The sequence below is a fragment of the Onychomys torridus genome, chromosome X (assembly GCF_903995425.1).
Source record: "Onychomys torridus chromosome X, mOncTor1.1, whole genome shotgun sequence".
Classification (NCBI taxonomy): Eukaryota; Metazoa; Chordata; class Mammalia; order Rodentia; family Cricetidae; genus Onychomys; species Onychomys torridus.
Genome location: NC_050466.1, coordinates 50,783,479 through 50,854,641, shown reverse-complemented (window position 1 = coordinate 50,854,641; position 71,163 = coordinate 50,783,479). Strand labels below are relative to the sequence as shown.

The 71,163-nt window shown below is 43.9% G+C and overlaps 3 protein-coding genes and 1 non-coding gene across 4 annotated transcripts; 2 read left to right on the top strand and 2 right to left on the bottom strand.

Moving 5' to 3' along the window:
- Positions 1-13,574: 13,574 nt before the first annotated feature.
- On the top strand, positions 13,575-40,561 carry LOC118574844 (X-linked lymphocyte-regulated protein 5C-like). The gene is made up of 9 exons (XM_036175716.1): positions 13,575-13,703; positions 29,537-29,673; positions 30,244-30,313; positions 33,198-33,232; positions 34,281-34,398; positions 35,699-35,798; positions 37,059-37,157; positions 39,641-39,745; positions 39,839-40,561. Exons 2-9 carry the CDS (start codon positions 29,568-29,570, stop codon positions 39,911-39,913), a joined length of 708 nt encoding a protein of 235 aa, XP_036031609.1. The 5' UTR covers positions 13,575-13,703; positions 29,537-29,567; the 3' UTR covers positions 39,914-40,561.
- A 2,065-nt stretch (positions 40,562-42,626) lies between these two features.
- LOC118574845 (histone H2A-Bbd type 2/3-like) lies at positions 42,627-43,387 on the bottom strand. The gene has a single exon (XM_036175718.1). The coding sequence runs from the start codon at positions 43,063-43,065 to the stop codon at positions 42,682-42,684; it is 384 nt and encodes a 127-aa protein (XP_036031611.1). The 5' UTR covers positions 43,066-43,387; the 3' UTR covers positions 42,627-42,681.
- On the top strand, positions 43,064-52,396 carry LOC118574633 (X-linked lymphocyte-regulated protein 5C-like). The gene is made up of 8 exons (XM_036175574.1): positions 43,064-43,262; positions 44,038-44,102; positions 45,047-45,077; positions 46,128-46,245; positions 47,540-47,639; positions 48,899-48,997; positions 51,476-51,580; positions 51,674-52,396. Exons 1-8 carry the CDS (start codon positions 43,064-43,066, stop codon positions 51,746-51,748), a joined length of 792 nt encoding a protein of 263 aa, XP_036031467.1. The 3' UTR covers positions 51,749-52,396.
- Positions 52,397-53,732: 1,336 nt separating this feature from the next.
- On the bottom strand, positions 53,733-53,872 carry LOC118574892. The gene has a single exon (XR_004943773.1). It is a non-coding gene; the product is annotated as a small nucleolar RNA SNORA70 (small nucleolar RNA).
- Between the last annotated feature and the right edge of the window lie 17,291 nt (positions 53,873-71,163).

Here is a 71,163-nt window from a genome sequence, read left to right as displayed (position 1 = left end):
CACTATTTCCTGATCAGTTAGCTCAATATAGCTAACAGATTCCTTAAGAACTTGTTTCCTGTGGTGTGGTCATGGGGTGCAGTCTATTCAGACATGTACAGATACCACAAGGAAATACTCGGTGGCTCTTTGGTCCTAGTTAATCCTTTCAGTGGGTAAAAGGAAAACAGGAAGAAGACTGTTTTGTAGTTGGTTGTATTTTTTTTTTTTTACTCTTAATTATTTGGGAGCCTGCCACCTGGGTCCTAAATAATAAATCACACAGAGTCCTATTATTACTTATAAATTCCTGGCCTCAGCTTGGCTTGTTTCTAGCCAGCTTTTCTTAAATTATCCTATCTATCTTTTGCCTCTGGGCTTTTACTTTCTCTATTTCTCTATACCTTTCTTTACTTCTTAGTCTGTAGCTTGCTGTGTAGCTGGGTGGCTGGCCCCTGATGTCCTCCTCTCCTCCTTTTCTCATCCCTTGATCTTCTCTTCCCTGATTTCTCCTTCTGTATATTCTCTCTGCCTGGCAGCCCCGCCTATCCTTTCTCCTGCCTCGCTATTGGCTGTTCAGCTCCTTATTGGGCCATCAGGTGTTTTAGACAGGCACAGTAACACAGCTTCACAGGATTAAACAAATGAAACATAAGGGAATGCAACACATCTTTGCATCATTAAGCAAATGTTCCATGGCATAAACAAATGCAACACGTCTTAAAATAATACTCTACAACACTGTTTAGTCTTTTAATGCTGTCTCAGGACAAGAAATGTCTAGTTCCAGTGGTTTTATGCTAACTTTCAAATTAAGAAATACAAATCAGTCTTCAACCAGCAAAGGTTTTTAGGAATTCACATTGCCAGGGTGAGGTGCTTACCTCAGTGTGTAAAGAGCTTGGCCTGAAGGCATAAGGATTTGAGTTTGGTCTCCAGTGCTCATGTAAAAAGCTAGACAGGGTGGCTTTCACTTTTGATTCCAGCTTTGAGAAGGCAAAGACAAGTGGGTTCCTGGATCTCCCTGGCCAGCTAGCCTTGTGTTCTCATTGAATTTTAGGGCCAATGAGAGATGCTGTTTGAGAAGACAATGTAGAAAGCTCCTGAGGAATGATACCTGAGGCTGACCTCTGGCCTCCACACAACTCTTCACAAACACACGCTGTCACCCCTACATAAAAGTGAACAAGACACAGGAGAGCCCACATGCATGCACCATGCAAACACACATACATACATGCAAACAGACCCAGCAAAACTTCCATTGCATAGTTGTTGCCCCTCTGGACTTAAGTATAGGGGATTCTAGGATTAAAAAAATGAGACAGGGTTTTCCAGGAGGTACTTTCCTGGATGGCAGGTGTCATTCAGGCCACTGGATGACTTTTTTGCAGGTCTGGTGGCAGATGCTGGTTCTTTCATGAATAGGGTTGGTCATGTTGCAAGGAGGTCCTTTGTGAGGCCTAGAAAGATTTGGGTCACATCTCTGGCAATACTTCATAGCTTGGGCTATGAATGCTGCTCACACTACTAGGCAATCCTTCCAAAGTTTAGGGGCACATGCTTGCAGCCTGTGTGTGGATTTCACTTCATGCTACTGTTCAGACCGCATTTGTACTTTCCTGAATACCATGTGGTTCCAGTGTAAATACACTTCCCACTCCCAGTCTAGAGGTACTCTGGAGGCTAGGCTAGAGCATTTAGTACTGTGACAGTACCTGTGGGTTCCAAGAGTGTGTGCTTCAGTCAGGATCTTTTTCCTCTATGACTCCAAGCCACCAACTAACTCATCAGGGGTCTTTTCAAATTAGCCTCTTGGGAGTGGAGAGATGGCTCAGTGGTTAGGAGCCCTGGCTGCTCTCACAGAGGAGCCAGGTTCAGTTCTCAGCACCCACCTAGCAGCTCACACCTACATGTAACTTCAGTCCCAGGTGATCCAATGCCTTCTTCTGGCCTCCTAGGGCACTGCACACATTTGATACACAGGCATACATGCTGGTAAAACATCCATACACATAAAATTTTAAAAATAAAAAGAAATAGCTTCTTACAGCTACTCTACAGTGATGAGAAGAGAGGTTTTCTGGGGCCTGAGTTCACTCTGCCAGTGCCTTGACACAGCCCCACTAAGCTTTTTAAATTAACCCCCCCCCTTTTTTTAAAATGGCTCTCACTGAGAACGCTTGATGGGTTTTCTGAGGCTCTCTGTCTCAAGTGGTGGTTACAGCCTTCTGCAGTTGCAGTTCCACAAGCAGGAAAGATTACTACAGGGTGGACTTTGTACTCTCTCCTGTGCTGCTCTGATAGTTTCCTATTTTATTTTGCTACCAAAACTACAGATTCTCTGCCAACACCAAATTTTTATGGCCACTGCTCTTCAACTGTTCCTGGTTTATAGGAGACACGGGTGACTGCCTGTATGTCATTGATACCTTCTGGAAAGATTTCCTTCATGTTGATTGCTTGTGTTGAGGTACCAATTGTTACAAGGATTTAAGAGACCTTGAGGTCTAAATGAGGCTTGGTTTCCATAATACAGTCTTGTTTCTCTTAATGTAATACTCTTAGAATAACAAACCTATGCACTAAAGACACAGAGTTTGAGAGAATAAGGGATTAAAGGAATCAGTTCTTTTGTAGATATGAAAGTAACTAGGCATAATCTGCACTAGCCAGTGCACACATCTATTGAGTGATTATTGTCCATTCTATGAAACAGTGTTTTCATTTGAATTGGAAATCCAGTGTAAAACTTGACTATGTAATACCACATTAGCTGCTCTATCTAGTCTGTGACACCAAGTTCAGTCTTCTGCTCACGCATGGACAGGTTTGTTTGCTTTTCCTTATTGTCTTTTGGAAACACAGGAACTCAGAACAGCTTGTGGGTTACTGGGCTTGCTCATCTCTAGCATACTTGTCTTCCATTTGGCCCTGTAGCAATGCTTGGGACTCAAGAGTCAGCCTCAAACAAAGCTAGTTCACTAGAAGCTCCCAGAAGCTCTATTATCTAAGATATATTTTCTAGATTGACAGTAGAACAGGTGGCAATTCCAAGTACCAAGATTGCCTAGATTGCCCCTTGCTAGGTTGTTGTTGTTGTTGTTGTTGTTGTTATTATTATTATGTGTGCCATATTCACTTGTGTGGTATATGCATGTATCTGTACACACACATAGGTCAGAGTGGGGCTTATTAATTTAATACAGTGTTTCTCACTGAACTTGGAGCTCACTGTTTTTTAGGGAGGCAGCTGGCCAAGAAGCACCTGAAATCTTCCTGCTTCTGGTGCTCCTGGGGCTCCTGCCCTTTCCCCATGCTGGAGTTGCAAGGACAACATCCAAGTTCAGGTTTTTTGTGGGTGCTGGGGGTCAGAGCTCAGATCCTTACACTTGTACACCAAGCACTTGCACCTTCTGAACTAACTCCCTAGCCGCAGCTGCTATTAGTTTTTTTCACATTAGTGCTTCTTGTCTCTTTTATTTATATAAAAATTGTGTTATAGCCATATTAGCAATTTATGCAAAGAAAAACTGTATATCTTTTACATAATATGGCTGAGTTCATGGTTTTGTGTTTATTTCCACAGTTCATCTATTCGTTTATGCATTTTCGTTGTTGTTATCACTTTTTTCATGCATACATGTAATTTTGAGGGTCTAGACATTACAATTCTTGGGGAATTTGTTTATAAAACTAGGTGCTTCTTACCACAATGTGCTTCCCTGCTGGCCCAGTGGGATGGCTACAGGTTGGAGAGTTTCCTTTGAATTGCTAGAATTAGATACACTATCCAGTTTTCCACTTGTTAAGTATACTTTTTAGTTTCCCATTGTATATTATCTAGCAATCAATTTAAATAGCTTAAATTGTGTCTATACTCTGAGCTGACTCTCTGGAATATATTAAATAATTATTTTTAAATAAAAAGAAAGAGTAGGTGCTCAGACATTGAATTTTTTGGGGTAGGTATTATAGGGATACAATAGCACCATTCACTCAAGGATTAGTGAAACAAATTTCCAGGAGAATGGGATCTAGGGGACAGGATGAAAGATGAGGCTAGACAGGTAAGTAAGTGTGGCCCTGGTCAGGAAAGATCTAGAATACCAGTTAAAGAAACTTAACTACACCCTAGAAGAATGTCTGCTGAGGGCTATAAATAGACACCTATTATGTTTAGTTTCCAGAATGGTCACTCTGATGTCAGTGGAATAGAGGAATAGTAGCATGTGAGGTCTGAGGAAGCAGAAAGACCAGGTATAAGACATATGCAGTAATATGGGAGAAAGGTGTGTGAAAGCCATGGGAGTGGAGACCCCTTAGTGTAGCATGAATCTTAAAAGGTACTTATTAATAAAATCAAACCTGAGGCCCGTTATTGGGGTGAATGCTGGGAGATCAGAGAAGCAGAACAAGGCACAGCTTCCTCACCTCACCAGTTCCTCACCTGATCCTGTTTCCTCAGACTGGAAGCCTCTGAGTCCTCATCCAGAATGAATCTCAGCTGAACTGTGCTGCTCAAAGCCTGAAAGCTTAACCTGACAAAAGCTTCTAGATTCTGGTCCTCATGCCTCATATACCTTTCTGTTTTCTACCATCACTCCCTGGGATTAAAGGTGTGAGTCACCATGCTTGGCTGTATCTTTGAACAGATGGATTTCTGCCTCTGGAATGCTAGGATTAAAGGCGTGTGCTACCACTGCCTAACCTCTGTGTTTAATATTGTGGCTGTTCTGTCTCTGACCCCAGATAAGTTTATTAAGGTGCACAATATTTCAGGGAACACAATACCACCACACCTTAGCACACAGCAATATAATTCCAGGGTGCTGTGGATATTGATCGCTCTGTATGCTGTGAATGTGTTGCTCTGATTTGGTTGATAAAATGCTGATTGGCCAGTAGCCAGGCAGGATGTATGTATAGGCGGGATAAGCAGAGAGGAGATTTCTGGGAACAGGAAGGCTGAGTCAGGAGATTCTGCCAGCTGCCACCATGAGAAGCAAGAGTAAAGTACCGGTAAGCCACAAGCCACATGGCAACGTACAGATTAATAGAAATGGGTTAATTTTAGCAAGAAGCCTGCCACGGCCATACAGTTTATAAGTAGTGTAAGTATTGGTGAAATTATTAAGGCCACTCCACGTAGTTAAAAGGGAGGTTTAGGGCTGGAGAGATGGCTCAGAGGTTAAGAGCACTGGCTGCTCGTCCAGAGGTCCTGAGTTCAATTCCTAGCAACCACATGGTGGCTCACAGCCATCTGTAATGAGATCTGGTGCCCTCTTCTGGCTTACCAGCATACATGCAAGCAGAACACTGTATACATAATAAATAATTTTTTTTTTTTTAAAAAAAGGGAGGTTTATTTTGTGGGGTAACTTACAAATGAAGGGGTAGGTTGCAGGGTCTGGGAAAGGTATGGCGCAGTCCGGCAGTGTTCTCTGGAGAACTCTGCTCGGTCTACCTCCAGCAAGAACCAAGAGAGGCCTCTCCTCTTATTCCTGGCTCTTCAGCATCCTCTCTCAGCCCCGCCTTGTAGGCGTGACCATTACCGAAGCCTCAGTGGGGGTTGGAACTTCCAGGCCAAGGCTGGAATGGCTACCCACTATATATAAGTCTCAGTGTGTTTAGTTGGGTCTGAGTGGCTGCAGGATCTGGGTCTACACAGGAAAACTTCAGCTACACCGGGGTCTTTCTCTGCTGTTGTAGGGCATGTAGTGTCATGGGCCAAAGGTGTGAAGCATCCTGTGAAAGTGTCACCCTCTTTTAAAGACTGCCTGACCTATAATGCACCTCTTACTCATTCAGCAGAAGCTCCCATGCTCAGGACCTATCCCTGTGATGGCTTTGGCAGGCCATGTGGCTTCTACTTAAACAGTGATTTGACCTGGAGATAGGTCAGTGGTTGAGTACATGCCTAGCACATGTAAGCCCTGAGTTCAGCTCCCACAACCAAAATCAAAACATATGGCCACTTGACTGTGTACTTGGGGCTTTAATTTTTCTAATTATTGTAGTAATTTCCTTGAAAACATTTGCTGAACAGACAGGTGTGGGAGACCAGCTCCCACATTTATTTACCTCAGGGACTCTTGCAGAGTGAGGGATAAGAGACTTAAATAGAAATATAGAGGGGGAGAGGAACAGATAGAAACACAGGATAACCTCGGGTGGGCCTGGATCCTTATCTACCAGCCCAGAACTTTATTCAAAAGGACTTTTTATAACAATACCAAGGGGAAGGGCAATAGACCTCCCCCTTGCTAGATACAGCCAAGTGTAGACCCTTCCAAACACCTGGTACCCAGGCATGTGGTCCAATCATTCTCTTATGCAGTTCTGCTGGGTAAAGGTACCAGGAAACCTTGGTGGGCCCCAACAGACAGGGAGCAGCAGTTGGCAAGAATTGGGGATGGGAGCCCTCTGGTATGCAGTGACTGGCAACTAAACCAGTTCTTTGCTGCTGAGGGATTGGCCCACCCTGCTATGTTCAGCATGTAGGTGCTCTTTTTGCAATCTACTTGAACTATTTTTTTTTTCCTAACCAAATGACTTTCATCCAAGGAATAGAGATGCCTCCACTAAAGTACTCATCTAGGCACACACTAGATGCACAGTAGACATAGGACTTAGTGCAGAGGACCCTTGAATACATTCCAACCACTTTGTCCATTTTAACTTCGTCCCATAATGCTGTTCACTCCAGCCCTCCCTGAGGAAGCTCGGTAAGTGGGAAACTACTTGTGTTTTAAAGACATTTACTCATTAGTTTGCCAAATAGATTTTTATCTGAACTTACTTTATTACATTGATAATGTATGCTTTACCTATGAATTAAACAAAAAAACAAACAACTCACTATCTCATTTCTTGCTTCATAATTTTTGCTTCCTCCACTCACACACGTAAAAATGTAAGTTCTGGGATGTCCATAGGGGAGAAAACATGAATTATTCGTCTTTCTGAGATGTTTTGATTAATATAATAAGTTTCTGTTCCATTGATTTTCCTGCAAATGTCATTACTTTATTTTTCATTTCAGCTGAATAAATTTGTTGTGCCTCTTCATATTTTCCTTATCCACTCAACTGGTACTGGACCCTGGGCTGGTTCATTTCCTTAGCTGGTGTGTAGTAGTAAGCATGAATGTATGTGAATCTCTGAGGTAGGACTCAGAGTCTTTGGGGAGTATTCCTTGGACTATGTTGTTACGATTCATAACCCATATCTAATTTTATGAATTCTAGTTATCACTTTCTTTTGGTTAGTTTGCTTCAGACTTTTAAAGTTGTGTTTATTGTTCTGAAGGATCAATGCTTTCATCGATTCTGTTAATTAATCTTCTCCTCCCTAGTTCATTTAACTCTCTAGTTCATTCACATCTGCCCTGATCTTTATTGCTTCTTGCTGTCTACTGCATTTGGGTTTGTATTTTCAGGAACCTTTATGTTCATCATGAGCTTATTTATTTGACATTTATTGATTTTTTTCAAGCATAAGCAATTATACCATTAATAGTTTCTCTTGAGACAGTGTGTCACATTAAACCTAGAGCTCATTCTTCTTTTCAGCTAGGCTGAAGGCCATCGATCCTCCTGTTCCCTTTCTCCAAGTTCTGGGGTTATAGTCATATACAGCCATGTACAGCTTTGTGTATTCCCTATTTGTATTTGATGGAATATTCTGTAACTACCTATCAAATCCAGTTGGTGTATGGTGTAACCTAGCTCTGAAGTTTCTTCATTGATTTTTAGTTTGAAAGATGTGTCTAAAGATGAGAGTGATATATTGTGCTTTAATGTTGTTGTTTTCATGAAATTACAATTCCAAATACCTAGTATATATCATTGACAGTTATTGTATCTTTTTGATGAATCGTTCCCTTCATTATTCTGTAGTGCCTTTCTCTATCTCCTCTGACTGGTTTTGATTTGAAGTCTACTTTTTTCAGGTATGAGAATAGGTTTGTTTGTAGTCTACCTTCCCTTGGTAGGTTCATTTCTGTCCTTTGACTATAAAGTTTTGGATTTTCATCTTCAGGGATAATGCATCATGTTTCTTCTAGACAACAAAAGGTTGCATCTTGGTTTGGTTTTGTTTGTTTAAATCTGGCCAGTTAGTATTCATTTTTTAATTGGTGAGTTGAGGCCATTTCCATTTAAGATTGTTATCTAGGTGGGCATGCTCTTGCTTATAGTTTTGTTAGTTGTTGTTCTGGTTGGCTGGATCCTCAGCCACTCTTAGGTGTTTGGGTGTGTGTTTGGCACCACAGATTCTTCTCAGAGTTGCCTCTGTTCACTTACTCCTCAGATGAAATAAATTCCTCTGTGCTCTGGTGAATGAGATAGTCTTGTTCCTCTGTACTATTTTATTTTATTTTATTATTTTATTTTTTTGAGCTGAGGATCAAACCCAGGGCCTTGCGCTTGCTAGGCAAGCACTCTACCACTGAGCTAAATTCCCAACCCTGTACTATTTTCTATGGTGCTGGCTTGGTTGAAATGAATTACTTTAACCTGTGTTTGTCTTGAAATGTTCTTATTTCCCCATCAGTTTTAGAAATCACTCTGCAGGGTCTAGAAATCTTAGTGGGCAGTTTTTTGGTTCCAGGGCTTGAACTATATTATTCTGTAATTTCCTGTCTTTTAAGGTTGCTGATGTGAGATCTTTGGCATTTTGATATATTGGCCTCTATACGTGAGTTGTTTTCCCCTTCTGGTTTTTAATATTGCTTCTTTGCTTTGTAATTTGACATCTAGACCATTACATGTCATGGAGATGCTCTCTGGTCGTGTCTAGTTTGGGTTCTATGTGCCTCTTGTGGTTGTCTGCCCCTTTAATTCTCTAATTCTGGGGAATTTCTGGCTATAATTTTATTGAATAAATTGTCTATGCCTTTAGACTTTGCCTCAGTTCTTCACTTCTTCTATCCTATGGATTCTTAGGTTTGGTATTATTGCACATATCCCAGAATTCTTAGAAATATTGGTCATGTTTTTTTTTTCTTTTATATATGTCTCAATGTATTATTGCTTCCATTCCTGAAATTTATTCTTTTGCTGGGTCTTATTTGTCCATTATGCTTTCTACTGTATTATTATTATTATTATTATTATTATTATTATTATTATTACAATTACTATTATTATGTATTTCATCCAGAGTCAATTTCCATAATTTTTGTGGTAAAAGGCTGGGCTTGAGCTGCCCCAATGAACTAGGTTTGGCCACCCATCCTCAATATGCTTATTATATAGAAGAGTAAGTATGAAGCAAGAAGACTTTTATTCAGTGTTCTGTTTCATATAACACATGCTCCTGTGAAGGCCAGTTGGGTAGCCAGTGCTATGCTAGCTAAGATTGCCATGCTTCTGTAGCATCCCCTAAGTGGTCATACTCCATACACTCCCATGATCACAATGATCTGCTGTCAGTCAGGAGGATTTTCTCATACATGGCACATCCTTCAACACTGGATAATGGTCAAGGTGGCCAGCTTCTGCTGAAAATAGAGGGAGAGAGGGGTAGAGGACTAAGAAAGAATTTGAGCAGTCCTGTGTATATCAGATATCCTGGCTTCTGTTCTCAAGTCTACCCATTCAGAGGGTCTGCCAGTATAAGCAACCTTGCCATGTCTGACTTTGAGGTGCCTATGCCCTCCTTAATCTATGTTCTGTGTCCTGCTGTAGCCATCCATAAACCAAGATCCCCAGTAGAAACCAAGGAGAAGAAAGATGAAGGAGGCCCAGAAAGGTATTGTACTTGGGTGGGGAAGCATATAGTCCGTCACTGAGGGAAGTCAGGGCAGGAATTCAAAGCAGGAACCTGGGGGCAGGAACTGGGACAGAGGTCATGGAGGGGTGCTGCTTACTGCTTTCCTTCTCATGGCTTGCTCATCTTGTCTTCCTATACCACCCAGGACTACCAGCCCAGAGATGGCACTGGCCCCAGTGGGCTGGGGCCTCCCTGCATTAATCATCAAACAAGAAAATGCCCCACAGGCTTGCCTATAGGCCAGTCTGATGGAGACATTTTCTCAGTTGAGGTTCCCTCTTCCTAGATGATTCTAGCTTGTGTCAAGATGACCTGAAAAACACCAAAAACAAAACAAAAACTAACCAGCACATCTGAGTACTTTAAGGAAGAGAGAATGGCACAGGAACATGAATTAGGCATATAATGCAACCAGTAGTTTAGGCCAGAGATGATGGTTGTGTGAACTTGGAGTGTGGTCATACCAAAAGAGAAAAGAGGGGACTTGAAAGATTGCTCAAAGAGTACAAGACAGAATTTTAGTGAGATAAATATGAATGAGAGAAGGTGGTATGAGCAAGTAGTCTTTGGGTCCTAGCTTGAAATCTGTAGGGATATGGTATAATTTATATAGAGAGACCACAGGCCATGGAGCAAGTGTCATTTTTAAACTGAGACATTTACTGCTGTTGAGTCATGGTGTTCCTGATTCTGGGAGCAATGGAAGTGTCATAACTTGTTAAAAATAAATCCTTATACACGAAAGGCTGCTGCTCATGTGATCCATGAGAGAATCTCTCCCTGTAGAGCTGACACCATGGGGATGCTAGGGAGCCATCCTATCTGTCATCCTTCTGTGCCTGTCCCTTGGGTTACACTGGTCTAAATCCAGGAGGCTTGTTTTTCTTTCACAAATAATACCAGGAAAAATGCATAGAAAATTTGAAGCAATCTAGATGAATAGGAAGTAAATTATATGGAAAATATGGACTCTGTCACGTGTGGTTTGGTTAGGTTTTCCTTAGGTACCATAACCCAGACTGCTCAAAATCTTTTACATTTAATCTTACAAGTTACTGCTGTTCATAGGACAGACAGCACAAGTACCAGATAAGAAGTCGCCATGATAATTTAAGGCAGAGAGGGATATTTAAGGAATAGGACATTGAATATATCCTACTCCTGGCTGTGCCACCTCATCACTGCAGAACATGGGCAAGCTCCCTTCCTCCTATGTCCTTGGATTTTTCCAGTTGTACAGTGTGGAAAACCTGGTATGTCCTACCCACTCCAGAGGCATACGATTCTGCATACCTAATCTGTCTTCATGAATCCCCTTTAACACTCTTGGGAGCTCAGCTGGATGCTATGGATTATGGGGAGGAGGCATGAGTGCAGTGTGGGGGTGTTCATTCAGATGATTCAGTGATCAATTTAGTCACTGATTTTTCTATCATATACATAAACCATGGTATACAACATGGTATTGTGATATACATAAACTTAGTACAGGACCATGGACCCAGGACTGCTTCTAGAGTATGAGGGTAAAAGAAGGACCTCTAAGGATGTGAGATCAAATCACATGAGTATGTTGATGAGAGACTAGATCAAATGTAGAGGAGATACTTCAGCTGAGAAAGGGATGGGAACAGAAAGTATATGTTATCTACCTATAGGAGGTGAGAGAGGATGGACAATGGGGCAACAGCATGGGCTAATCTTCAGTAGGGCCTGAGAAAGTTTATCCATTGTCTCTGTGCTAGAGCAGGTAGTGGAGATGTACATAGGCAGTGAGTAGATTTGATAGTGGAGGATGATGTGTTTCTCAGTTGATCATACCTGTTTCCTCGGTGGGGCAAAGTTATCAGCCGCGATATTAGAAGTTTGAAGAAAGGATAAGCTGTGAAAGAGTATGATTGCAGCAATTCACCAGAGGTTCTTAGTGTTAGGAATATAACACTAGCCTGTTCTATAGAGCAATAACTCCAAATGATATTCCTCTTGAAAAGCAACTGGGAAGCAGGTTGGTCTTCAGTTTAATGATGCAGGACAAGCAATGGCACCAGAGAGAAAGAGAAGCAAGCAAATTAGGGTGTTGGTAAATACATATATTTATGTGTATATGTATATATGAAGGCTTCACAGAACTAGGCAAACAGAAAAATGAGAGCATGGGGTGGATATGTAGGAAAGAATAAACAGGTGTGGTGCACGTGTGTGTGTGTGTGTGTGTGTGTGTGTGTGTGTGTGTGTGTGTGTGTATTTCTGTTTGATCATTTAAATGCATGTGCTAAGTGGTATGAATGGTGGGAATGGAGGTTGGATCAGTGTAGACCTGCCAATAGCCACAGTAAATGCTGGTCATAGTGGGAATGTGGACACTTGCAGCATTGCTACTTCAAGCCTGTTGCCCACTGTGATGTGGACTCTGGAGATAAGATTGCTTCGTCTGGTTTCTTGAGTTCTTTATATATTTTGGATATTAGCCCTCTGTCAGATGTGGAGTTGGTGAATATCTTTTCCTGTTCTGTGGGCTGACATTCTGTCCTATTGATGGTGTCCTTTGCTATATAGAAGCTTTTCAGTTTCATGAGGTCCCATTTATTAATTGTTGATCTTAGTGCCTGTGCTACTGGTATTCTGTTCAGGAAGTTAACTCCTGTGCCAATACATTCAAGGCTATTCTCCACTTTCTCTTCTGTCAGGTTCAGTGTATCTGGTTTTAAATTGAGGTCTCTGGGGGCATCTCTGGGATGAACTAGGAACCTAGACCAATAGAAACTCCCAAGGAATCAATGAGGGTGACCCTAGCTAAGACTCCTAATAATAAAGAATATAGAGCCTGAACTGGCCGTCTCCTGTAACAAGGCAAGACTTCCAGAGGAGGGACCGGGACACCAATTCAGCCACAGGCCCTTCAACTTACAATCTGTCCTGCCTACAAGATGTGTTGGGATAAAGATGATGCAGAAATTGTGGGAGTGACCAAATAACGATTAGGACCACTGGAGACACACACCCTGCAAGGGAGCTTACCCCTGAGGGCCAGGACCCAGAGGCAGGATACCCCAAAGACCTAGGGTAGAATCAAACATGAATGGCAAAAAAAGTCAATGAAATGATTTCTAATGATATTCTGCTGTTCTCACAGATTGGTGCCCAACTCACCTGTCATCAGAGAGGCTCTACCCAGTAAACAGATGGGAACAGATGCAGACCCACACTCAAACATTAGGCAGAGCTCAGGGAATCCTGCGGAAGAGGGGCAGAAAGGATTGTAGGAGCCGGTGGCGTCAAGGGCACCACAAGAAAACCCACAGAACCAACTGACCTGGGTTCATAGGGCTCACAGTGACTGAACCAAAAACCAAAGAGCCTGAATGGGACTGACCTAGGCCCTCTGAATATATGTGACAGTTGTGTAGCTTGGTCTTCATGTGAGACTCCTAACAGTGGGAGTAGGGGATGTCTCTGACTCTGTGTTTCTCTGCTTTTGGGACCCTTTCCTCCTACCAGATTGCCTCATCCAACCTTAATCGAGGAGGAGGGGCCTAGTCTCACTGCAACTTGATATGCCATGGCTGCCTAATGTCCATGGGAGGCCCACCTGTATCTGAAGAGGAAGAGTGGAGGTGGAGTGGACAGGACAGAGTTGGGGTGTGAGTGTGGGGGAGGAACTTGGAAGAGGGCATGGAGGGGACACTTTGGTTGGAATGTAAAAACAAAACAAAACAAACAGAATACTTTGTCTGCTAACTAACTTTTCCCAAGCCTATACCTTATTATTAATCCCTTTTATGAGGGAGGTTTTCTGTTTTTCCAAACATGTGCTGAATACCTTCTATAACACAGCTCTCCTAGTTGTGTATTGCCCCAACCAGGACACTTGGGAGAGTCTAAAAGGCAAGGTCAGATGGGACTCAAGGACAACCAGAAGAAACCATTACTGTCCCAGGCAAACTATGGTGAGTATTGACAAATGACTGTATGTGTGACTTCTCTTCAGCCAATTTTTTTCTGTGAGAACAGTATAATTATCAACACAGACACAGACACACACACACACACACAAACACCACTGACCCATTGCATGAGCAGGATACTGTTGTGGAATATTAGTTTAAGATGTGTTAACATTCATTTATGCTGTGGAACATTTGTTTAATGATGCAAAGATGTGTTTCATTCCTTTATATTGCATTTGTTTAACTCTGTGAAGCTGTGCTATTTTGCCTGCCTAAAACACCCAATGGTCTAATAAGGAGCTGAGTGGCCAATAACTAGGCAGGGGAGAGAGGATAGGCAGGGCTGGTAGTCAGAGAGAATAAATAGGAGGAGAAATGTAGAAGAGAAGAGCTAGGAGTGAGGAATGAGAAAAAGAGAAGGAGAGGAGGATGCCAGGGGTCAGCCACCCAGCTACCCAGCCAGCCATGGCATAAGAAAGAAAGACAGTTATATAGAGTAAAAAAGAAAAAGCCCAAGGCAAAATGTAGAAGAAGAGAAACAGGATAATTTAGGTTAGAAAAGCTAGCTAGAAACAAGCCAAGCTAAGGCCGGGCATTTATAAGTAAGAACAATTGTCTGTGTATTTATTTGGTATCTGGGTGGCAGGTCCCCAAAGAGTAAAAAAAAAACAAAAAAAAAACACAACAAACAAACAAACAAACAAACAAAAAACTATAGGATACAAAGTGAGAGAAATTTAGACATAGCATTAAGCATGGAGGTTGATGAAATTCAGAGAAATACCATTGTATTAATTGCATATATGTATTCACTTTTAGTAGCAAAAAGTTTCCTCAAAAAAGTTTTTGTTTTGTTTTCAAACAATGGATTTCTAGAACTTTGCAAAGATAGTACAGGGTACTCCCTGATCAATCTTTGCGCAGCTTCCTCTAAACTTACTTTGAATTTTCAATGAAGTGCACAGTTCTAAAGAGAACAAAGACAGAATTAATCTTTAAAAAAATAAATGCCATGATTGAGCATCTCCACCTCCCAGATGTCCTGTCTTTCTAAAGGAGAGACACTGTCTGTGCTCTGTTAGCTAGTGAGCAGTTAAAATCCCACACTCGCAATGTTTTTAGTGGTGTGGTCCCTTCATGTTCCATTTTCTTCTTTGCTGTAACTGAGCAGACAACTTTTGCCAAGTTCAGTCTGGTTGTCTATAGTCTACTAATTGTCAGTTACAAGGCCGGAAATATAGAAGAAGCATTCAAGAACATTTATGGCAACTTGACACTACTGTATCATCTGCTTTATGTCTTACAAAATGTTCCCCAGAGATTAGAAGGCAAGTTCCTTAGAGGCTTGGCAGACAAAAGAAACAGGAGAAGAAGGGATCTGTAGGTGGAAGTTTTCCTGTGTCCCGGCCAGCCAGTGGTCAGGACAAATCTCCCTCACTGGCATCCCCCAAGAAAACACACAGAGGATTATATTAATTATAAATGCTTGGCCATCAGCTCAGGCTTATTGTTGACTAGCTCTTACACTTAAAATAACCCATAATTCTTATCTGTGTTTACTCACGTGGCTTGGTACCTTTTCTCAGTTCTGCCTTATCATCTTGCTTCCTCTGTGTCCAGCTGGCATCTCCTGACTCTGCTCTTCCTCTTCCCAGAATTCTCCTTGTCTGTTTATCCCGCCTATACTTCCTGCCTGGCTACTGGCCAATCAGCATTGTATTTATCATCAACCAGTCAGATCAACACACATTCACAGCATGCAGAATGATGTTCCACAGCACTTCTCCTTTTCTGTCTAATCAAAAAGGAAGGTTTTAACTTTAACAGAGTAAAATTACATATCATAGAACAGTTATCAAGCGAGAATTACAGTTATACTATCTAGTCTATTTGTATTCGGCAAAATTAAAGAAAATATTCTATCTGTCCTATATTTGTATGTCTAAAGTTTCATATCTAATTTATCTTTTATCATAAGCAAGAAAAAATTATAACTATCTAGTCTTCAACTACATCAAAGACCTCAGAAGGATATAACATTACCTAATTAAACAGGAAATGCATTGTGAACAACTTCTAAAATTCTGGAAATGACAGAGACAGCTGGGTGCCTGGACAGTCATCCAAAGTTCCTCTGCAACATTGGGGCATCCATCTTCAGCCCATAGGTCTAGTCTCTCAGTCACTTTCTCCTGTATCCTGTAGAATGTTTGGCAGTCTCCTCTGTGAAGCAGGAACCTGAAGGACCATCTCATTTTGCAAAGTTCAGTGGCCATCTTCCTATGGGTCCTGCACATCCGATTTATACAACATATTGTCATCAGTCGATGCAAGGGCACTTTTTTTGCCCAGTGGCTAACTTTTGCCACAAAGAAAGCCAACTCCATAATGAATTTCTTCAATGCCCATTATCTTCTCTGAAGTAGATTGGTGCTGCCAGGAGCAGACATGTCTCAATGTCCAGAAAGTCAAAATTCTTAAAACATTTTTAAATGCCATATTCTGTAGGTCTTTGAAGTGTTTGAAGATTACCTGCCTAATTGAAATATATCTATATATACCTAGAAAACTTAGCTAACATGACTATAAGTTTGATTATCATAGATGACTAATTATTAATCTGTATTTCTCAACTATACAGTACAATTTCAAATGAATTGCACAAACAAAATATTTTAAACAAGAGAAATATACATACAGTATAACAAAATTAACTTTAAATTTGTATCAATAAATTAAAATCTATAGCAATGTAAAACATTTTACACAAGTTGTTGCTCTTTAAAAGTAGATTCAATAATCTACCCTTTCATCCTATCATATCTATATCCTATCCCCCTTTTTTCTTTAGAAAGATATTGACTATGACCAAAACAGTTTGTAACCAATCTCTAAACATTAAGACAAATATTCATAATCCATTCTTTGGGAATGTGGGCTTAGTGTTCTAGGCTACTTCCTGCTGATTGGCGGTGCTGGTAGTCTTATAGGGATCCTGAGAAAATTCGAGATAATTAATGGTCAAGTCCTGGGAAGACTGGCTATAACCTTTGTTGATAGGTTCCATCTGTTAAGGTTCAGGAGGTCTGGCTCGATCAAATCTGATCCATCTTTACCTGGAACAAATCCATAGCTTCTTGCTTCCTGTGGAAACAAAAGCAGAGCCTCCTTTCCAAAGCAACATATCCTTAGGTCCAAATTTCAAAGTCAAAATACCTTTAAAATATACATATTGGTTTAACTGAGCAGCCTTTGCAATCAAATGTCTTCCTGCAGTTAATAATCCCAAAGACAATATGATCCAGACTCTCTGTGTGATATCCATCTTTATGTGGCTTATTTTTTATATTACTTTTACTTTCTCTTTAAAGACTTTATTTTTAAAACTTTCTATTTCTTTATATAACTGTCTATATTCCTTTTCTTCACTCTTCCAAGCCTACGTACATTTTTACACACATTATAAACTGTTTAAAGTTTTATTCCATCTGAATCTGCCTTATTGTGAATCTATAATCCTTCTCTGACCAGGAGAGATTTTAAATTGCTAAACTGCTTGGCTAGTACAAAGAGCGGCAGCTTTGGCTGCTGACTCCACCCATTTCAGCTTTTCAACATGGCGGAGGTAATTTGCCTCTAGCTCTGGGCCATGTGTACCATCAGCTCTCAGAAGCAGTGGGTCTGTGCCTCCATTAAAGCAGCTTGTAGCCCAGAACCCGCCCCTCACCTTTTTTTGTACTAGCAAAAGCTAAATCCACAACACAGCATGCTGTGTGGCTTGGAGACACCTCTGTGTACCTCAGCAGGAATCTGCCATGCTGCAGGTCAAGCCCATATGGCACAGCTGCAAACCCGCCATACTGTAGCTCATGGCTTGCCGGAGAGACACAACTAGAAAGCTGTTTTTCAGCTCCATTTTTAGATTTTTTAAAAAAGATTTCTCAGGTTTTAGGTGGAAACTCTTGCCCCATGTTGGGCACCAGAGAGAGAAAGGCAGAGAGAGGAGACTCTGTGAATTGCCAGCCAGACACAGAGGAAGCAAGATGATAAGGCAGAACAGAGAAAAGGTATCAAGCCACATGGCTAAACATAGGTAAGAATTATGGGTTAATTTAAGTGTGAGAGCTAGTCAGTAATAAGCCTGAGCTAATGGCCAAGCAGTTATAATTAATATAAGCCTCTGTGTGTTTACTTGGGGGACACGAGTGGGAGAGATTTGTCCCAACCACCAGCCGGCCAGGACACAGGAAAACTTCCGACGACAGGGATCCAGTTGATCAGACCATTGTTTGGTAGTGAATAATGGGCAAGGCTTGCCCTATGGCAGTGGGAACATACATACAATAAGGCCCACGATACTGGCATGAAGCTAGTGTTGGCAGAGAAAGATAAGTTGTTCAGCAACACCAATAGAAAGTACCTCATAGCCAGAGGTGGTGGCACATGCCTTTAATCCCAGCAGCCAGGAGGTAGAGTCAGGTCAGCCAGGGCTACAAAGAGAAACCTTGTATCAAAGAGAAAAAAATAAAGAAAGAAAGAGAGAGAGAGAGGCAAAGGGAGGGAGAGAGAGAGGCAAAGGGAGAGAGGGAGGGAGGGAGGGAGGGAGAGAGAGAGAGAGAGAGAGGGGAGAGAGAGAGAGAGAGAGAGAGAGAGAGAGAGAGAGAGAGAGAGAGAGAGAGAGAGAGAGAGCGAGAGCCTGAAGTTACATAGGCTTGCCTGAAATTGTTCTCCTGACCCACTCCAAACTCCCAGCCTTGGGGAACTCACAACTGCTTCTGCATACATGCACAAACATCTGCCTATCATTTATCATGCACTTATATACACATTAGCTCACATGTACATATAGTCTCTCTCTTTCAAACACACATGCTCACATGCATATATGTTTGACATAAAATTCCTGCCATACAAAACTCTCCCATACATGAATCCACTCTCATATATACATCTCACACACTGTGTGCTCCCTCATGCATTATTCTTATACATATACATGTATACTCGTATTCATGCATGTGTATGTGTACCCATTCATGCACTAACACACACATGCTCAAACAATGCATATGTCCATACTCTACTCATTTCCATGTATTATCTCACACATGCATACATATAGTTCCCTCACAAATACTCACAAGCAATTATTTTATACACACACATACATACTTTTATTGCTTTTACTGATACCTTCCTTTGTACATTGTTGCCAGACAGATTAAATACTTATGTGTTATTGTTAAACTAAATCTCACGCTTATGATTTTACCAATAAAGAGTCTTGAAGAATATGCTGGGGTAAAAACCTGCTAGCTCAGAGAGGCCAAGGAGTAACCAACTGATTCTTCCTTCTTAGTCAACATTCCAGAAAGGAGAACCTTTCTCTTCCACCATCCCAAACCAAAAAAGAAAAAAAAAAATGTCACAAACTCAGAGTCTCTCCTTACTACTTCCTGTGTGTTTCTCTGTTTTCCCGACTCCCTCTTACTCTCTATACCTACTTCCTTCAACTTGTTTCTGGCTCCACCTCTTGACCCATGGTTGATTTTATTTAATTAATGCAATCTCGGGGTTCATAGTGTGATCCAATATCCCACAACACATGTCTTCTGTGAAGCTTTCTCTGATTTACTGTTCTCTCACATTGTGTATTTTCCACTTTTACCATCCCATTATTCCAGCGTGTAGTAGCTCCTCAGGTTCTTTGGATTCCATAATACACATACACCTAAGTCCCTTATATGGAATAATATAGTGTGTTCACAATAGAACCTGTGCACCTCCTCCAGTGTATTTAAAACCGTCCCAATGCAATGCAGTTGTGACACTGTATTATTGAGAGAATAAGGACATGAAAAGCACATGCACCTCTTCCACAAATATCTTGGAACTAGTTGGTTTGAACCTGCAGATGTTACTTACCATTGTACTAAGTACTTAGCTATATATTGTCCTTCTTGTCCACAAAACACCTAGTACATGGAGCAAGGTTATTTGTTTTTCCAGGTTTAGAGGTATTAAAGGCAGCTAGATATATGGGACTGTCTTAGATGGAGTGTGATGCCACAGTAGATGTTCATTACTAAGATGCTGGATGAGATTACAGTTGAAATAATAAGACTGTTGGCATGCTCAGTGTGATATTCACTTTTAGAAAGAGATGTCAAAAATAGTGACAGAGGTGGTGTTTGATTTTTGCTACACTGAAGAATGCTTTGCTCACATAATTTCCAGTGGTCTTAAAAACTGGGGTCTGAGCCGGGCAGTGGTGGCGCACACCTTTAATCCCAGCACTTGGGAGGCAGAGGCAGGCAGATTTCTGTGAGTTCGAGGCCAGCCTGGTCTGAAGTGAGTTCCAGGAAAGGCCCAAAGCAATACAGAGCAACCCTGTCTCAAAAAACCAAAACCAAAACCACCAACAACAAAAAACTGGGGTCTGATGGTTGAGAGAAAAGTAGACATACACAGTAGAGACTTTTAAGCCAGGGTAGAGGTCATAGTGAGAACAAGATGAGATAATTTAGGGAACATATAGAACGAGGCAAACAGGATGATGGGACAAAACCCTAGAGTGGATAGAAAGGGGACACGTAGGGAAGATGGAAACAAAAGCAGGTAAATAGGAAGAGAGAACTACCTTCCTGGCCTTGGAGAAGTGGGTGGAATCATCCCACTAGCCACAGGTTGCAGGAAAAGTGAGGTTCCTCCTGGGATTGCTACAGTTTTCTAGATAGCTACAGGACAGGAGGAGAAAGGATGGCAGAGTGTGATGAAAGGACATTCAAACTCTGTTGTTGAGTTTTCTTTTACTCTAGCTCCACGTTGAAACACCAAAATGTTATTAGTTGTTTTTTACTCTTTTGGGGTGCCCACCACCCAGCTCCCAAATAAATCACATGGTGGAGGCTTATTGTTAATTATAAACACCCGGCTTTAGCTTGGCTTGTTTCTTGCCAGGTTTTTTTTTTTAACTTTAAATTATCCCATCTACCTTTTGCCTCTGGGCTTTTTCCTTTGCTTACTTCTGTATATCTTACTTTCACTCTTACTCCGTGGCTGGCTGGGTGGCTGGGTGACTGGTCCCTGGTGTTTTCCTCTCCTTCTCTTGCTGCCACTCTTTTCCCTCTAAGATCTCTCCCATTTATTCTCTCTGCTTGCCAGCCCAGCCTATCCTTTCTCCTGCCTTGCTATTGGCTATTCAGTTCTTTATTATACCATCAGGTGTTTTAGACAGGCAGAGTAACACAGCTTGACAGAGTTAAACAAATGTAACATAAAGGAATGCAGCACATTTTTGCATCATCAAACAAATGTTCCACAGCATGAACAAATATAACACACCTTAAAATAATATTCTACTTCATTTTCCCCCTTTTGTCTAAATAAAAAGTTTTAACTTTATCGTAGTAAAACTGTACACAACAAAAACAGTTATCAAGTAAGAGTTACATTTACAACATTCTGTCCATTTGTAGTTATCATATTAAGAGAACATAATCATTATCTATCCTATCTTAGTGAATCCAGAGTTTTACACCTAATCTGCTTTCTATCATAACTAAGGAAAACTGCAACTATGACTATCTAGTCTTCAACTCCATCAAAGACCCAGAAGGATGTAATATTACCTAACAACAGAGACATTTGGCTGCCTAGACAGTCACCCAAAGTTCCTCTGTAAATTTGGGGCAACCATGTTCAGCCTACAGGCCCAGAATATCTGGCAGACTTTTCAGTGAGGCAGGAAATTTGAAGGTCTGTCCTGCCTTGTTTTGGCAAAGTTCAGCAGTCACTTTCCTGTCGTTCCTGCATGTCCAGTCTACATAGCACATTGTCAGCAGTCAAAGGCAAGAACAGTTTCTTTGCCCAGTGGTTAACCTTGCCACCTTGAAAGCAAACTCCATAAGGAGTTTCTTCATTGCCCACCATCATCTCTGAAGTAAATTAGTGCTGCCAGGAGCAGATGTGTCTCATTGTCATGAAAAGCCCTAAGTTAACAAAACATTTTAAATGCCATATTCTATAGGTCTTTGAAGTGTTTGTAAACTATTTGTCTATCTAAAATATATCTATATATGATCTTGAAAATATACCTAACACATCTACAAATTTGATTGTTATAGATGACTAACTACTGACCTGTGTTTCTTGATTATCCTAAATAGTTCATGATAATAGCTTTCAAAAGCTAGAACTTTACCTTACATTTTTAAATGAACTGCATAGGTACAAAACCTTAAACAAGAGTAGAAACATATATACAATATGTTGTAACAAAACTAACCTTAAACTTACATCAATACACACAAATCCTTTAAGCAAAAATAGAAGCATATATACAGTGTGTTGCAACAAAAATTTGTATTAATATACAAAAGTCCTTACAAATACAAAATATTTGAGATAAATAGTTTTTATTTTAGTTTATAGTATATTCCATAATCAAACCCATTATTTAAAGTAGATTCAATCATCTGCTCTTCTCTCTTACCATTCCTATGATAACAAACATCCATAGCCCACCAAATAACCAAAAGCCTCCCACAACCCAACTCTTGGGAATGTGGGTGGGTTTTATGTTCTCCAAACTGCTTTCTGATTGTCTGTGGGAGAAGCATCTTTAGGGATACCTGAGAAAATTTTGAGATAATGGCCAAGTCCTGGAAAGACCAGCTATAACCTTTGTTGATAGATATCACCTGTCAATGTTCAGGATGTCTCACCTGATCAAACCTGATCCATCTTAACCCTGAAGGAATCCACAGCCTCTCATCTCCTATGGGAGCAAAACTCCAAAGAATTTTGATTTCCATTTAACAAATATATTTTTTGAGTTCCATTTTAAAGTTAAGGCATTCTTAAATTATCTAGGCTGAATTATTTCAGCAGTCCTTTCAATCCCATGTCTCTCAGCAGCTGCTGTTTGCTTCTCAACAATCAGAAAATTTAAAATCAACACAATAACATACAGGATGCAGACTCCCTGTGTATTTCCCATCTCTACGTAGTGGCTTATTCTTTTTTATTATTTTACTTCTCTCCTTAAAGACTTTATTTTTAACTATTTTTTTCTCAGACTATACCCTTTTTCTTTTCTTTCTTATGCCTATGCACATTGTAAAACACACTTGAACCTGTTTAAAGGTTTTGTTGTTATTGTTTGTTTTTTTCCCAATCAGGACCTCTTTTACTGCATATCTTTTAGCCTTTTTTGACCACACAAGCAAACGTTAAACTGCTAAGCTACACCTGAATCTTCCACATGGCTCACTTGGCTGGCTCTGCCCGCTTCTAGGTTCCTGACAGCCAGGCCTAAATCTTGCAGCCTGGTCGAAGGTTTGTGACTAAAAACTGCATTCAACCTTCCTAGCTGTGGAAGCCTGTACCTGTGCTGCCACAAGTGGTTTTTACTTACCATCTTTATTTAGCCACTGCTGGCTGAACAACAGCTCCTCTTTAAGGAGCTGTGTCCTTTTTCTTTTTCTTTTCAGCTTTCTCAGGCCCTAGGGATATTTGAGCCCCATGCTGGGCACCAAAATGTTGTTGGATTTTCTTTTGCTCCAGCCCCATGTTGGAACGCCAAAATGTTGTTTGTTGTTTTTTACTCTTTTGTTTGCCACCCAGCTCCCCAATAAGTCACATATGGAAGCCCATTCTTACTTATAAATGCCCGGCCTTAGCTTGGCTTGTTTCTTGCCAGCTTTTCTAACCTAAATTATCCCATTTAACATTTGCCTCTGGGCTTTTTCATTTTCTTACTTCTGTATATCTTACTTTCACTCTTACTCTGTGGGTTGTTGTGTAGATGGGTGGCTGACCCTAGCATCCTCCTCCCCTTGTTCTTGCTGCTCCTATTTTTCCTCTGAGATTTCTCTCTCTATTTATTCAGTCTGCCTGCCTGCCCTGCCCATCCTCTCTCCTGCCTCACTATTGGCCACTCAGTTCTTTATTAGATTATAAGGTGTTTTAGACAGGCAAAGTAACATAGCTTCACAGAGTTAAACAAATGTAACATAAAAGAATGCAACACGGCTTTGTATGATTAAACAAATGTTCCACAGCACAAACAAATGTAACACATCTCAAACTAATATTCTACAAGAAAATACTGATGATTTGTGGGGGGAGGAGCAGAATGAGAATGATTATGGGTCCCATGAGGACTTTTTCCTTCATGTCCTTTGAGTGTTCAAGGTACACTATTCCAGCACTATTCTCATCTTACAAAGAATGTTAAGAAGGCCCAGAGGGTAATAAGTGGAGACATTAGAACAGAATCCCAGGCCATGTAATGTCCGAGACTGGAGTATTGAGCACCACATGCCATGCCTCTCAAAGGAAAAGAAACAAATCAATCCTAAACTAAAATCAAATTTCTATTGTGGCTTTCATTAACCACACTTACCTATAGACTAATCTAGAGACAGTCAAAGGTATTGTGAAAACAAAATCCACAAGCGTAGGAGAGAGAACTCATGCCCATATTTCAGGGTATGGGAATAGTCTTTCATCTCAGTACTTTATTGTCACATGAATTATTAGTTTTGCCCTTTAAGTATGTTCATGCCTGATCAACACAGACCTCTGTCCAACACATTCATCTTTGTTCCGAGGCTGATGGAACCTCCAGCTTGTAGCTATATATTTGTTTGGAACATAGGACTCCTTAGACCTAAGGAACAAGACATACCCCCTCTTAAGTGCTTTGGACCTGCAACACACTTTTTTTTTTTTTCAATTTTAGCTCACTGAACAGAAGGAAGCTTGCAATTCAATATAAATGAATAGGGTTGGAGAAAGGGAGGCATAGAGGAAGGAAGAAACATAGAATACAGTATGTTTGGTCCACAGTTCCATAGGGAATTTTTTTCTTGTATTGCTCCTTACTTCTGTTTCTTTCAATTAATTAGTTTATAAAATGATGTATTTCATTATAACCACTTTTTGTGCATTTTCATATGTTTATGATATTGTATCTTGCTCTCGTTGCATGCAACTGTCTCCACCATTCCTGCTCTTGCTCATGTGCTTTGTCTGCATTATACTCCTGCAGTCCTAGTCAGATTAAACACCACACACACACACACACACACACACACACACACACACATAGGATAGAGAGAGACAGATAGACACACAGAAAGAGACAGATACCAGAAGGCACCTGTAGCATGAATCTTAAAAGGTCTTATTAATAAAATCAAACCTGAAGCCAGGTATTGGGGTGAATGCTAGAAGATCAGTGAAGCAGAAAAAGCCACAGCTTCCTCACCTTGCCAGTTCCTCAGCTGATCCTGTTTCCTCAGACTGGAAGCCTCTGTGTCCTCATCCAAATGAATCTCAGCTGAACTGTGCTGCTCAAAATCCTAAAAGCTTAACCAGGCTTCAGTTCCTGGTCCTCACACCTTATATATCTTTCTGTTTTCTGCCATCACTCCCTGGGATTAACGGCTCACTTTCTAGGATTAAAGGCGTGTGTCACCATGCCTGGCTATTTCCAATGTGGCCTTGAACTCAGAGATCCAGAGGGATATCTGCCTCTAGAATGCTAAGATTAAAGGTGTGAGTGCCACCATTTTCTAGCCTCTGTATCTAGTGGCTGTTCTGTGTCCTGACCCCAGATAAGTTTATCAGGGTGCACAATATTTTGGGGGAACACAATACCACCACAGGCACCACATACATTCTTCTGCTCCTCAGGTCTCAAAGTTCTATACCTACCTTATGGCTTCCATAAAATGAAGATAGCAAGAAAGTATTATGTGTTAGACCTCAGTATATGGGAAAAAGGAGTCCCAGCAATTAGCACAAAGCAATGATGTGCAATATTCTCCCATACAATGAACAGGAAGGAGGACTTATAAATCCAACAGGCTGTGGACATGTGGGCATTACAGGGGGAATTAGGATAAAACAGTGGGAGAGTTTACTTGTGAACTGATCAGGCCAGCACTTCAAGTCTACAGGGATAAAACTGCATTCCCATGTCCCCAACGAAACCCAAGAACACAGATCAAAAGAGGAGGAGAATCGAAGCTTCTGGGAGGCATAGGACTGCCTCTCATCAGTACACCCTAGTGTCAGAGAATAACATATCCCTTCCTTGATTTTCTACCTCAGGAAGAGGATGCTGTAGGCAGGGAAAATAGTGCTGCTTGGGCACATAGACCCATATGAACGGTAGGCGAGGAGAGAGTGCTTTGTTGTCAGAACATAATGCACAGGGGCAGGGGCAGTTAAGGTCATAGGAGAGACTGAATATGCAGTAAGCAAAGTACTTGTCAGACATAACAAAGCCATTGCACACAGAACTCACAGTTGTTGCGACTGTTTGCCAGTGACCAAACCAGCCAAAATTCCCAGCATGGATGAGGGAGAGACTCATGAATTCCAACCCATACCCGAAGAGTTATTAGCAATTGATAGCTGCTTAGGGAGGAAGAGATACTTTTGTTTTGCTGCCTGGGGGACCAGCCTCCAGCAACACAGGATTGAAGGGAATCCATGGAGTTGGCTTACTAAGATGTTTTTTATATGAGGGGTAAAGGGAAAGACACTCACACACTCTCTTGATTGTTTCCTGCTTTATTCTTCTTCTATATTCTCTATTTTTTATTTTCCTGGTGATTTCCTTCCCTCGTTCTTGATGTTTTCCTTCTAACTCTATCTTTACTCTTGATTTTTTCTAACTCATTTTAAGTCTATCTTTATACTTTCCCTTACAGCTTATATACCCCAGCAAAATCTTTCAGGCAATATAAAAATTACAATGCGGTTATATTCTATTTTTCAAGTAAATGAATACAAGCAAAGAATAGCATGAGCCAGGTGGTGGTGGCGCATGCCTTTAATCCCAGCACTTGGGAGGCAGAGCCAGGCAGATCTCTGTGAGTTCGAGGCCAGCCTGTGCTGCCAAGTTAGTTCCAGGAAAGGAACAAAGCTACACAGGGAAACCCTGTCTCAGAAAAAAAAAAAAAAACCAGCATGTTTTCCATATCCCTTAACATGATTAAACACTTTAAGTATTATAGGTGAAAAGCAAATTATCCCAACAACCCATGCACATCCATACCCAAGCAACTTGGTATGTATTAACAGTTTAAGCAAGTAAAGTATTCATCTCAGTCAGTTTTTTTACTGGCAGGCTGGGTTTTGTGATTACAAAGAAAGGACCAATCACTTTATTGCTTATCTTGAAAGGTAATCTTATAAGGAATCCAAGGAATCACAAATCTAAACTTTTGTACATGAAAGACAATCAGTCGGCTCTACTTTAAAACTTTAGGGTGCATATCCACTTATTCATAGCTTTTTTTTTTAATATGAATGAGGAGAATGAGGGCAGAAATGGGTAGAAGGAGTTAATCATCACCTTTGATCACCAACCAACTCTAGCATGGAAAGCACATCAGCTAGTAACAAGTGGGCTGCCTTGTATTTTCTCCCTGACCTTAATGAGTTCCTCATTCAACTATGTGCCTTTCTAAAACTTTGTCTTCTTGGGTTTTTCACCTCAAAGCTATTTGACAAATGCATCTAGTCTAAACTTAAGTTATTTTCAAAGCCTTGTTTCAGCTATGATGCACTCTGAAACCTGTGAACACATTTCCCAACATTAAGATTAGAAGAATTTAAACTAGCTGGGCCACAGGGACTCAATTGTTTTTCTTAATCATTAACCTAAGCCACAGTCTACACAGCTTCTCAATAGAAACTCACGTGTTCTAGCTGTGTGACACTTCCTTGTTTGATTTTTAATCATCAAAACAATAATAAAACTAACATTATTGTTATTATCAGTTAGACAGTACAACTTAGGAAGAAATCATCTTCATACTAATCCACAGGTAAAAATGCCCAGTAGAATGGGATGTTTCCATGAGAGAAACACACTACATTACTGGCAGTGGGGATCTCCCCACACCCATTACCCTAGGGGAGTGGGCAGGAGAGATTTGTCTGCTGGGGGAGGGAGTAGGGACCTTCCAGGAGGCACTTTTTGTACTCCTTGGGTATTTTCCAGGTTGGTCCAGGGGAGAGAGCTAGACAGGCAGGCACTCTGGAAAGAAGGGGTGCTCTGGGCCTTTCCCACCCTTGGTAGTGCAGCTCCCATTTCAGGCACGTGCAACCGCAAGCCCCGAGTCCCTAGGCATGACTTCTGGGTGGACCTTACCATGCAACAGGGTTGTCCAGGCCCAGGCCTACACGCTTTTCCTGCTCTCCCAGAAGCAGGGATTCTTAAGTTCAGGAAGTGAGGACTAAATGGGTGTGACCACCCTCGAGTAGAAGGAGGGTCTCAGGGGATGGTGGTGGAGCAGGTTCACTTCGGTGAGTGACTGGTTATTGTGACCCAAGGTAACCCTTGAGATGAGGTCTGGAGCCTCACTTCTGCATCAGACTGCAGGCAGGGGGAGGGGAGGAGATCTGAGAAAGATTTGTCAGGATCCCAGGGCCCTGGAGGAGTGGGCAGGACAGCATGTGTTCTGCTGAAGGAAGTCCAGTCCCTTCCAGCCCCTGTGACTGCAGTTCCCAGCTCAGTCATGAACAACTGTGAGCCCAAGTCACACCACACATGATCGATTACTGGATGGCTCTCACCTTTTAGCACCATGGAGCAGGCTCACACATGCCTGCATGCTCTCCCCCAATCAGAAATCATTCCATTCAGGTGGGACAAGCCTCTGAGGGGAAGAAGCATGGCCACCTAATCTGAGTGGATCCCTGTTCTGAGGTTCTGCTGGTTACAATATCAGAGTCAGCCTAGTCTACACAGTGCTTGGTGGTAGCACAGAATCACAGGGTGTCTGGGGCCTGGTTGAGGTGATTTCTGCCAACTTCACTTCTGCAAGGGACTAGACAGAATCCTGGGCTCTGCAGGTACTAGAAGGTGTGCGGGGAAACAGAGTGAGGGATGGGCGAGGACATGGAGGGTCCCCATTGCCCCTTGTGTACTCTTTGGTCAACACTGGACGTGTGCCACCATTTTCGATGTCCTCTGGGAACTTTCATGCATGGCAACTGCTGCTGGGCCCGAGCCAGGCATGTGTGACCCATCTGTTGCAAGCAAGAGCAACCCCTAGCCCCACTTCTTGAGTTTGCATGACACTCCCAGGCCATCCATGCATCTGTGCCAGGGTGGCCTCAACCAAGGATGGATGCTTGGTCCACCACAGGCAAGTGTGCCTGCTGGGCCAGCCTCAAGTAGGTAAACTTGCTGAGGGGCCTCACACAGGGACAGAAAGATGCATATTCACCTGCTGGGTGCTCATCCCTAGGCTGTAGCACCTAACACCCAGGTCAGGCACCCCGCCTCCCCAACCTACACACCCCACCCCACCCCCGTGCATGTGTGCACATATGCGTGTGGACGGACACACACACACACACACACACACACCTCATGTATGTATACCAGCTGAAACCACTTGCTGGGCCTTTCTCAAGCATAGGTGCTGTTCCAGCCAATCAGAAAGCATGCTTGCTTGTGGAGGCAGGCAGTAGCTAGGTGTTACTTTCCTCAAAAGAGAAAGAGGTTTCTGAAGGGAGGGGCTCAGAATAGGATTGTCTTGGTGGGTGACAAGAAGTCAGCAGAAAGGGCTGAGATTGAGGGCTACAGGCTTGTGGAGAGCTCTGCATTCAACCAGAAAAATGGAACAGAAAGTGATTGGATGTGGTGGGATATGGGTGTCATCCTCCTGCCTCCTCTTTGCTCCAGCACAGCAAGTGCCAGGACACATGGCCACAGCCTGTGGTGTCCCGGTACCTGTTTCCACTGCCGACATGAAATTTCTTCTTGGAGTCTTTACTGTCTGTGCACACCAACATTTCAGGAGTCCTGCCCAGCCCAGCAAGGCCCCAGCCATGTCAACCAAGGAACAGAAAGACATGGAGAGGCGGGCCAAGCGCCCAAGGGTTGATCAGATTCTCCCATCAGATGACTTCCAGAACCCAGATGCAATCACCCCCGGTAACAACTGATAAGGGGCACATAGGGCTTTGCCTAAGGGAGGGGACATTCTACTACTCCATGGCAGGTGGAGCACAGGGGTGGCCTGGTACTAACCAGGTCCTTGCATGGCATTGCGTGGGTGGGATGGAGATGGGAGATTCGGGTGCTGAGATCTGATTCTCAGGCATGTTCTGGGTTTCTGTCCCCATGTGACGTCCTCACCCCGTGGCAGAGGTACCAGGCTCACAGAGGAGAGTCATTGTCCTGGCCAATGTGCCTCTGACAAAGCCAAAGTGAATTTCCGTGAAAGGCTTGTCTGAATACGTGTACCTGCTGGCCCCAGACTCTGGCTGAGCTGAATTTCGTGTGTGTGTGTGTGTGTGTGTGTGTGTGTGTGTGTGTGTGTGTGTGCGCGCGTGTGCGCGCGCTGGGGTGGAGGTCGTGAGATCCCAGAAGACTACTTTAAAACTGTTGTTGGACATGGGCTCAACCAACCCTAGAGTGAATCTGTTTCCCATGTGGGATGATGAGAACAGCACATTTCCTTTGCAAAGGTTGTTTTTTTTTTTCCCTTTCTTCTCAATGCAGCACACAATCCAGCAGTTGACACCAGTGAGATGGGCAGCTGCTCCTCAGGACCAGACGTGCAAGAGGCCAGGTGATGTCTTAAAGGAACTTTGTCCTGTCCCAGGAGGTAGTTTCAGTGTGGTTTTGTGCAGGCATTCAAAGAAAATTCTGCCCTTTGCTGGAAAATGGATCCAAATGGAGAGTTTGGTGTTAAGTGAAATGGGCCAGCACCCAAGAGACCACAGTCACCTTTTTTTTCTCTCATTTGGTGATCCTAAATATAAATAGGTCCATACAATGATATAATCCAAATTCAGAAGAGAGGCTGGGAAGAGGCAGGCAGTGCCCAACAGAGGGGAAGGTTTGAGGAGTAGAGGCCGACTCTGGAGGTTGAATATGGTCACATGGCATGAAAGTTGAAGAGACACTGGCTGGGTGACAGAGGGGGACTAGCAGGAGGGTACTGAGGAAGGACGAGGGTGAATATGGCTGAAGTGCACCACAGATGGGTGAGTGCACCTTTATGAAGTGGCTTGCTGCTGTACACTGAATGGATTCCAGTAAACCTTTACTATAAAGTCCCCTACACTGCCACACCATAACACGAAGTCACCACTTGAGGAGAGGAGACACTCCCGTGGAGCTGCCTGCAGTTGGGCAGGGAGTGGAGGGAAAGGAAAACAACTCTAGCAAAAAGAGAAACTCACAAAGCTGGAGAAATGAGTGGATGTCTGGAAAGGTTTGAACATTGAGAAAGGAGTGCTGCACTGGAATGAGAGAGGAGAAGGCATATATTCAGGACCAGAAAAGACACAGACTCATTTTCTTCTGCTAGATCTGACGGTAATTGTAAATTAAAAATAAAGTTGTTTTATAGGTATACTTATTGTAGAGGAATGGTTGTACTGGTTTTGAGTGATTGTCCTGCTGATATGTATGAAGAGCGGTAGGATGGAAACCTCCGGTAAGGCCTGAGTGCTTACCAGTCCTGGAGCTAACTGGTCAAGCCCCCAACCCACTTTACTCGATGATTTGTCTGATGTGGAAGAGAAGTACTCCTTGCAGCGTTCTTGGCGCCCTGAGGTGGCCATCTCCTCCCAAATGTAAGACAAGCATAGGCAAGTCCCAAGTAGCGGAGGCTTAGGCTGCAGAAGAGAACGAGGAGCAACCACCTATCGACTGTAGAAGAACCAGCAAGTGGCTAAACGGGCCGAGAGAATACACACGAAGTGAGGAAGGGCCACTGATGGGAGAGGAAGTGGAATTAGTGGTGATGTCGGGGAGGAGAAGCTGGTGAGGGTGATGCAATCGCTTCTACACAATAGCATAGAAGGCCTGACATGTTTCCATCGCCAGGACAATGGGGGCCGATTTTCAGCGTGGAAGACCGTTTGTTGATCTGTACCCTCACACTGTGAACGAGTTCAACACAAATGCTAGCCATGCAACGCCCAGTCTAATCGGCTCTCTGATTACACACACACCACACCACAAACACCACACACACACACACACACACACACACCACCCCTCATGTAGTAGTATACCAGTTGAGCCCACTTGCTGGGCCTTTCTATGCATAGGTGCTGTTCCAGCCAATCAGAAAGCACTGCTTGCTTTGGAGGCAGGCAGTAGCAAGGAGTTACTTTCCTCAAAAAGAGAGGGTGTTGGGGACTTAGCTCAGTGGTAGAGCACAAGGCCCTGGGTTCAATCCTCAGCTCCACATACAAAAATAAAAAACAAAACAACAACAAAAACAAATAAAACAAAAACATTCCTCAAAAGAGAAGGTTTCTGAAGGGAGGGCTCAGAATAGGATTGTCTTGGTGGGTGAAAAAGAAGTCAGCAGAAAGGGCTGAGTTGAGGGCTACAGGCTTGTGGAGAGCTCGCATTCAACCAGAAAAATGGAACAGAAAGTGATTGGATGTGGTGGGATATGGGTGTCATCCTCCTGCCTCCTCTTTGCTCCAGCACAGCAAGTGCCAGGACACATGGCCACAGCCTGTGGTGTCCCGGTACCTGTTTCCACTGCCGACATGAAATTTCTCTTGGAGTCTTTACTGTCTGTGCACACCAACATTTCAGGAGTCCTGCCCAGCCCAGCAAGGCCCCAGCCATGTCAACCAAGGAACAGAAAGACATGGAGAGGCGGGCCAAGCGCCCACAGGGAGGCAGTTTCCATGTGTCATCCAGCACCCAGCCTGAGGTTGGGTTCCTGGGGATACAGCTGACTTTGAGTCACCCATGCTCCAGTAAGTAACCCTTAGCCATGTGCCCGTATGTATTCTGCAGTGAACTCATTGGTTCACTGTGAAAACGTGAATAAAGGAATAAAAGTAATAATAATAATAATAATAATAATAATAATAATAATAATAATGGCCCCATGTAGATGTATCCTGCTTGTTAAATAAGAAACACAGAGCCAGTTGCAGAGTTAAAAACCACGAGGTCAGAGCCAAAGCAGAAAACCTTAACCTTCACTGCTTCTGTGGTTCCTCCTCTCCGCAAGAGACCTACTTTTGTGCGTCCTGTCTATTTAAAGACTTTCTGTTCTCCTCCCTCATTGGTTGTAACCCAGCCACATGACCTCCTCGTCACTGCCTGTTTGTACAGACCTCCACGTCTTCTATGGTTGGTATTGAAATTAAAGGCGTGTGTCTGCTATGCTGGCTGTGTCCTTGAACACACAGAGATCCGCCTAGCTCTGCCTCCCAAGTGCTGGGATTAAGGGCATGCCCCACTACTGCTCGGCTTCTGCTCTGGCTTGCTCTGACCTCAAGGCAACTTTATTGACATACAAATAAAATCACATTTCAATACAAATAAAATATCACTATAGCCCCAAGACAGGAAAATCCAACTTTGCCTCACATAAGCGCTTGTCTCTCCAAAACCTAGCGCCTCACCTTTCCTTCTAGGCAAACTTAGGATGTTTGTCCTCAATTAAGGATTCTTGTGTGCATTTTCCACAGGGAGCCTGTTCAGAAGAGGATACCGGATTTCAAAGGTGTGTTTGAGCAGATGTTGCTAGACCCAGAGCCCCCTTTCTGACCCTACAACTTAATATGTGGTGAGAACCTGGTCACCAGGCAACAGGACTCTGTTACACTTCTGTCGCTCAGAGGATTTTTTTGGGGGGGGGGCAAGCATGGGGGGGACAGTAAATTGCCATTTATCCTTCAGGGGGCACCTTTAGTTTAACTTTGAACTAGCTTCTCTGAGCAGGGGCGTGTCGTAGCTGTCACTGAGGATGCCATTGCTGAAGACTGTTACTAGGGATGATGGGCAAGCAGATAAATCTCTGCTTTTTATCTCACTGCACCAGTGGCATGTCGCATTTCAACAGCTGTTTTTCTGAATTAAGTCATTTTTCTCTGGCTTTCCGAAGTTGCTCTCCCCCAGGAACCCCTGCCAAAGGAGGGCATGGAAAACAGCCTTTAGTCCGTACACGTTTATGAGCGTGTCAGGGAATGCTGAAGGCAGCCACACCGTGGTGAGAGAAGAAAGGTGTGATGGCATGCAAGCATCATGCATGCCACGCTAGCTTGTTTTCTGTCATCCACGGTAACCAAGTCAGTGTACCGCACGCCCCTCAGGCTGAGACAGCTTTTATTCACTTGTATAGGTGGCCCTAAAACAGCATTACTGGAGAGACACCGCCAGTTCTTAGCCAGTGTATAGAGTCAATGCATACAAGCAAGGATGTCTGACAGCATTGCACTTTCTGGTACAGATGGACTGCTTGGGTTTTTGAGGTGTCCAGGAAATGGTTTGTCAAAGTACGATGCTCCCACACCTGTATTCCAAGCACTTAGGAAATGGAGGCAGGAGAATCAGGAACTGGAAGTCGCCCTCACTTCCCTCTCGGGTTTGAGACCAGTCTGGACTAGGCAAGACCCGGTCAAGAATTAAAAAATAAAAATACAGCAAAGCGCACAGTGGACACCAGATCTATAGATACTCCTGTTACCGTGTAGGTGATGTGTCAGGGATGAAAGAGCGCCTCTTCCTCTGGGTATTTGATTTAAAGTGGTACCATTTCCTTTCTCGACTAGGTGACGTTACTCGGAACCTTCTGGCAAAGAGGAAGCAGTTTGAAAAGGATATAAATGCCTCTTTCAGCAGCCTGAATGAAAACCTCCAGAGTATTTTCAAAACCCAACAGAAGTCAAGGTAAAGTTGTGACCCTCTGTCAACAGGACCTGTACAGCTTTTACTCATCCTTCCAAAGTCACTCCTGCCTGCCATTGTGATCCTGCACAGAGTGGAATCGCTAATGGGACCTACATAGCACTGCATTTTCCCTATGAGCTAGTCCTATTCATACCTGGCCGGGGGGCGGGGGGCGCTTGGAGAAGATTGAGGGGCTGGGGTGGGGAGTATCCAACCTTTTCGGGGCTGAGATGTAATCGTTTCAAGACTTGTGGATGTAACAGTCTTATTAAATAAGAAAACGCAGAGCCAAATGCAGAGTTAAAAGCCCAAGAAGTCAGAGAAGTACCTGAGAGCTGAGACTAAAACCGCCTTCTTACCCTTTGCTGGCTAGCTGCCCTCCTTCCCCTCAGAAGGAAACCTACCTCCTGTGTACCTGTCTTTTTATTGACTTTCTGTTCTGCCTTCTCATTGGTTGTAAACCCAGCCGCATGACTTCCTCATCACTGCCCGTCTATACAGACCTCCAGGTCTTCTATGGTTGGTATTGAGATTAAAGGCGTGTGTCTCCATGCTGCCTGTGTCCATGAACACACAGAGATGTATGTGCCTGTCGTGTGATCGGGATTAAAGGCGTGCACCACCACTGCCAGACTTCTGCTATGGCTTGCTATTAGCTCTGACCCCCAGGCAACTTTATTCATTTACATACAAATAAAATCACATTTCAGCACAAATAAAGTATCACCATAAAGCCTGGCAAGAGAACAGATTCTCCCCTATCAGATAACAATACAGAAAACTTCCTGTAAGGAAGGCCAGTCTTCTATGGTCTACAAAACTATACCTATTAGGAGGTACCATCAGCACTGTTTTGGTAGATCGTTGTGCCCATGTGCGGGGAGGGCGGCAGAGGTTCTAGGTTCTGTGCACTCTTTGTGCATCTAAGTCCCAGAGGATGAAGGGTATGTTGCCTTCACCACACAGACTTGGGCTCTCAGAATCTCTAGGTTGCTCCATAAGGGAAAGGGAAGATGGGTGCAATTTTAAGCCAGAAATGCAACCTTGGGAAATGTATGCATCTGAGCATCCTAGGTGTTTGAGAGGGAAGACACCTGAAATGGCGCGTCACTGGTAGCAAGTTAGAACAAAATTCTTCTGGGACAAAGAGAGTCACATTGCTGCCTCTCAGGAGCCAATTTAATTCATGTCCCCTTTCTCTGTTGCTCCCAGCTCTTGTTTCAGAATGATGAGTGTGTGTGCCATTGCCTTCCCCTCACGCAGTGTGACAATGCTCAGTAATCGTTACTGTGTTTTACAGGCAGGAGCTTCACTCCATGCACTCCCAGATGTTTGAGTGTCTGTACCACAAGTGGCTGGACGAGGTGGGGAGAGCAAGGGAGCAAGAAGAACACCTTACTGTGAGTGTCTCTCTCTCTTAGCTTGAAATAGCTCCACTGTGTCCGATTCCAAAGTGTCAGGGCTTCAGTGCATCAAGTCGAGAGGGAAAGGGACAGCACAGGGCATGAACATATGGAGACAGGGAAGGGTGGTGAATGTGGCCTGGAGAGACTGGCCTTCCTTGCTGGCTTGCTTCTTTTTCTGTGGAGGGGTGATGTGGTCATGGGTTAGGAGCCAGCATGGGGGACTGGGGGAGGCTGAGCAGGCACTGCCTGGATGGAGAGTGCAGGAGCAGGTATGGGCTTGTATGCTCAGAGGGAGGGGACCCTTTGTGATCCACACAGTGCAGATGCCAAATAGTGCGGGATGGGGTGGGGCCGGGGGTCCCAGGTAGCCTTCTGACACAGTGATCAGGGAGGCAGAGTGAGAACAGTCAGTATGGACACCGAGTAGTGCGGTCTTTGAGGAATCTTTCATCCTGATGGAGGGTAGAGCTGTATGTACTCTCAAAGGCGCCGACTTCCAAAGGTGGGGAAGCAGAACCTGGAATCTGAGGGAGATGGAGACAGATTCCAGTCTGGTGGTGAGGAGCATGTTCTCTGGACCCCATTGCTTGGGATGCAGCCATAGTCCTGACGACACTTGCTCATGATGAAAGCTCAGGAACATAATTAACCTCCCTGCCTCAGTTTCCTAGGAGTAAAAGCAGACCTGTGAAGAATCCCTACCTTCCTAGACTGTGTGTATTGAGTGGTTTCATTTTGTGGCATGTTGCTATGGAACGTTTGACCGTGGGAGCTGATGCGTGTTTGCTATTGGCCTCCCCTGCCCTTCGTATTTGGTTGATAATGCAGTCGATGGAATGTTACAAGCTGGGGAATGACTGATTGATGAGGAAGGCTTAGGTCAAAACTTTTTTTTAAAGAAGGGTTTCCTTGGAAGCTAAAATGTGTCCTCGTTGTATTAAGATCAATACTTTATGAAGACAAAGGAATGCTTTGTACTTAATTTTTGGTGAGGTGGGAATCCACAGATTAGGTGGGTCCTCTGTTAATTTCAAAATGAATAATTATTTCATAGAGTTTTTGCACAGGCTTGACAGACTATCTGACTCTGAGACTGGTCAGGCCGTGTTACGTTGCTTTTGGCAGTGAAGGGCATGTCTTCAAACTTGTCCACGAATGTCAGAACACAAAACATCACGGGAAACACTTCCTGTGAGCAGCAGGGATGGATGTTCAGTTTTACTGACATTTTGTCATTGATTTCCTCCATTTCAGCTTATAGCTCAGCAGCAGGTGAAGATTTTACAGAAAGCCATAGAGGATCATGAAACGAGGATTGAAAACGCTAAAGATTTATGTGGCACATTTTTGAAGGTCTGGTGGATTGCACTCGTTAACAGAACACACCCACTTATGTCACACCAGGTGTCTATAAAAGCAGAAGACAGGGTGGCCCTTTCTCAGTTTGTGGGAGAAGTAATTAGTTTTGAAAACCAGGATCACATTCTGTTTGGATTATTTTCTCCACACACAGGAGAAATGCTAAGGTTTGTTTAACCTGGGAGACTGATGACCGTGTGGGGGACAGTGTTCTAGCACGGGAGCTGGTGACTGGAAATTTGCTTAGAAAGGAGCATGCTGTATCACAATGATGAGCTATTATGGACCTCTAGTGACATTTCGATGGGAATTGGCAAGTCTGGGGATCCTTCTGGTTTTCTTTGACTCGTTTGGATTGCACAGGTCGGTAAAACAAGCAATGGGCAAGGGTAGATTTTATTTTCTTTCATGTTGAGTGTTTTGTAGTCTCCCGACTTTAGCATTGTTCTTGAGTATTGGTGGTCGTGTATTTCAAGATCTCCCTGAGAGATGTGGGGAATGGCAAAGCTGGCAGAAGGTTAACCCTCTTTGAACTGAGAGCTGCCAGCTGGCAGTGGTACCCTTGCTGAAGCCCTAGGTCCTAAGTGACCTCTATATATCCAGGAGTTGAAGCAGCCCTTCAATGGGAATTCTTTTTGATGCCCTCATTTAAGTACACTATGAAATAATCTCTCCTCAAATCTGATTCCGATGCCTTAACTAAAGTGCTCAGTGTGCCATAGTAAATGAAATGTTTTCCAGATGCTATCAAGAAGCTAGGTCTGTCTTTGCCAAGCAAGCATGAGTACCCCAGTTAGTACCCTCGGGAATATCCCCAGCAGCCATGTATGTGTCCTCCAGGCACGGCAACAGGTGCCTATAACCCCAGAGTGGTGAGGGTAGAGAGAGACACAAGGACCCCTGGGGCTTGGGGGACCACCAGTACAGCCAAATTGGAAAACCCCCGTGTTTAGTGAGAGACCCTGCCTCAAAAAGTCATGTGGTAAGCGGTTCAGGAAGGCGCAGGCACACCAGAGCACACATGTATACACACGTGCAGACATGTACATGTGAAGGAAATCACTTTGAGTTTTTGTTTGTTTGTTTGTTTGTTTTTTGTTTTTTTAAATGACCTCTGCTCTCCACACTCAAGCACACGTACATGTACACCCTCCGGCACACACACACGCACACAGAAAAGTAAAACTGAATTTTCAAGACCTTGGGGGCCATCTACATACATCCAGTCCTTTAGGAAGAGCTTAAGAAAAGGGAACATGCAGCTTCTAATGCAGCTGAATGCTGCTTGGGAACTCATTGGAAGAACTGACCAGAAAGGCTTGCTTCTAACTGTGAGTACTCAATGTGAGCAGCACCACAGAGGGAGCCTTGTGACTGGGCCTCTCTGGCTTCCCAGGTGGTCCCTGCCCTTCTGCCCTGTGCTCTTCTGCCTCTCTCACTCTCTTGAGCTCCCTCTGCTTCTCCACTCAGGCTTCCCTCCTTTCCTAGTCCTTGGCTCTGGCTCTGAGGGACTGTTGTCCTGAAACATGGCCTTCCCCTCTTCCAGATTTCCCAGTGGCCTTCCTTCTTAATTCTCTCTGCTTCCTGTGTCCTCTGCACAACTTGCGTGTCTCCCCCCCCCCCCCCCCCGTCCCGTCTCCCACCCCCAGCCTCTTGACAGCTTCACTGGCTGCCTGCTTCCCTCTGTCCATCTTGTCTTCCCTCCTCCCAGTGCACCAGCTTCCCCTGAAGTGGCTCCCATTCTGTGCCCATGCTTTGCTTCTGCTCTTTGCCCAGAAAGCTCCCTGTGCCTTGTCTTCCCTAAGGAAATCCTATGTTTTTACTGCTTGAAGTCACCATTTGTGTCTTTTTCAGCCGCCAGCCCAGCAAGCTCCCCTTCCATACCTGTTTTCAGCTTAGTGTGCATGTCATCTGTTCCCAAGCTGCTCTGGGCCCTGGGAATAGGGCAGAGACTGGACAGGCATTTTGCAATTTCTGGACAGAGAGTGACACAGTTCTTTCTCCTCTGTGTCCACCAGTGCAGTGTTCTTTGAGAGATCAGAGGGGTTTGAGTCCCCGCTTGAGCTTTTCTTAGATGGAAGGGTCCTGGGATCGTACACTGTGTCTTCCTCTGAAAATCACGTTCCATGGACATAGTGAATGGCTCCTTCCTCTGGGAAACCTTGGGGGTCTCCAACGTGGGCCTGTGCCTCGTTTTCCATGTCTGCTCCGTGGGACCTTTTCACTGATCCTCCACCCATTTTTCCGAGATGAGTGCCTTAGCTGTCCTTGTCCCACAATGGCACCACCTTAAAATGTGGCACTGGAGCTTTTTGTGGAGTGGCTATTTAGATGTGTGTGGAGTAGCCACTGTTCTTACTTTGAATTCATCACAAGCATCCTTTGGATATGCAAAGCCGGTTCTTTTAAAATTAAATGAGGTGAGGTGTGAGGCCAAGCCAGGGCTGTGTGCTCAAGCAGAGTTTTGTTTGTTTCAGAAAGCCAAGGACTTGAGTGGACATCGCAAAGCTTTTATTGGTGGTGAAGAAAGTGAAGTGAAGAAAGAAATCTCCAAGGCGCAGGACAGAGTTATCATGGAAACTGTAAGTCATGTGTCTGTAATGCCATGTGCCTCGGGATGGCTTCCTACGGGCAGAGATGGAATAACATTTCCCTGATTCTCCATTTTCAAACAGCAAGAGCAAGATGTGTCTGTTGTTGAAACGTACCTTCAATCCCTGGTCCTTGACCACTCTGAAGAAACCATCTGAAGCTCACGTAGAGGACGCACAGGCAGCATTAGCCCTGCTAAGAGGCCCTTAGTAGCAGTCAGTGCAGCTGCTCTCTCTCTACTCTCTTTGCTTTCTGTTAACCATTAAGTGAACCCCCAACAGTTCTGTGGGTAGCAACAGTTAAGTGTGGGTCCTCCAGCCCCTGACAGCAAGGGAGAGACTTTCTCCCCAGCACTGGCAGTTACATTTTGCAAGAAAATGTCATTTGATTTTACAACTGGCTTCTTTGGTTCCCTGTCACTTCCCCAAAGTGAATGTTACCTCTCTTATTTCAGGAAGAAATAAATAACGGTGGGATCCATTTTTCTGTGCATGCTTTCATTTATCCAGGAGGGCACAGAGCCAGTTCCACTGCAAATGGGCCTTTACAGGAAAACCAACCCAACACGTTCACTCAGACTTACTGAGCACAACCCATGTTTTCCTGCCCAGATGTGCTAAACTGTTGACAGCATTCCCACAGCAGAGCCAGATCTTAACGTGTTGGGTGTGAGCTTGCAGTGGGGCTGTGGCATGTCCCAAAGACTCGTTTCTAGGCTGTATTCAACACTGGTTGGAACACACCTCCCCTTATCTTTGGTCACAAACATTTTATCGATGAATATCTGCATAAGCATTTGCAGCTTCAGAATTTTAGATGGGTGTTTCCAGGGGCAATTTTTATAGTGCTTCTATTATTCATATTAATTACTCAGCTTGGATGTGGGAATGTACACATAGGCATCTAACTCTGAAAATTAAAGCGTTATAATTTTTCCCCTGTGCTATTTTATAAAGTCTTGAAAACCTTTTTTAATCCATTTGAAGTTGTCTCATAATTTATCTGTAGTATGTCCTTTATTCATATTCTCTGTGTAGCTTACTATTGGAAAGAAAACCCCTCTCACAAAACGGATTGCCATATTTCCCCATATTCCTCATTTCATGTGTCTGTATCAACCATTCTTCTCTTCTTTTGTAAATTTTTAAAACTGATTTATATATTTGAAGTTATCATTAGTTTTACAATCGGATGTTCTTCATGATTTCATTACCACCTATGTTTGTATCTGCATAGTGTACATATATATATACCAAGCCACCAGGCTTCAACCTTTACTTCCTTCCAAATATGCCATCTTCTAAAATCACCTGTTCCCAATAGTCTTCTCTCTATTTTCAGGTCCTTTAAATTATTACTTTTTCTCCACATACGAAAGATAATATATCATACTTGGGTTTCTACGTCTGGCTCTTTTTCTCTCTCAGTATCCTACAGTTGCATCCATTCGCTTACAAATGGCAGAATTTCATTCTCTTTATAAGCTGGGCGAGGCTTCAAATATGTATGCATTTATGTATTTTTTTTTTTTTTTTTTTTAGCCTTCATGAGTTGTCCACTTACGTTGTCTTTTTGTGCTTTGCTATGTCTCCTCCACTTGGATGGTCCTATGAAGTTGTTAGTTTCCATTGTGACAGGGGAGGGCAAGACAGAGTATGATGAGCTTGCAGGGAACTGGGCAGATGGAAGGGATGGTGTCAGTGCTTAGTCTGATGGATACAGGCCTGAGGTGCTCCAGGTTATGGCCTCAGCTGAATTTGGGAGGGGAGGCCAAAGACTGGGCAACTGCAGATGTTTGAAGCAAGAAGTGGAAAGTAGCTGTGGCATTCTTGCCCAGAACATACAGAGAGGTTTCCAACTCCAGTCACTGGTCACAGGAACGATGTTTCAGATTCTGTCCGGCCATCGGCCCTATATGCAAATGACAGCCTGTGGGATGAAACGAGTTGCCAAACAAATATGCTGAGGGTGGGGCTTGATAGCCACAAATTGAAGGCAGGGCAAGCAAACTGTCTGACCGTTGTGCAAATAGCAGTCTGTAGGGTCGAGTTTAGCTTCAGAGATATGGCCTCATGTACAAAACCCCAGTCCCAGGGCAGGCAAGGCCATAGATGTTGGAGCACTCGGGGCACTGGCACGCAGGTTGTGTCTTACTCACATCCTGTGCCAGGCAAACCTCCTGGCGGATCTTGCTGCTTAATAATAATTAATAAAGGTTAACAATGAGTCATGATCCTCCATGACCCTAGGCCCCACACGCCACTCACTGTTCTACATCTGCATCCCCAGCCAAAAGGCCGCCTTTGCACGTGGCACAGTGGGTCCTCTCTGCTCTGTGGTCTCCTATGAGAAGGCCATCTTTCCGATGCAGCTGGCCAGGCTGGCCCAGACTGGTTCAGGGCCAAGAGGCGCATCGTGGGTACCCCCGTCCAGGTCCCCGTTCTTGGCTCCCTCCAGAGCGGCTGCTCCTCCGCCATCCCTGCCTGTGGTCCACACCTGCACCCCAAACACCACCGTGTTGCTGCACTAGGCCACCCTGGCCTTCTTCCCCCACCTTCCAGTCGCACCTCATGCCCAAAGGAAAGACTAGGGAAACCAGCCTGTAGGTCACCGGCACCCCAGCACGGCTCCCACCCGCTGTGTTCCTCCAACTAGGCCCACCGCACCCTCACCCCCACCGCCACCCCCATCCCACGCCAAAGGAAAAGCCAGGGAAGCAAACCTATGGGGTTCTCGAACTCAAGCTTTTTAATAAGAGCACAACAGGGAGAGAAGGAAGGGACGAGGCTGAGCAGCCGCGCAGGGCTGCCTGTGGGAACGTTTGGGTGGGATGAACTGATGCCCGACGGAAGATGGGAGCATGGGGGCGGATGGGCGGGTCAGCAACCCAGAGCCAGCCAGCGGCAGCACGAGCAGCAGGTAGGAGCTAGCGTTGACGGCCATGCCCACGAGGAGGGCGACCAGCCGGGGCCACCTGGGAGATGGTGACGAATTGGAACAGTTCGCTGAGCAGCGTGTTGTTGTAGACAGTCACGTCCAGCAGCTCCGGAGTGATGAGCCTCTGTGCGCCTCGGCGTTGGGCCTCATTGCCTGCCAGCTCCAGCAGCCTGCGGGTCAGGAACTCCAGGATGGCAGTCAGCAAGATGGGCACCGTTTCGCTCAGCCGCCGGGCATGGCCGCTCTCCCGAAGATGGTGTTCCACCAGGCTCACAGAGAAGGTCAGCTCGGCTCTGGAGGTGCGGGAGCGGCGAGACGACGACGAGGACGACGACGACGACCCTCGACGGCTGCCCTGTCTGGTCCTGGGCATGCTGGCCTCGGAGTGCGCCCCCACAGGCTGGTTCCGCTCCACCTGGCTGCTCTCTGCTGGCCTGCTGCTGGGCTCTCTGGGCCTCCAGGCTGATCCCAGGGGCCCCCTCTGCGTCTGGCTGCGTGTTCTAGCGACCCCTCATGGTCGCAGCCCACTCTTCTGTGCTCCCGCTCCGGCTCCCACTGATGATGTGTGGTGTGTGAAGGCTCCCAGCCAGCCCTCGCTAGGGGCGCTGTCGTCACCCTGACACCTTGGGCTGCTCAAGGAGCCTTCTAGGAAAGACGGAGACGGGACGGGGAGCAACTCAGTGGTGCCACGGAGAACCAAGCCCTTCACGACCCTCGGCTTTCTAAGGTACTTTCACCGTGCCCCTACCTTTTAAGCATGAGCTCTTTCCCCTACTTTCCCCACCCTCCAACCCACCACCCACCCCACGCCCCCACCCAGGCTCCCATCACACTGAGTCTCTCAGGTGGAGCACAGGGGTGGCCTGGTACTAACCAGGTCATTGCATGGCATTGCGTGGGTGGGATGGAGATGAGAGATTCGGGTGCTGAGATCTGATTCTTAGGCATGTTCTGGGCTTCTGTCCCCACGTGACTTTCTCACCCTGTGGCCGAGGTGCAAGGCTCACAGAGGAGAGTCATTGTCCTGACCAATGTGCCTCTGACAAAGCCAAAGTGAATTTCCGTGAAAGGCTTGTCTGAATACGTGTACCTGCTGGCCCCAGACTCTGGCCGAGCTGAATTTCATGTGTGTGTGTGTGTGTGTGTGTGTGTGTGTGTGTGTGTGTGTGTGTGTGTTGGGGTGGGGGTCGTGAGATCCCAGAAGACTACTTTAAAACTGTTGTTGGACATGGGCTCAACCAACCCTAGAGTGAATCTGTTTCCCATGTGGGATGATGAGAATAGCACATTTCCTTTGCAAAGGTTGTTTTGTTTTTTTTTTTTTTTCCCTTTCTTCTCAATGCAGCACACAATCCAGCAGTTGATACCAGTGAGATGGGCAGCTGCTCCTCAGGACCAGACGTGCAAGAGGCCAGGTGATGTCTTAAAGGAACTTTGTCCTGTCCCAGGAGGTAGTTTCAGTGTGGTTTTGTGCAGGCATTCAAAGAAAATTCTGCCCTTTGCTGGAAAATGGATCCAAATGGAGAGTTTGGTGTTAAGTGAAATGGGCCAGCACCAAGAGACCACAGTCACCTTTTTTTCTCTCATTTGGTGATCCTAAATATAAATAGGTCCATACAATGATATAATCCAAATTCAGAAGAGAGGCTGGGAAGAGGCAGGCAGTGCCCAACAGAGGGGAAGGTTTGAGGAGTAGAGGCCGACTCTGGAGGTTGAATATGGTCACATGGCATGAAAGTTGAAGAGACACTGGCTGGGTGACAGAGGGGGACTAGCAGGAGGGTACTGAGGAAGGACGAGGGTGAATATGGCTGAAGTGCACCACAGATGGGTGAGTGCACCTTTATGAAGTGGCTTGCTGCTGTACACTGAATGGATTCCAGTAAACCTTTACTATAAAGTCCCCTACACTGCCACACCATAACACGAAGTCACCACTTGAGGAGAGGAGACACTCCCGTGGAGCTGCCTGCAGTTGGGCAGGGAACGAACGCCAGGGAGGCAGTTTCCATGTGTCATCCAGCACCCAGCCTGAGGTTGGGTTCCTGGGGATACAGCTGACTTTGAGTCACCCATGCTCCAGTAAGTAACCCTTAGCCATGTGCCCGTATGTATTCTGCAGTGAACTCATTGGTTCACTGTGAAAACGTGAATAAAGGAATAAAAGTAATAATAATAATAATAATAATAATAATAATAATAATAATAGTAGCCCCAAGACAGGAAAATCCAACTTTGCCTCACATAAGCGCTAGTCTCTCCAAAACCTAGCGCCTCACCTTTCCTTCTAGGCAAACTTAGGATGTTTGTCCTCAATTAAGGATTCTTGTGTGCATTTTCCACAGGGAGCCTAGCCTGTTCAGAAGAGGATACCGGATTTCAAAGGTGTGTTTGAGCAGATGTTGCTAGTCCCAGAGCCCCCTTTCTGACCCTACAACTTAATATGTGGTGAGAACCTGGTCACCAGGCAACAGGACTCTGTTACACTTCTGTCGCTCAGAGGATTTTTTTTTGGGGGGGGGGCAAGCATGGTGGGGACAGTAAATTGCCATTTATCCTTCAGGGGGCACCTTTAGTTGAACTCTGAACTAGCTTCTCTGAGCAGGGGCGTGTCGTAGCTGTCACTGAGGATGCCATTGCTGAAGACTGTTACTAGGGATGATGGGCAAGCAGATAAATCTCTGCTTTTTATCTCACTGCACCAGTGGCATGTCGCATTTCAACAGCTGTTTTTCTGAATTAAGTCATTTTTCTCTGGCTTTCCGAAGTTGCTCTCCCCCAGGAACCCCTGCCAAAGGAGGGCATGGAAAACAGCCTTTAGTCCGTACACGTTTATGAGCGTGTCAGGGAATGCTGAAGGCAGCCACACCGTGGTGAGAGAAGAAAGGTGTGATGGCATGCAAGCATCATGCATGCCACGCTAGCTTGTTTTCTGTCATCCACGGTAACCAAGTCAGTGTACCGCACGCCCCTCAGGCTGAGACAGCTTTTATTCACTTGTATAGGTGGCCCTAAAACAGCATTACTGGAGAGACACCGCCAGTTCTTAGCCAGTGTATAGAGTCAATGCATACAAGCAAGGATGTCTGACAGCATTGCACTTTCTGGTACAGATGGACTGCTTGGGTTTTTGAGGTGTCCAGGAAATGGTTTGTCAAAGTACGATGCTCCCACACCTGTATTCCAAGCACTTAGGAAATGGAGGCAGGAGAATCAGGAACTGGAAGTCGCCCTCACTTCCCTCTCGGGTTTGAGACCAGTCTGGACTAGGCAAGACCCGGTCAAGAATTAAAAAATAAAAATACAGCAAAGCGCACAGTGGACACCAGATCTATAGATACTCCTGTTACCGTGTAGGTGATGTGTCAGGGATGAAAGAGCGCCTCTTCCTCTGGGTATTTGATTTAAAGTGCTACCATTTCCTTTCTCGACTAGGTGACGTAACTCGGAACCTTCTGGCAAAGAGGAAGCAGTTTGAAAAGGATATAAATGCCTCTTTCAGCAGCCTGAATGAAAACCTCCAGAGTATTTTCAAAACCCAACAGAAGTCAAGGTAAAGTTGTGACCCTCTGTCAACAGGACCTGTACAGCTTTTACTCATCCTTCCAAAGTCACTCCTGCCTGCCATTGTGATCCTGCACAGAGTGGAATCGCTAATGGGACCTACATAGCACTGCATTTTCCCTATGAGCTAGTCCTATTCATACCTGGCCGGGGGGCGGGGGGGGCTGGAGGAGATTGAGGGGCTGGGGTGGGGAGTATCCCACCTTTACGGGGCTGAGATGTAATCCCTTCAAGACTTGTGGATGTAACAGTCTTATTAAATAAGAAACGCAGAGCCAAATGCAGAGTTAAAAGCCCAAGAAGTCAGAGAAGTACCTGAGAGCTGAGACTAAAACCGCCTTCTTACCCTTTGCTGGCTAGCTGCCCTCCTTCCCCTCAGAAGGAAACCTACCTCCTGTGTACCTGTCTTTTTATTGACTTTCTGTTCTGCCTTCTCATTGGTTGTAAACCCAACCGCATGACTTCCTCATCACTGCCCGTCTATACAGACCTCTAGGTCTTCTATGGTTGGTATTGAGATTAAAGGCGTGTGTCTCCATGCTGCCTGTGTCCATGAACACACAGAGATGTGCCTGTCGTGTGATCGGGATTAAGGGCGTGCACCACCACTGCCAGACTTCTGCTATGGCTTGCTATTAGCTCTGACCCCCAGGCAACTTTATTTATTAACATACAAATAAAATCACATTTCAGCACAAATAAAGTATCACCATAAAGCCTGGCAAGAGAACAGTTTCTCCCCTATCAGATAACAATACAGATAACTTCCTGTAAGGAAGGCCAGTCTTCTATGGTCTACAAAACTATACCTATTAGGAGGTACCATCAGCACTGTTTTGGTAGATCGTTGTGCCCATGTGCGGGGAGGGCGGCAGAGGTTCTAGGTTCTGTGCACTCTTTGTGCATCTAAGTCCCAGAGGATGAAGGGTATGTTGCCTTCACCACACAGACTTGGGCTCTCAGAATCTCTAGGTTGCTCCATAAGGGAAAGGGAAGATGGGTCCAATTTTAAGCCAGAAATGCAACCTTGGGAAATGTATGCATCTGAGCATCCTAGGTGTTTGAGAGGGAAGACACCTGAAATGGCGCGTCACTGGTAGCAAGTTAGAACAAAATTCTTCTGGGACAAAGAGAGTCACATTGCTACCTCTCAGGAGCCAATTTAATTCATGTCCCCTTTCTCTGTTGCTCCCAGCTGTTGTTTCAGAATGATGAGTGTGTGTGCCATTGCCTTCCCCTCACGCAGTGTGACAATGCTCAGTAATCGTTACTGTGTTTTACAGGCAGGAGCTTCACTCCATGCACTCCCAGATGTTTGAGTGTCTGTACCACAAGTGGCTGGACGAGGTGGGGAGAGCAAGGGAGCAAGAAGAACACCTTACTGTGAGTGTCTCTCTCTCTTAGCTTGAAATAGCTCCACTGTGTCCGATTCCAAAGTGTCAGGGCTTCAGTGCATCAAGTCGAGAGGGAAAGGGACAGCACAGGGCATGAACATACGGAGACAGGGAGGGTGGTGAATGTGGCCTGGAGAGACTGGCCTTCCTTGCTGGCTTGCTTCTTTTTCTGTGGAGGGGTGATGTGGTCATGGGTTAGGAGCCAGCATGGGGGACTGGAGGAGGCTGAGCAGGCACTGCCTGGATGGAGAGTGCAGGAGCAGGTATGGGCTTGTATGCTCAGAGGGAGGGGACCCTTTGTGATCCACACAGTGCAGATGCCAAATAGTGCGGGATGGGGTGGGGCCAGGGGTCCCAGGTAGCCTTCTGACACAGTGATCAGGGAGGCAGAGTGAGAACAGTCAGTATGGATACCGAGTAGTGCGGTCTTTGAGGAATCTTTCATCCTGATGGAGGGTAGAGCTGTATGTACTCTCAAAGGCGCAGACTTCCAAAGGTGGGGAAGCAGAACCTGGAATCTGAGGGAGATGGAGACAGATTCCAGTCTGGTGGTGAGGAGCATGTTCTCTGGACCCCATTGCTTGGAATGCAGCCATAGTCCTGACGACACTTGCTCATGATGAAAGCTCAGGAACATAATTAACCTCCCTGCCTCAGTTTCCTAGGAGTAAAAGCAGACCTGTGAAGAATCCCTACCTTCCTAGACTTTGTGTATTGAGTGGTTTCATTTTGTGGCATGTTGCTATGGAACGTTTGACCGTGGGAGCTGATGCGTGTTTGCTATTGGCCTCCCCTGCCCTTCGTATTTGGTTGATAATGCAGTCGATGGAATGTTACAAGCTGGGGAATGACTGATTGATGAGGAAGGCTTAGGTCAAAACTTTTTTTTAAAGAAGGGTTTCCTTGGAAGCTAAAATGTGTCCTCGTTGTATTAAGATCAATACTTTATGAAGACAAAGGAATGCTTTGTACTTAATTTTTGGTGAGGTGGGAATCCACAGATTAGGTGGGTCCTCTGTTAATTTCAAAATGAATAATTATTTCATAGAGTTTTTGCACAGGCTTGACAGACTATCTGACTCTGAGACTGGTCAGGCCGTGTTACGTTGCTTTTGGCAGTGAAGGGCATGTCTTCAAACTTGTCCACGAATGTCAGAACACAAAACATCACGGGAAACACTTCCTGTGAGCAGCAGGGATGGATGTTCAGTTTTACTGACATTTTGTCATTGATTTCCTCCATTTCAGCTTATAGCTCAGCAGCAGGTGAAGATTTTACAGAAAGCCATAGAGGATCATGAAACGAGGATTGAAAACGCTAAAGATTTATGTGGCACATTTTTGAAGGTCTGGTGGATTGCACTCGTTAACAGAACACACCCACTTATGTCACACCAGGTGTCTATAAAAGCAGAAGACAGGGTGGCCCTTTCTCAGTTTGTGGGAGAAGTAATTAGTTTTGAAAACCAGGATCACATTCTGTTTGGATTATTTTCTCCACACACAGGAGAAATGCTAAGGTTTGTTTAACCTGGGAGACTGATGACCGTGTGGGGGACAGTGTTCTAGCACGGGAGCTGGTGACTGGAAATTTGCTTAGAAAGGAGCATGCTGTATCACAATGATGAGCTATTATGGACCTCTAGTGACATTTCGATGGGAATTGGCAAGTCTGGGGATCCTTCTGGTTTTCTTTGACTCGTTTGGATTGCACAGGTCGGTAAAACAAGCAATGGGCAAGGGTAGATTTTATTTTCTTTCATGTTGAGTGTTTTGTAGTCTCCCGACTTTAGCATTGTTCTTGAGTATTGGTGGTCGTGTATTTCAAGATCTCCCCGAGAGATGTGGGGAATGGCAAAGCTGGCAGAAGGTTAACCCTCTTTGAACTGAGAGCTGCCAGCTGGCAGTGGTACCCTTGCTGAAGCCCTAGGTCCTAAGTGACCTCTATATATCCAGGAGTTGAAGCAGCCCTTCAATGGGAATTCTTTTTGATGCCCTCATTTAAGTACACTATGAAATAATCTCTCCTCAAATCTGATTCCGATGCCTTAACTAAAGTGCTCAGTGTGCCATAGTAAATGAAATGTTTTCCAGATGCTATCGAGAAGCTAGGTCTGTCTTTGCCAAGCAAGCATGAGTACCCCAGTTAGTACCCTCGGGAATATCCCCAGCAGCCATGTATGTGTCCTCCAGGCACGGCAACAGGTGCCTATAACCCCAGAGTGGTGAGGGTAGAGAGAGACACAAGGACCCCTGGGGCTTGGGGGACCACCAGTACAGCCAAATTGGAAAACCCCCGTGTTTAGTGAGAGACCCTGCCTCAAAAAGTCATGTGGTAAGCGGTTCAGGAAGGCGCAGGCACACCAGAGCACACATGTATACACACGTGCAGACATGTACATGTGAAGGAAATCACTTTGAGTTTTTGTTTGTTTGTTTGTTTTTTTGTTTTTTTAAATGACCTCTGCTCTCCACACTCAAGCACACGTACATGTACATCTTCCGGCACACACACACGCACACAGAAAAGTAAAACTGAATTTTCAAGACCTTGGGGGCCATCTACATACATCCAGTCCTTTAGGAAGAGCTTAAGAAAAGGGAACATGCAGCTTCTAATGCAGCTGAATGCTGCTTGGGAACTCATTGGAAGAACTGACCAGAAAGGCTTGCTTCTAACTGTGAGTACTCAATGTGAGCAGCACCACAGAGGGAGCCTTGTGACTGGGCCTCTCTGGCTTCCCAGGTGGTCCCTGCCCTTCTGCCCTGTGCTCTTCTGCCTCTCTCACTCTCTTGAGCTCCCTCTGCTTCTCCACTCAGGCTTCCCTCCTTTCCTAGTCCTTGGCTCTGGCTCTGAGGGACTGTTGTCCTGAAACATGGCCTTCCCCTCTTCCAGATTTCCCAGTGGCCTTCCTTCTTAATTCTCTCTGCTTCCTGTGTCCTCTGCACAACTTGCGTGTCTCCCCCCCCACCCCCCGTCCCGTCCCCCACCCCCAGCCTCTTGACAGCTTCACTGGCTGCCTGCTTCCCTCTGTCCATCTTGTCTTCCCTCCTCCCAGTGCACCAGCTTCCCCTGAAGTGGCTCCCATTCTGTGCCCATGCTTTGCTTCTGCTCTTTGCCCAGAAAGCTCCCTGTGCCTTGTCTTCCCTAAGGAAATCCTATGTTTTTACTGCTTGAAGTCACCATTTGTGTCTTTTTCAGCCGCCAGCCCAGCAAGCTCCCCTTCCATACCTGTTTTCAGCTTAGTGTGCATGTCATCTGTTCCCAAGCTGCTCTGGGCCCTGGGAATAGGGCAGAGACTGGACAGGCATTTTGCAATTTCTGGACAGAGAGTGACACAGTTCTTTCTCCTCTGTGTCCACCAGTGCAGTGTTCTTTGAGAGATCAGAGGGGTTTGAGTCCCCGCTTGAGCTTTTCTTAGATGGAAGGGTCCTGGGATCGTACACTGTGTCTTCCTCTGAAAATCACGTTCCATGGACATAGTGAATGGCTCCTTCCTCTGGGAAACCTTGGGGGTCTCCAACGTGGGCCTGTGCCTCGTTTTCCATGTCTGCTCCGTGGGACCTTTTCACTGATCCTCCACCCATTTTTCCGAGATGAGTGCCTTAGCTGTCCTTGTCCCACAATGGCACCACCTTAAAATGTGGCACTGGAGCTTTTTGTGGAGTGGCTATTTAGATGTGTGTGGAGTAGCCACTGTTCTTACTTTGAATTCATCACAAGCATCCTTTGGATATGCAAAGCCGGTTCTTTTAAAATTAAATGAGGTGAGGTGTGAGGCCAAGCCAGGGCTGTGTGCTCAAGCAGAGTTTTGTTTGTTTCAGAAAGCCAAGGACTTGAGTGGACATCGCAAAGCTTTTATTGGTGGTGAAGAAAGTGAAGTGAAGAAAGAAATCTCCAAGGCGCAGGACAGAGTTATCATGGAAACTGTAAGTCATGTGTCTGTAATGCCATGTGCCTCGGGATGGCTTCCTACGGGCAGAGATGGAATAACATTTCCCTGATTCTCCATTTTCAAACAGCAAGAGCAAGATGTGTCTGTTGTTGAAACGTACCTTCAATCCCTGGTCCTTGACCACTCTGAAGAAACCATCTGAAGCTCACGTAGAGGACGCACAGGCAGCATTAGCCCTGCTAAGAGGCCCTTAGTAGCAGTCAGTGCAGCTGCTCTCTCTCTACTCTCTTTGCTTTCTGTTAACCATTAAGTGAACCCCCAACAGTTCTGTGGGTAGCAACAGTTAAGTGTGGGTCCTCCAGCCCCTGACAGCAAGGGAGAGACTTTCTCCCCAGCACTGGCAGTTACATTTTGCAAGAAAATGTCATTTGATTTTACAACTGGCTTCTTTGGTTCCCTGTCACTTCCCCAAAGTGAATGTTACCTCTCTTATTTCAGGAAGAAATAAATAACGGTGGGATCCATTTTTCTGTGCATGCTTTCATTTATCCAGGAGGGCACAGAGCCAGTTCCACTGCAAATGGGCCTTTACAGGAAAACCAACCCAACACGTTCACTCAGACTTACTGAGCACAACCCATGTTTTCCTGCCCAGATGTGCTAAACTGTTGACAGCATTCCCACAGCAGAGCCAGATCTTAACGTGTTGGGTGTGAGCTTGCAGTGGGGCTGTGGCATGTCCCAAAGACTCGTTTCTAGGCTGTATTCAACACTGGTTGGAACACACCTCCCCTTATCTTTGGTCACAAACATTTTATCGATGAATATCTGCATAAGCATTTGCAGCTTCAGAATTTTAGATGGGTGTTTCCAGCAGCATTTTCTAGTGTTCTCTTTAGAGTTTAATTTTCATCAAATTGTTCTGCTTACATTTGTGTGTTTCTCTAACTCTTGAGTTATTCTTTTACCCATTTGTCTGCTGTTTTCTTTATGAATCCTTATAATCTGTGTCAGTACATTTGACTCATTTTTCAAGGGTGTGTACTTGTTGAGACTTTGTGAGCATATTCCAAGTGTGTGTCTGTACCCATGAAGGCCAGAAGAGGGGCTGTGGTTCCCTGGGCCTTGAGTTACAGGTTGTTGTGACCTACCCAAGGTTGGTAGTGGCTAGCTGAATTCAAGTCTTCTGGAACAACAGCAGGTGCTGTCAACTGTTTTCAAATGGGTTGAACACGGCTGAACAGTGTTATCTGTTCAGCCGTGTTCAACCCATTTGAAATTGCTTCACCTTTTACTTGTAGTTTGTGAGCTAAACTTTTTCCTTTTGTAGATTACAGAAGTGAATCTATGATGGAAAACAAAACCCCTCTGATAGGGAAGAAGGGAGCAATGATGATCACTTTCCCCTGTGCTGTCCCTTTTCATGTGGCCCTGCCTACCACTCTTTTGTTTCAAATTTTCCTAGTGGTTTCTGTTTTAATTGTCCTTTGAAGATGAGCCTGATGGATTTTACAAAAACATTACATTTGTGTGTGTGTGTGTGTGTGTGTGTGTGTGTGTGTGTGTGTGTGTGAGAGAGAGAGAGAGAGAGAGAGAGAGAGAGAGAGAGAGAGAGAGAGAGAGAGGATGACACACTTGGTATTTTCAGTCATCCTTCTTTTTTTACAGACAGGATGTGATATTTATTGCTGAACATGATTTAGTAGGGTAGAGGAGAGCACCAAAGTAGACAACCTCAGGAGTACAAGGCCCACCAATGGGGACCATGATTGGTGATGTATTTAACCCCACTGCCATCAGGGATGAGTCGCTTCTCAGTGACCATGTCTTCAGATCAATCTGCATTTGACTTAGCAAAGACTCACCTCTTTGAGATGTTGGTCTAGAGAGAGACAGCTGAAAAGAGAAAAAAAACCTTAGTGAGGATGACCAGGGCAAGACAGTGGGAGGAAGGGGCTTAATAACACCACTTGCCTTCTGGCAGTCAGAGAGATTGAAGTTGGCTTTCAACTTTCAACATAGGGCCTCCATCAGATGTTCCTTATTCTGAAGCATGACCCAAGTGGACATGATGGCCTGGACAATGAGAAGAACCCTGGCCATGGTAACCTGAGGCACCACAAATACCTGTCTGGAGCCTAGACTGAGGACAACATTGATATCAGAGACTTGAAAAGCCATCAGAAAATTGTCTCCCTGGTCCCTTAGGGTAGCTCATATAAGCAACAGGGTGAATTCACTCCAAAAGAGTGTGCTGTTAGCAACCATTACACACTAGGCCCCCATGAGGAAAGGGACCTAAGTGGTCAGCTTAGTTGGGCTACAGATTTACCTTATCTTTTAAGGCACAGCCTCTCGGTGAACATGGAACTCACTGATTTGGTCAGGCTGAGTGGCCAGGAGCTTTGGAGATGGATCCACCAGTCTCTGTCCTCCACCCTAGACATGCTGGCTCTGGGGTTTAAGAGTATTACTCTGCTTGCATTTTCCATGGGTGCTCGTGGTCTGAACTCAGGTCCTCACGTTTGCATGGCAAATACTTTACCCACTGAGCCATCATCCTTGCCCATCTTTAATTTTATGGTTGGTAACATTAGTGTTATAAATGAATGACATTTATGGCACCATTTCCTCCCATGTACATATGTGCACAGATGATACACAGCCTCACCATGTTTCTACCTTCTCCCACACTCTCTGATGCTGCATGTCACAGACCTTTTCACAGTCTATCCTAGTCCTACTCTCTGGTCCATGGGTTCGATTTCTTTTTCCTGTTTTCATGTATGAAATAAAAGAGAACATGTGACACTTGGTGTATTTCTCTTACTGTTAAGTAATGTTCTGTTACATTCATTTGCCTGTGGAGAACAGGCTTTCCTTTTCTTGTCCCTCATGTGAATGTGCCATGTAAAGTATGTATTATATAATATATACTGTATATAATATAGCATTTTTTTCTTGCTGTCATGTGTTGATGGCCACCCAGGATACTTAATTGAGCTTGTACATGTCTCTTCTAATAGAAGGCCATGTGTTTTTGTAGCTGGAGACCTCTCCAGCCCCCGCCAAGCCCTGTTAGTCCAACAACCCACTTATAAAATAAACATATAGACATTTATATTATTTAAACTGCTTGGCCATTAGCTCAGGCCTACCATTGTCTAGCTCTTACTCTTATATTTAGCCCATTTCTATTAGTCTATAAGTTGCCACGTGGCTTGTGGCTTACCAGTACCTTACATCTTCCTTGTCATCGCAGCTGCTGGCAGTGTCTCTCCCCTCAGCCTTCCACTTCCCACAATTCTCTTCTCTGCTTGTCCCGCCTATACTTCCTGCCTGGCTACTGACCAATCAGCATTTTATTTATACAGAGTGATATCCACAGCTTGTCTTGGTTAGTCTGGGTTGTCAACTTGGCTGGGTTGACAAATGCCTAGAGTAAGATTAGGGAAGCTCACTTCTAATGTGCGTGTTACAGCATCATTTTCAGAGAGGACTTATTCACAGGAGAGTAATCCTGCATGTGGATTCTCCATACAGTAGTCTGGGAGCCCAGGCAGAATTAAAGAAAAATAAGAGAAAGCCTGCCAGGGCAGCCTAGCTCCATCCTTCCTGAGCTAGTGCATGTAGCACTGTTACCATCGCCCATGGCCACCAGACTCCAGAGCCTTCAGCCATCTAATGAAGATGCATAGCAGCTATGATCCAGGGAGCTCCCAGGCCTGGATTGGGGCTGCATCATTTGTCCTCCTTGAGTTGAGGCTTTCAGCTTGTCCGTTTAGTTGATACTGAATTAGCCCACTCTCCAGCATGCACAAAGTCATTTTTGGACAACCCAGCCCCCAATTGGTTAAGACATTCAATGAATTTCACCCACCCCATGTACGTGCATGCATGCGTGGATGTGTGACTGCATGCATGCGTGCGTGTGTGCATGTGTGTGTGTGTGCATGTATGTGTGTGTGTACATTTTTCTATTGACTCTACCTAGAGAACCATGACTTACACAAAGTTATGCATGTAGTTGCCAAGATTTCAGATACTGTCAGCTATGATTTCAATGTGCCAAGTGTTGTTTTTTTTTTCTTCTGTATCCATAGTCTTGCTCATTCTAGAGAATCACTCTACTGCAAACCTGTACCTCCAGCCCTCAGTCACCCTTACATTGAGTAGGTTTTCTGTCCTCGACAAGCAGCTCTCCTTTGGGTTGGTTTGCCATGGAGAGACATTTGATCCTATTAGTATTCCAGGGATCCTGTCACTGCCCTCCATATTTGTTTGTTTTCCTTTATTGCTGTCTGAATGTAATATTCCAAAGAACTGGTGTACAAGCTCTGATGTCCCTTCTCCTATTCTGTTCTCGGGGCTTTCCAATGAGATTTCAAAATTTGACTTACTCAGGCATTTTGGAACTGTTACTCACTCATGTTTCTCCCTTTTCCTGAAGTGCTGAAGGATCAACCCAGAGTGTCAGAATAGCTAGGCCACCATTGTACCACTGAACTACATCCCTGGCTGAACTGTATATTTTGATTCAAACCAGAGTTTATAGGTGAGGTTTTTTTCTTTGTCTTTCTTTTCTCATTCCTTTCCTTTTCTAAAAACCTCTTTCAAAAATAATCGTATAAAATATACCAACAATTGAATTTCACTGTGATAAGCTGTGATCATGCTCACTCATGCTTGTTTGTACCTTTACTTTCCTTCCCATCTCTCCCCCTCCATCAGGCTCATGTGTACACACACACACACACACACACACACACACACACACGCACACCTCTGTTTCCCTAGAGGTCCCTGTTCATGGGGGTGCTGTGTTCTTCCCTTCCCATGTCAGTATGAGCTCGTGCTAGTGGCTCCACAAACTTAGGTGGAAACAGTATATTATAGGAGGCAGAATGAAGGAGCAGCTAGGAAAACCCAGCCCTGTCTCCTCAGTCAGACTTCAAGGAGAACTGCCTAAATGGAAAGTGGGCTTGCAGTTTCCACTGTTCATTTCAACCTCAAAGACAGGACCACTTTAGATAGTGCATGTAGCATGAATCTTAAAGAGTCTTATTAATAAAATCAAACCTGGAGCCAGGTATTGGGGTGAATGCTGGAAGATCAGAGAGACAAAGCAAGCCACCTCACCTTGCCAATTCCTCAGCTGATTCCGTTTCCTCAGATTGGAAGCTTCTGAGTCCTCATCCAGATGGATCTCAGCTGAACTGCTGCTAGAAGCCTAAAAGCTTAACCAGGCCAAAAGCTTCTAATTCCTGGTCCTTATGCCTTATATACCTTTCTGCTTTCTGCCATCAATTCCTGGGGTTAAAGGTGTGTGTCACCATGCCTGGCTGTTTCCAGTGTGGCCTTGAACTCACAGAGATCCAGAGGGATTTCTGCCTCTGGAATGCTGGGATTAAAGGCGTGAGTGCCACCATTTTCTAGCCTCTGTATCTAGTGGCTGTAGTTAGAGTTTTCCTGCCTGGCCAGTCAGGACAAATCTCTCTTACCCGCCAGTCCCACAATCGCTCAGACCCAACCAAGAAAGCACACAGAAACTTACATTGTTTACAAACTGTATGGCTGTGGCAGGCTTCTTGTTATCTACTTTTTCTATCTTAAATTAACCCATTTCTGCTTATCTATACTTTGCCACATGGCTTGTGGCTTACCAGTGTCTTTACATGTTGCTTCTCATGGCGGCGGCTGGCGGTGTCTCCCCAGCCTTCTACTTCCCAGAATTCTCTTCTCTTTGTCCCACCTATACTTACTGCCTGGCCACTGGCCAATCAGACCTTTATTTACACAGATTGATATCCACAGCAAGTGGCTGTTCTGTTCTCTGATCCCAGATAAGTTTATTAGGGTGCACAATATTTTGGGGAACACAATACCACCACAGATGCATTACTGCTTACAAATGGTATTAATAAAGATTTTAAATGAGAAGTACAAAAATGAGATGGTGATTAAAAACATTCTTCTGTATTCTGCTTGCTTGACTTTTCTATGCAATGTATTTCTTTTGGTAATGTCTCCTCATTGGGTAACTAAATTGATCTGCGTTTCCTAGCCATGAATGAATTTGACTTTTTACAGTTGGATTTTATTAAGCAGAATAAAGTGAGCTTGCACCCGATTAATGTACTGGCTGTGTTAAATTTAAATGTCTCGAGGCATTGGTCTTGTAATAGACATCTGTGTTCAGTGTGATAGGAAAAAAAGTCCACCTTACATTGATGATAATGTATGAATTTACTGGATAGGCTCTACTATTCTTGTGTACTGATATCATTGGTGGGACAAAGTAGAGAACACTAAAATATCGTCTACTTAATTCTCTGATGGTAGTGTGTGTGTGTGTGTGTGTGTGTGTGTGTGTGTGTGTATGTATATGTATATATATATGTATATATATGTATATATACATATATATATGTATACACACACACACACACACACACACACACACACACACACACACACATATATATATATATATATATATATATATATTGAATGTATTCTCCAGAAAGAGAAAACAATGGGAAATCTCTTCTTGGCAGGAACTCAAACACTTGTGGAATATTTATAAAATGAGCAGAGTCATCATCTTGAGTGACATAGCTGTTGGCGAGCCCAACAGACTCCAATGGATAGTCCCCAATTCATGATCCCATGGATGGGCCTGAGTAAGCTCAGTCAGGGATTTGGTGGAATATCTCAGTCGTTAGTAGTACTTGCTCTGTGAGTATGAGGTCCTGAGTTCAAAGCCCCAACACCCATGTAGAAATACAGACATGGCTGCATGTGCCTGTAATTCCAGAGTGGGAGACAGGTGAATCCCAATAGGGCAGTGGCCAGGCAGCCTAAACAAAACATCTAGCTTTTGGTTCATTTGAAAGACCTTTCAAGGCAGTAAGTGGCAAAGCTGTGAAGAAAGCCATGTGATGTCCTGCTCTGGCCTCTGCATGCACACCAGACATGTATGCATAAATATACTACTATACACACATGCAAGAAAAGAAAACTCAGTGGGTCAGAGCACAAAAGGTCATGAAAGTGGGAATGGAATTTTTAGGGAGCTTCAGGGCTGACAAGATAGAGGGAGATAAAAGCAGGTTGGATGAGAGTAATCAGAACATGTCAGAAATTGTCAAAACAAAAACAAAAAACAACCAAAAACCTAATTTAATAGACAATGATCATCCTGAATTGTGCAGAGGTAAGATCTGTGAAGTGACTTGTCTCCCAGCTTGGGAGGAAGAAATACTGTTAAGACCACATAGTCTACTTCATTTTCCATTTCCCCTTAGAATATTTTAATTGCCATTTCCCCATCTTCCATCGATAGTGTTAGCAAAGAGGCAAGTCAGTTGTGCTTTGAAAGCATTCTCTTCATGTTGTGATGGAATATCAGTGTTCATTGCTATCATTTGTAGGCAGAAACTTTAGACTATTCTCTCCAGATTATGATTTTGAATATGAAGTTAACCATGGATGCAGACTGTGGTGGTTTGAATAAGATTGGCCCTCATAGGCTCATACATTTGAATGCTTAGGGAGTGGCATTAATGGGAGTGGCCTTGTTGGAGTAGGTATGGCCCTGTTGGAGAAAGTGTATCACTGGTGGTGGGCTTTAGGGTTTCAAATGCTCAAGCCAGGCCTGGTGTCACTTTCTTCCTGCTTCCTGTAGAACTCTCAGCTCCTCCTCCAGCATGGTGTCTGCCTGCACGCCAGCCACCATGCCCCCTGCCATGATGATAATGGACTAAACTTCTGAAAAGGTAAGCCAGCTCCAATTAAATGCTTTTTCCTTTATAAGAGTTGCCATGGTCATGGTGTCTCTTTGAAGCAATAAAACCTAACTAAGACATAGATCAAGAGACAGACAGAAAAACTCTCTTAGCATCAGGCTTAACTTCTGAGGAATCCATTGTGTCAGAGTCTGAAGTGGCAGGGCTTTATGCAGTGGTTCAGGAGGGAAGGTAGATGGTATGAGCTTAGAGGGCCAAGCAGGATGGTGGAAGTGGCCATTCTCTCTGGATTGCTTCTGCTCCGGGGACAGATGCTAAGGTCATGGTTTAGGTGCTGGCATGTTGGTGGAGGCAGCAGGCAGAGCAGGTGCTGCCTGGAGGGTGGGATAGAACATAAGGGATTATATCCTGCGAGGAGGCACTTCATCATCCTTGTGATGACAAATTGCAAGCAGTGTGTGTGTGTGTGTGTGTGTGTGTGTGTGTGTGTGTGTGTGTGTGTGTGTGTTTGGGGGTACCATATAGAGCCTATGGCAATGAGATCAGGAATGCAGTATGGCAGAGCAGGTGGTGAGTTGGCTTTCAGGGGTTGAGGTTCAGAACAACCCAGTCCCAGAGCCATGTGTTCATTAAAGGACTGGCAGATGATTAAAAACATGTCAACATACTCCCTTATAGGAAGAGAAAGTCCATCAGATTTGGGGGAGTGATGAGTGGCTTATCAAGTCTTCATGAAAAACCTTATACCCATACCCATACCTAATGCTGTAAAGTAGGAAACTTTCCCATTAGATGATTAGGAGGGGGGTAATTGTGCAGGGTATTTGTGTAGAAGTGGGTTTCTCAAATTTTGTAAATGTGGTTTTAAAGTCTGTCTAATGAGAAGACATTAAATGTGTTCTTCACCATTTTGTGTTAGTAGCTGCCGAGATGATGGCTCAGTGGTTAAAGTGCTTGAAAGGCAAGCGTGAACACCTGGATTTGGAAGGTCAGTACCCACATAAACAAACAAACAACTAAAAACAGGATTAGTGCCATATGCCTGGAAGCCCAGTGCTCAGAGGTGGAAAGAGGAAGAAGAGTCCAGGGACTTGTTGGCCAAACAACCTTGTCACTCTGGGAACTTCAGTTTGTCATTGATTCTGTATCAGAAACAGAAGGTGGAGACTGATAGAGCAAGACGCCCAGCATCAACTTCTGGCTCCTGTGTGAGCACCCACAGGTATACACATTCACATATGTGTGTGCACACATGCATATACCACATAGAGACAAAACTGTCGTGTTAAAGCATAATATAGAATCATGTTTTTGTAAATTTCCCATTCTTCCTAAATGTTTACTTTATCCTTCATAGCATAGACCATGTGAGGACAGATCACTTGAATTGGAGAGAAAATCAGAGCCTAAACTCAGGTGGCCCAGACCAAAGAGAAGAGTTAGTCCTGAGTTTTCTTGTCCTTGGGTGAAAAATGAAAGGTACCTGACTTAGTCAGCATTTCTATTGCTGTGTTGAAACACCACGAATAAAAGCAACTTGAGGAGGAAGGGGGTTCTTTCACTTACATAAGTCGATCATGGAACTCAGTTGGGGCAGGAACTCAAATCAGGGAAGGAACTGAGGCAGGAGCTGATGCAGTGGCCATGGAGGAGTGCTGCTTACTGTGTTGCTCAGCCTGATTTCTTAGAGCAACCAGGACCACCATGCGGGCGGGGTGTGTGTGTGTGGGGGGCATCTGCCACCCACAGTGGTCTGGGAACTCCCACATCAATCACTAATTAAGAAAAAGCCCTGTAGGCTTGCCTACAGCAATCTTTGGCTCCGGGATTGTGTTGAGTGGACATAAAATTAGCCAGCACAGTGGCCATTTGATTCCATCCCCAAAATACTTTAGTACAGAACAGCTGTCCTTTGCCACTTCATAAGCCATAGAGTGATGGGATTCAGTCTTGAGCATCCATGGAGCTGACACTCATTCATATCTTTTCTTCCTTAATTTTCTCTTGCCTTTTATGATCTCAATACCCGCCTTAAACTGCAAGTACTGTCTGTCATTAGAAAAAGAGACAACAGGCGTTTGGGACCACCAGATGGAGATGTTCAGCTGTTATTGTTAATGTCAGCCTGGAAGTTCTGACAGCCACTAGGTGAGAGGTTCTATAATTAGTGGGCATTAGCACATCCTGAAAACATCCTTCCTCCCGGGAGCACATCCCATGCCCACTAGTCACAGAGAGGCTTGCTCAGGCCTTGAGATTTACCTAGATGTTCTTATTTTACCATCTTCTCTGCCTTCTCATGGTCCTCACACAAGCTGCCCCAGGAAGCACACTGTGAGGAACTCTGATGGCATGCATGAAATGGCAGTACTCACCTCGAGGGGTCCTGGGGAAACCTCCGTCATGGAATTGACTTCATGAGCAGGCTCGTTGGAGGAGGGGGAGCTAGCAAACACACACATAAGAAGCTATGCAGAGAAAGTCTAAGACTAGGAAAGTGATCCAAAAAAGGAGACAGACAATATTGCTGGTGGCCACCAAATGTCATGTGAGGTGAAGGCCAAGAATGGTGGTCATGCCATACAGGCCAATGAAGGCTTTTAAAGGGTGATTTCAAGGTTAGAACTCTTCATGGGAGAGACCTGGAGCTGGGATGGGTTGGCTGTGGGATGAAGAGCACTCAGCAGGTCAGGAAATGCAGGCAAGGAGTAGGTATAGTTGACTCTTTGTAGTAGAGGAAGTACCCGCGATGTGCATGAGCTATGATTTAAAGGTTAAAGAGAGTAGAGAGCATGAAGTTGTGAATGAGAGGGACAGAACCAGTAAGGAGGCTACTACTTTGATAGGAAAAGTGATTTCTAAAACTTTTAAGAAAAATCAAAATGTCAGATGATTAATTGTGGTAAGCAAGGTCATCTGAAAAGGGTTGGTAGGCAAGGTGTTCCTAGAGACAATGTTTTTTTTGTTTGTTTGTTTTTTCTAGAGATAATCCAAATGGAAGTTCCCAGCCCTCTGGAGTATGCAGAATGTTGGCAAAGGCCAGAATTGGACTAATGAATGCAGATCGACAAGGGACAGGCAAGGTAACCTGTTGCCATCGGAAAAAATGCCTTGGGGGGTCTCCCACAGGACCCAATACCAAATTTGGTTCAGTCATTCCCTATCAGCATCAGAGAAACTCATCCACAGAGCAATTAAAAGATTTAATGCCTGTTGTTAAGAACAACACTGCTCTGCATGTGATCAAGGATAGAACAGCTTCAGTAGATAAACAATTCAGAAGAGACCATAAAACAAGTATTTTGGCAAACTGCAATAAATGAGCAAAGCTAAGATTATGAATAAACAGCATTGTAATTGAAGGATTACTGGACAAAAGTACAGATGTAACAATGATTTCACCCACATCTTGGCATCCGGCTTGGCCTCTTCAGGAGACAGATATTCAGCTTTTAGGGATTGGAACTTTATCTCAGGTAAAACAAGATACAAGATGGGTCAAACGTATAGGGCCAGAGGACAGATAGGAAAATAAAAACCATAATGTGGCTAACATGAGCATGAATTTATGGGGACACAATTTGTTGTAGCAATGGAAAACACAGATTAACATTCCTCCAGCCTCAGAAACAAACTGTGGTTCATATATTGTGCACCCTAATGAATTTATCTGGGGGTCAGAGAACAGAACAGCCACTAGATTAGACATAGATGCCAGGCAGTGGTGGTGCACATGCCTTTAATCCTATCACTTGGGAGGCAGAGATCCACCTGGATCTCTGTAAATTCAAGGCCACACTGGAAACAGAGCCAGGCAGTGGTGGCACACACCTTTTAATCCCAGCACTTGAGATCTCATGTCTTTGCTTGGGAAGGACACACACCCCTAATACCAGGAAACAATGGCAGGAAGTAGAAAGCTATATAAGGCGTGAGGACCAGGAACTAGAGGTTTGTAAGCAGTTCAACTGAGACCCTCAGGGGTGAGGACTCATAGGCTTTCAGTCTGAGGATTTGTGGAAACAGGATCAGCTGAGGAGTTGGCGAGGTGAGGTTGGCTGTGGCTTGTTCTGCCTCTGATCTCTCAGTTTTCACCTCAGTATCTGGCTCTGGGTTTTTTGGGCTTTTTTTTTTTTTAATAAGGCTGTTTGGAAATTCATCTTTCAACAAACCTTAAAAATAAATAATGCAGCCGGGCAGTGGTGGCGCACGCCTGTAATTCCAGCACTTGTGAGGTAGAAGCAGGCGGATCTCTGTGAGTTTGAGGCCAGCCTGGTCTACAGAGCTAGTCCAGGACAGGCTCCAAAGCTACAGAGAAACCCTGTCTCGAAAAAAAAAAGTAAATAAAAAAATAATGCTTCTGAGAGAAATATTAAAAGGTATTAACAAGAACAATCACAGACCGTTCAGGGCACAACAGCTGTTGGTCTTTCAAAGGTACCAACAGCTCTAGCTTTATAATGGTTAACTGACAAACCTGTGTGGGTGGAACAATGGCCTTTGGCATCAGAAAAAATTACAGGCACAAGAAGAGCTGGTACAGGAGCAGGTAAATGCTCAACATATTGAAGAATCGACCAGTCCTCAGAATTCGCCCATATTTTCCATTAAAAAGACATCTGGATAATGGAGAATGGTAACAGATCTCAGAGCTGTAAATAGAAGGTGATCTCACCAATGGGCTCTTTTTGGCCTGTTATTCCATTGCCTTGTGTATTACCAAAGGGATGGTCTATTATAGTGATTGATGTAAAAGACTGCCTTTTTTAAAAAAACTATACCTTCACAAGAACAGGATAGAGAAAAATTTGCTTTCACGGAGCCCACTTGAAATAATTCTCAACCTGTTAAAAGGTACCATTGGAGGGTCTTGCCACAAGGAATGTTAAACAGCCCCACTTTGTGTCAATATTTTGTACAACAGCTGTTATAAATAATTTGTAAACAGTTTCCCTCAATCTATAATTTACCATTATATAGATGATATCTTACTGGCTGACTCAATGTTTGATCAAGTAAAGAGAATTTTGCCTTGTTGGGTATTAAAAATTGCTCCTGAAAAAATACAAAGAAGAGATTCTATTAATTGTCTAGGATATAAGATAGGTTTACAGAAAACTCAGCCACAAAAAGTACAAATCAGTCTTTAAAAAAAAAAAAAAAACTATCTGGTGAGGCTGAGAGAGAATTGGCTCTGATAGAAAAGAAATTACAGGTTGTACATGTGGATCACTTGGATCCAGAGCTTGATTGTATTCTTCTAGTCATTCTACCTTCTGCTCATTCTCCTTCAGGAATTCTTATGCAGAGAGGAGGTAATATCTTAGAATGGATATTTTTAGCACACAGAATAAAAAAATTAAAGACCTATGTAGAAAAGATTTCTAAATTGATTCTGAAAGAAAAATGAAACTTTGTCAATTTGCAAGGAATAGACCCTGCAGAAATGGTAGTTTCCTTTTACTAATGTTGAGATTGTCTCATTATAGGCAGAAAAATGAACACTGGCAAAGAGTTTTCCATAATTTCTTGGGAGAGATTAGCAACAAACATCCCCAAAGCAAGAGACTTCAGTTTATAGAAAGAACTAACTGGGTCCTCCTTCATATAGTGAAGGGGACACCAATTTCTGGAGCCCTTACATTCTATTCTGATGCAAATAAATCAGCAAAGGCAGATTCTAAGTCAGGAAAAATAAGTAAAGTGGCTCAAAGCCCTTACGATTCTGTTTAAAAATCAGGATTATATGCTATTCTTGTGGTATTATTAGATTTTCCAGACCTCTTAATATAGTTATGGACTCTCAATATGCAGAAAGAGTTGTTTTACATATTGAAATCACTGAACTTATTCCAGATGATTCAGAATTAACTTTATTTATTCAGTTACAACAAATAGTCAGAAATAGAAATCATTCATTGTATATAACACATATCAGATCCCATATGGGTCTACTAGGCCCTCTAGCACAAGGTAATGATGAAATCAATCAGCTATTGGCAGAGAATGTACTAGATGCCTCAGAATTTCACAAGAGACATCATGATAATAGCAAAGGTTTGAAGAAAGATTTTTCCATCACTTGGCAACAAGCCAACAAAACTATAAGGAAAGGTCATACTTGTTCTTTGTATAACCACAATCTAAATAACCTGCAGCAAGTAACCCAAAAGGTACTGAAAGAAATGAAATTTGGCAAATGGATGTGTTTCATTTTTGCAGAATTTGGAAAATTAAAGTATGTGCACCATATCATAGTTATATATTCAGGATTTCAGTGGGCAACTGCTTTAAGTTCCCCAGAGGCTGACTCTGTAATTACACATTTATTGTAAGGTATGGCCATTATGGGAATACACATACAAATTAAGAGTGGCAATCTCCAGCATATGTCTCTAGTAAAATGAAACAGTTTTCTTTTTTTTGCTTTTTGTTTTATTGTTTTGTTGTTTGCATCTTACAACATAAAGCATGTTACAGGTATACCACACAATCCTACAGGGCAAGCAGTTATAGAAGTATCTGATTGCACTTTAAAAAGATATGCTTCATAAACAGAAAGGGATGATAAAGACTCCCCCTCCCCCAGAGATAGATTACACTGTGCTTTATTAACTTTAAATTTTCCAAATGCTAATGAGAAAGGAACGACAGCTGTGGAGAGACATTGGATAGTAGGGGGAAAAGTGCTTAATTAACTCAGCCTGTATATTTTAAAGATGTGTTGACCTCAGAATGGAGACCAGGATATGTGCTATATTGGGGAAGAGGATTTGCTTTTGTTTCCATAGGAGAAGAAAAGCTATGGATACCATCAAGATTAGATTTGACAAAAGAGAACTCCTGGACTTATAAAGACTAACAAATGCCTTTCATTTGATCAGGTATGAAAAAATAAAAATAAAAAATAATAATATTTTTGAATATTTTACCAAAGGCACACTTGCCTTGCTGGCATACCATGAAAAATGGGTTTTCTTAAACCACGTGTTTTAATTCCATGCCAGAATGTTAGACCGTAGATTGCTATGTGGTCCATACCATCGTGGACATCAGCTTTTGAGTTTTCTTCTTAAACAGGAAAGGTGTTTTTGTTGTTTGGTATTAAAAACCCAGTTAAGAGATTTAAAATGTTTTAAGTAAATTCAAAAGGTTACTACAGTTAAAGCTTGTTTTCTCACTATTTAAGAGTTGGAGTGATTTGTAGCTGAGATAAAATATTTGAGCAGGGCAGTGATAGCCCATACCTTTCATCCCTACGGAGACAGATGGATCTTTATAAGTTAAGTTGTATTCTAAATTCTAGAGTTATAGTGAACAAGCTGGTGGTGGCACATGCCTTTTATCCCACCACCTAGGGACAAAATTCAGATACAGTTCCTAAATGGTAGGTTTGCATAGTAGAGAAATCATATACCATATTTACTTATTATTATGAAACTCCTCTACAGGGTTACTAGAAAGACAGGTCAAAATTCAAAATGAATGTCATTTTTTATCTAAAAATAAATATAACTAAACCTTGATATATTAAAAAAGAAAGAGGAATATGGGTATATTTGTCCACACAAAGCAAGGTCTCTTTAGTTTCAATTTTTTAATTTTTTAAAATTAAAAGGTAATACTTCTTCTGTTGCCAAAACCCTTTTTGCCCTTAACAAAGATATAACCTGCCAAAAAAGAAACTCCCCAAAGTCAGGGTTGAGGCAGGTGTTTTTTGTTGTTGTTGTTTTTTGGGTTTTTTTTGTTTTTTGTTTTTTTCCCTTTATGTGTTTCTGGTAGAATAAAAGCATCCAACTTAAGAATCAGGAGACCACTGGACAAGTGAGACATCTAAAGAATAAGGATGAGTCATCACAAGAAAATGTCCCAAGAAAAAGTGTTAAATTGTCATAATGTTATAGCCCACCTCCAACAGGGCAGAATTTCATAAATCTTCCCAAATGCTTGTTTTTCCTGCTCTCTACAGATGTAAGTGACAAATGGTCTTTTTGTGGTCCCACTTCAATTAAAAATTAAAGCTGGCTTTGGAGTTGGAGCATGGCTCTCTTGTTGTGTAAACTCAAGCATGTCTTTTTAAAAGAAAAATCCAGAATCTCTGTCTCATGTCAGAATAGCCACCTGGTATGGGACAAAAGAAAGCCCAAATTAGGGGACTATTCTGTTGCTCAGGACAACTTCAAAGTGGTTAGCAAAGATGGTCCAGCCTCATAGACTACTCCAGCCAGGGCTTTAGATAAGCACTTTGCCACCACACAGAGACTGGACAGCAAATGATAGAGCCAGCTCTCCCAGGACTTACTTGATCATTATCCCAGTTTTCTCATGGTCCCCTAAAGATGCCATCACCCCCAGGCAGCAGGGAGCAATTTTAAGAACATGGTGTCCATATTCCCAAGATGTGGGGTGGGTGGTTTTGAGTCATCTAGAGGGTTATGGATATTTGTCATTTTTTAGGGTGGTAGGTTGCAAGTTGTTATTGGTCATGGTCAGGGAGGAAACTAAACAAAGGAGGTTAGATTAAGGGACTTCTTTCTTATTTTTTCTTCCTCTTTCTTTCTTTTTCTTTCTTTCTTTCTTCCTTATTTCTCATTTCCTTTCCTCTATCTTTCTCTCTTTTCTAAAAAGGGGGAGGGGGTATAGGAATGATAGGATAAAAGGGTAGACTATTGAATCTACTTTTAAACCAAAAAGCAACTACTAGTCTCAAATATTTTACATTGGTTTGGATTTTTGTATATTGATACAAATTTCAAGTTATTTGTGTTACAACATGCTGTAAGGTATTATACCTATGCACCTAATTTAAAATTGCAATATAAATTTCTAGTCCTTGAAAGCTACTATTACAAATGGATAATTAAGATAGCAATCAAACTTGTAGTAAGGGTTTAGATGTAGACATAAATAAGCTTTACTTTTGCCTCGTGTATTTTAGATAGATAGATGGTCTTCAAACGCTTCAGAGATCTACAGAATATGGAACTTAAGATGTTTTAATACCATAAAGCTTTTCATGATGGTGAGACATGTGTGACCCTGGCAGTGCCAATCTACTTCAAAAAAAGATGATGGGCAATGAAGAACCTCCATATGGAGTTTGATTCAAATGTGGCATAGCTAGCCACTGGGTAAGAAACTGCCCTTGCCTCAACTGCTGACAGTATGCTGTCCAAAGTGGACAAGCAGGACACAAAGGAAGTCAACTGCCATACTTTGCCAAGACAAGGTAGACCAGTCCTTCAAAATTTCTGCTTCACAGAAAAGTCTGTTGGATATTCTGTGCCTGTAGGTCAAAGCTGGATTTTCCAATGTTGCAGAGGAACCTTGGGTGACTGACTGGACTGTCCAGGCAGCCAGCTGTCTCTGTCATTCCTATAGTTTTAGAAGTTGCTCGTTCTGCACTTCCTGTTTGCTCAGGTAATATTTTATCCTTCTTTGGACTCTGATGGGAGTGAAGACTAAATAGTTACAGTTTTACAGTTTCCCATGTTGCCAAATTCAGCAAATACAAATGGGATGGACATTGTGAATGGAATTCTTACCTGATAATTGTTCTTATTGTACATAGTTTTACTGTGTTAGAGTTAAAAACTTTCTTTCGTTATTTAGACAAAAAGGGAGAGAGATTGAGGAATATTTGATCACACCGTGAACCTGGAGATTGTGTTAATTAAATAAAAACCTAAGGTCAGGAGGCAGAGCCAGTGGCTGGTTGACAGGAAGTAGCCATAGAGAGTAAAGAGGGAGTCAGGAAGATGGGTAGAGAAAGGCACAGGAAGTAGAAGGGAGGGGAGGAGAGTTTGGTGGTTTCTTTGGCTTGGAAGGGTGGAAAAGCTCTCTTTCTGAGATGCTGGCTAAGGAGGAAGGTGAAGTAGCTGCTCCTCAATCTCTCAGAGCTAGCAGGTTTTCACTCTAGCCTCGGACTCCCGAGTCTTTATTGGTAAAATTGTAAGATACAAATTTGCATAAAAACAACACTTCTGAGTCCACCTCACACGTTCATGGATGACTGGCACACTGCACTCGTTCATCCCTGCTGTTCGAGATGATCAGAGAGATCTGTACCTGGGGAGTTATTTAGGCCTAGCTAGGTGTGGTTGTCCTCTGAGGGGAAGGAGGCTGTCTGGGGATTGTGGTGGAGCAGGGTTGCCTATGTAGATGACTGATTATCTGGGTTCCCTGTGGTGGGGCTGTATGTCAGTGGCCGTGGGTGTGGGTGTGTCAGAGGGTGGCAGGTGGCAATCGAAGTTCAGGTGTCAGCCCACCAGAAGAAAAAACTCTCTGATGGGTATATCTCATTTAAACAATGCTTTTGAGAATACAGACTCCAGAATGTCTTTTGCTTCTGCTGTGCCTTGCTACTACATGTTTTCTCTGGTATCTGATATGGTGTATATTAGATGTGGGGACTCCCCCACTACCTGTATTGTAGTGTGTTTATCTCATGATAACATACCGATCTACTGGGCATTCATATCTGTGGACTGTCTAGAAGATGATCCTTCCTTAGCTGTATAATTTTTATGAATAGAAATGAATACAAGGATTTGCTATGTAGTCTAGGCCCATAATTTCCCCCTAGAAGCTGCTTTATATCTCAGCTCAGATTTGTGATTTAGGAAAACATTTTAGTCCAGGGGCCAGGCTGGCTCAAATTCCTTTACTCTTAACGCTGAGGATTGCGGTTAACAGGTTTCCTGTGCACCATTAGGTCGTATTAGCCTCAAAATAGTTTTAGATTAGACCAGATGCCTTGCTAATGGCTTTTAAGAGAAACATTCCCAGAAAAGCAATCTGTAAAGTCACAACTGAGCTGTCTGGCTAGGTTGTAAATACAAAAACAGCCCAATTATTGCTAGCTGGCAAATGATTAATTCCTTACACCCATTCCTGACCTCAATTTGTGAAGACAATTTCTGACTAGTCAAGGCTACAGAAAATAATTTGACTTTGCAGCCCCAAGTGAGGGATGCGGATTTTCTTGGATAGTCAGGATCTTGGGAGACTTAAAGAGAGTTCAGAATTTATGACTTCTAATTAATTACAAAGTGTTAGTTCAAAATGCTTACATAGTCATGGGTTAGTTTGAACTGCCTTCCTCCTGCCTGGGACATGTTTTTAATCTATAATCACTTACTTGAGAAATGGAATGTCCCTTTTCATGACCTTTGCATTGCCAGAGAGATTCTGTTGGAGTATTTAAGCAGTGGAGGGAAAGAGAACAATGGAGCAGCAAGGAGAGTAGTACAACATGAGAGAGAACAGCAATGATGAGAAAACACAAGAAGAAAAAGAAATGAAACCATCAAGAGAATGTTTGAGTGTCCTTTTTCCTTAAAACCCCTCAGATAGAAAAGTCCTAGCTTCCTTGACACCGTGGATTCCTTTCATGCCCTGAGCTGCTTTGGAGGCTGGTTCCCCCACAGGCAGTAGTGGTGAGGAAGGTTGGTGAGCCTGGATCCCCAGTCCTTGCATGAGGAGAATGGAGATCTCAAAGAAGTAGGGCACAGGCTGGGAAGAGCACGTGAAGGAGACTGGAAGAGATCACTCCCGCTGGACACCCAAAGTGCCCAGAGCTTGTGCCATCATTCCTATCTGTGGGTCACTTGCCAAACTGAGAAACTGTGAAAGCTTTGAGACAAAGGACATGGTTGGCCCCACCCAGCTAAAGCTATAGGCATGGGACACACTTTAGCAAGAAGGCCCATCTCGGGGTAGGGGGTCATGGCCTGACAGGCCTGCCTCAGGAATGTGTGAATGCTTGGGCCCATCATATGCATGTACTTCACTAGGCTGGCCTCACTCAGGTGTGCCTTCTGGGTTCTGTTTCCCACATGGGCATGCTGGAACAAGCTCAGCCATGCTT

Excerpts from the sequence above, each read along its gene's own strand:
- LOC118574845 (XM_036175718.1), bottom strand. The coding sequence starts at position 43,065 with ATGCCCAGGACCAGACAGGGCAGCCGTCGAGGGTCGTCGTCGTCGTCC.
- LOC118574633 (XM_036175574.1), top strand. The coding sequence starts at position 43,064 with ATGCTGGCCTCGGAGTGCGCCCCCACAGGCTGGTTCCGCTCCACCTGG. Across the intron at positions 43,263-44,037 it reads TCCCACTGATGATGTGTGGT|CACACAATCCAGCAGTTGAT; the intron begins GTGTGAAGGCTC and ends TTCTCAATGCAG. Across the intron at positions 45,078-46,127 it reads GAGGATACCGGATTTCAAAG|GTGACGTAACTCGGAACCTT; the intron begins GTGTGTTTGAGC and ends TTTCTCGACTAG.
- LOC118574844 (XM_036175716.1), top strand. The coding sequence starts at position 29,568 with ATGTCAACCAAGGAACAGAAAGACATGGAGAGGCGGGCCAAGCGCCCA. Across the intron at positions 29,674-30,243 it reads CCCAGATGCAATCACCCCCG|CACACAATCCAGCAGTTGAC; the intron begins GTAACAACTGAT and ends TTCTCAATGCAG. Across the intron at positions 34,399-35,698 it reads AAAACCCAACAGAAGTCAAG|GCAGGAGCTTCACTCCATGC; the intron begins GTAAAGTTGTGA and ends TGTGTTTTACAG.